This window comes from Glycine soja, chromosome 11, assembly GCF_004193775.1.
Source record: "Glycine soja cultivar W05 chromosome 11, ASM419377v2, whole genome shotgun sequence".
Lineage (NCBI taxonomy): Eukaryota > Viridiplantae > Streptophyta > Magnoliopsida > Fabales > Fabaceae > Glycine > Glycine soja.
The window spans coordinates 29416825-29488913 of NC_041012.1; the positions used below are offsets into that span (position 1 = coordinate 29416825).

Below are 72089 nucleotides of genomic sequence, written 5' to 3' on the forward strand. Positions count from 1 at the left end.
GAGCCTTAGGGTAGATTTCGAGCCCATGGGCTAATTATGAGCCCACTTATCTTTGTACATATTAGACTAGGATGTCATTATATTTGATCCTTGTATTTAGGGCTCCATATTATAGGTAGGGTACCCTAGAAATATAGGATTTTTCAGCCCTTGTATTCTAGGGCATCTAGACTAACTTTTGTATTAGGGGTAGTTTTGTAATTTCACATGCACTAAGTGAATATTTGATGTGTGTGGTTGGAAATAAATTTAATTGAATTGGTAGAAGCCCAATCCAATTAAATTTTAGAGGGGGAGGTGAGCATTTGCTTACTACACCCCATTGCCACATCATATAGTCACACTTTGTGCATGTCCTTCATGCTTTACATGCCTCATGACACCTAAGCAGACTTAGTGGAGAATCTTGGAATTGATCTTGGATTAGTGGGCTGAACCATAACTAAAATTCACTAATCATAATTAGTGAAATTTTGGCTCCAAAGTTTGGCTCCACAAATTCAATTTCAAATTCAAGTGAAATTTGAATTGAAATTCAAATTTCCCTCCAATTTTGTGTGACACTTAGGCTATAAATAGAGGTCATGTGTGTGCATTTTTTTCAACTTTGATCATTTGAATATTAAACTTCAGATTTCAGAGCTCTTTTAGAGCACAAAATTTCGCGCTCCTCTCTTCCTCTCCCTTCATTCATCTCCTTCTTCCTCCTAGCTCTTATCCATGGCCTCCTATGGTGGTGAGCTTCTTCTAGACTTATCTTCTCCTTGAAGTGGCGTCTCCTCTCTCTCTTCCTTCTCCATTTCGCTGCCATTCATCTTCCAAGAAGCAAAGGAATCCATTGATGAAGAAAATCCTAGGCCTACAAGCTCAAATTGAGCTTACATCACATAAATCACTGCATTATCATGCACCTACATTTAACATGCTTTTGTTCTACAAAATGCATACATTTTATTTTCATTAGTCACATGTCATGCATGATCCTTGCATTTTCCTCTAAAAAAATACAAACAAACAAAATGACAAAAAAAAAGAACAAAAAGTAAATGTTGATTGACTGTGTTTGAAATCAAAAAGCACAGATATTCATGTGACTTGATTTTTATCATTCCTGAAAATTTTTCTTTTTGAGAGAAAAGTGAGTTATCAAGAATAGGATTCATTTGAATTAATCTTTCAATTGAAAACCCTTCAAATATTTCTCATCCTTGAAAATTCATTTTTGAGAATCTATACAGTTTCTTTCTTTTCTTCCTTGCTACAAGGTCACGACGAAAGACAGCAATAGACACCTCAAAGCCCTACACTAGTGCAATGAGAGGCACCGGGCATGAGCCTCAAGCGAACCTAGGGGCAAATCAAAAGTTCTCACCCAATAGGTTGAAAACCCAAAAGGGCGGTCTAAGCAAAAATTAGGGTTGATATTAAAAAAAGGAGGGGGCAACAAAAAAAACAACAATCAAGGGCGTGTTATTAAGGTTTTGTCCCAAAATTCAAACTACAAAAGGATCTAAGTCAAGATTTGAAATGACACATAGCCATGTTTCAACATCCCAAACACTAATTTATCCCTTGCTACCTCTCGGGTGGGCCAAGGGTGTGTCTTCCATTGAAGGAAAACGCGCGGAGTTGCCACCAACATTTATTCGAGGAAAAGAGAGAATCGTTAAGGTGTTTAGACCTTGAAACGATCTCTTGATTTTTGGAAAAGAGAGAATTATTAAGGCATTTAGACCTTGAAACGATCTCTTGATTTGTGAAAGGAGAGACTCGTTAAGGCGTTGGACCTTTGAATGATCTCTTGATTTTTTTTATGAAATGAAGAAGTTCATGAGTTGGTTTTATTTGGTTTTGGCTCATTAATCTTCATCCCTTTTTTTAAAGATAACCTGCAGCCTCTATCACCAGTTAAAACTTATTTTACATTGATGAAAAGAATTTACGACACAAACGATCGGTCGAAACTTATTTAAATGGTGATTAAGTGAGATTACAACACAAACGATCGGTTGAAATTCATTTAAACATTGATTAAACGTGATTACAACACAAGCGATCAGTTGAAATTTATTTTAATGATGATTAAGCGAGATTACGGTAAAATTCATTTAAACATTGATTAAATATGATTACAACACAAACGATCGGTTGAAATTTATTTTAATGATGATTAAGCGAGATTACAATATGAACGATCGGTCAAAACTCGCTTTAATGGTCAAAGAAGGAGATGAAGATGCACAAACAATAAAGGGGTCCCCTAAGGGTCCATAAATCAAATTCAAATCCTTAAAAGCAAGTACTAATCGGAAGAAGAACGAAGAACGATGAAGAACGACCGAAGAACGAATGACAAACGGTGTAGGAATCGATCACGGATGTGATTCGGAAGCATTTTTGCCTTGTTTTCTCTTCTTTCTTCTTCCTTTCTCTTCTTTCTTCTTCTTTCTGGACCTTTGGGACATCAGGGACCCTTTTCCTTCAACCCCTCATGCCTATTTATAGCAAAATAGGGGGAGGAGCTTGCCGCCCAAGTCGCCCAGGCGAGCTGGTGACTTACTCCAGAAGCAACTTGCTCGCCCAGGTGAGCTAGTTGCTTCTCCCCTAAGTCATCTACTGGGCCCATGTGCGCCCAGGGGCTGAGCAATGTCCAAAAATGGACCATTTTGCCCCTAACTTGAGTTTCTTGCCCATTTTCTTTCCGAAATGTTGCGAAACCTTACGGATCGCGCAGTGATTACTATTAAGCAGCTCAACTTGAACAACGAAAATCCCCATGTTAACAAAAATTGCCCCCATTATGAGTATCTTGCTCATTTTTTTTTTGTAATTTCACAAAATCCCTCAAAGCCAAAGCATATTTATTTTCTAAAAAGAGCAAAAAAATAGCAAAAGAAAAATATAAACCCTAAGTGGGAACCATCGCTAAACCAGTGGGAAGAGCCATGCAAATACTCATGCATGAAGTTGGGCAAAAAATGAAAAGAAAATAAAATTCGCCAAAGGCGAGTGAAAAAAGAGAGACAGAAGATCAACAAATTCTACAAGAAAGGCACAAAAGTGCAATGAAAGACTAACGTATGAGACAGAAGGAGTAGAGCCCAACCCAAAAGGTACAAAGCAACGCTCTTGAGGTTCTTACTCAATGTAACACTCAAACACTCTTTAAGCCTCTAATCCTTTCTTTCATAGCCCTTTTACCCCCGACCACATTACAAGCCCAATAAAGCCCATGTGGATCAAGGAATGGCTAATTTTGTTTTCAAGTTGGGATTCTGGAATGGAACCCGCGCACGCTTTTGAATGTTAAAATATATATATATATATATATATATATATATATATATATATATATATATATATATATATATATAGAGAGAGAGAGAGAGAGAGAGAGAGAGAGTGAGTGAGTGAGTGAGTGAGAGAGAGAGAGAGAGGAGTTGGGTGGAAGATGCCCAAAGACAATTGTGATAGTAGGGTACATCTAATGTTGATCGCTCATGTGAAACTCCTAAGGATTCCTTTCGAATCCAAGGGTAGCCATCGCTAAATATATTCTTTCAGGATCAGCCCTTGCCATTTAGTATTAGTGGGATTGGACCCATGGCATCACTCTATAATCTTAAATCAAGAAAGTTTCACTTGGTCATGTACCAAAGTGTAACAACCCATAGCCATCCTTCAATGGTGCATGTGATTGGTCTTAAAGCCTTATATTTTCTTACTGTGCAAAATAATCAATGTTTTTAAACAAAAAAAAGGGAGGGCGAGCCCTAGGATCAATATTTCGATTGATTGATTAAATGTCAAACGACTCCATTGTCGTCACTCCAAGATTTTCAAGTGATCAAACAAAACATACACTCTAAGGCAGTCCCCAAAGAGATTTGCAAAAAATAGGATGAGGTTGCATGAATCATCACGCTTTTCAAAAAGAGACAATTAATCTATGTTTTCCACAAAAAAGCAAAAAAGTCAAATCAAAATCAAAATCACAAAAATAGGAAAGAATGTCATTGTACAATTTTCCATTGCATTGCATTGTTGCATACAAAGCCTGCATTTACTGCATTTCAAGATAAAGGTTGCATGCATCCGCATCCCAAAAATCATGTTCATAAGTGCATAGACTTCTCTGTATATACCAATTTCCCCAAATCTAATGCCCTATCTTTTAAGTGAGAAACCCTCTCAAAGAGTCAACCTCTTGCTTTCTCATAAGGTTAAGCCCTTTGGTACTAGTACCTTTCGGCTTGTTTCGCAGGACTCAAAGTCCTCGCCTTTATCTTTCATAGGACTCAAAGTCTTCACCTTTATCTTTCATAGGAATTAAAGTCCTCGCTTTATCTTTCATAGGACTCAAAGTCCTCGTCTTTATCTTTCATAGGACTCAAAATCCTCGCTTTTGTCTTTCATAGGACTCAAAGTCCTCACTCTACCTTTCATAGGACTCAAAGTCCTCACTTTATCTTTCACATGACTCAAAGTCCTCGTCTTTATCTTTCATAGGACTCAAAGTCCTCACTTTATCTTTCATAGGACTCAAAGTCCTCGTCTTTATCTTTCATAGGACTCAAAGTCCTCTTCCTTTATCTTTCATAGGACTCAAAGTTCTCTGTCATTTTATGATTTTCAAAGACTATTACAGTCTTTTTTGCCTTCAAGAAACAATCAAGTCTGTTGGCATGCAGAGACAATTATGGTCATCTGCCCCTTTTCAAAGACTTCAATGTCTTTTGACCAAGACTATTAATGTTTCCTTTGTCTTCTAGAGACAATCAAGTCCGTTGGGATGCAGAGACAATCAAGGTCATCTGCCTCTTTTCGAAGACTTCAATGTCTTTCAACCAAGACTATTAGAGTCTCATTTTCCTTCCAGAGACAATCAAGTCCGTCAGCATGCGAAGACAATCATGGTCATCCGTTTTCATTGTTTTCAAGACTATTAGATTCTCCTTTGCCTTCTTGAGACAATCTAGTCCGTCGGTATGCGGAGACAATCATGGTCATTTGCTTTCATTGTTTTCAAGACTATTAGAGTCACCTTTGCCTTCCAGAGACAATCAAGTTCGTTGGCATGCGGAGACAATCATGGTCATCTACTTTTGTTGTTTTCAAGACTATTAGAGTCTCCTTTGCCTTCAAGAGACAGTCAAGGCCATCGACATGCGAAGACAATCATGGTCATCCACTTTCGTTGTTTTCAAAACTATTAGAGTCTCTTTTTCCTTCTAGAGACAATCAAGTACATCGGCATACGGAGACAATCATGGTCATCCGCTTTCATTGTTTTCAAGAATATTTGAGTCTTCTTTTCCTTTTAGAGACAATCAAGTCTGTCGGCATGCGGAGACAATCACGGTCATCCTCTTTCTTTGTTTTCAAGACTATTAGAGTCTCCTTTGCCTTCCAGAGATAGTCAAGTTCGTCGGCATGCGGAGACAATCATGGACATCTACTTTCATTGTTTTCAAGACTATGAGAGTCTCTTTGCCTTCCAGAGACAATCAAGTCCATCGGCATGCGAAGACAATCATGGTCATTCGCTTTCATTATTTTCAAGACTATTTTAGTCTTCTTTGCCTTCCAGAGACAATCAAGTTGGCATGCAGAGACAATCAAGGTCATCTTCTCCTTTACATTTCGAAGATGACAATGTCTTCAATCTTTATGCTTTCGAAGACGACAATGTCTTCAGTCGTCTATGCTTTCAAAAGGCGACAATGCCTTCATTTATGCTTCCGAATAGGACAATGTCTTCATCTCAAAGACTTCAATGTCTTTTGTCCTTGTGCTTCATAGGACTCGAGGTCCTGTGTTTCTATGCTTTTAAAAAAAAGAAAAAAGAGAAAATAAAAATAAAAAGAAAAAGAAAAAGAAAATAAAAAATAAAAAAGAAGAAGAAAAAGAAAAGAAAAAATAAGAACTTCAATGTCTTCATGTTTTCACAGGTTTTACTACTTGGACTTCCGCTAGTGGCCGATTGGATGGTGAGATCACTCGAACGAAATTAGTGTCTTTATCTTTACTTCCCTTTTATTTCCAATAAAAGATAAGTAAAGAAAGGCAACTATCATACCCTAATTTTGTTCGGGGATGATCATTTGCATACATTTGGATTCTTGCCAGCCGAATTGAGCTGCTTAACACTGATTTCCATGCATTGCTTAAGGTTTTTTGACGTTTCGGAAGGAAATGTGCAAAATACTCAAAAGGAGGGAAAAAGGGTCACTGTTGAGGCATTTTTCAGCCCCAGGGCCACCTAGATAACTTCATGATGAAGTAACCAACTCACTTAGGCAAGCAGGGTTGCTTTAGGATGAAGTTATTTGCTCGCCTGGGCGAGTGATGTGTCATTATTTTCTCCTATTTCTTAACCCTTTTTGTCACCATTTTAATTACTGATTAGCCTTAATTGTCAAATTAATTATGAAGTTTTATCATTTGGGCCTACTTGACTAATTTTGTGTTTTTAATTTAATTTCAAGAGAATTATAAGCAATTGGGCTTGAATCCGGAATTGGGCTTGGACTTGAAGAGAGCAGACAATTTTATTTTATCAAATCTTATCTTATCCAGATTTTATTTCATCTAGATTTTATTTCGTCCAGATTTTATTTCATCCAATCTTATCTTATCTTGTCCAGATTTTATTTTATTTATGGGCTTGGACTTGAAACAAATTTGTAAGCTTTGGGGCTGAGGACTTATATAATAGCACCAGGGTTTTAGTTTAGGGAGTTTTTTTTGGAGAGGAGAATAATTCTGGGGTTTTAGAATTCCAGTTTTTACTGTTCATGCACACTGTTCACGTAGAATAAAATTCGTTTTCTGCAATTTTGTTTCTGCTTCAATCTACAATTTCGTTTTCTGCTTATTAATGGAAGGCTAAGTCTCCAGCGTTGTTTTCTCTTGAGGATCAAGCACAACTCTCTTTGAGGTTTTGTTATTACTATTGAATTCTGATCAGTTTTCCCTCTTCACCAATTACTCTGTATTTGTTGCTATTAATCCATGCATGCTTAGTGCTTGATTAATTGTCTCTGCGCTTAATTTACGTTCATGCTTAATGATCAGTTTTGTTCATGATTAATTGGTGTATGTGTTGCTTAATCACATAATGACAACCTTATGTTAATTTTCACTTAGTAATTTAATATAGGGTTGGATTAAGTGGTTGAACTGGTTAGGGATAAATCCTCGTAACCTAGGATAAGAGACTTGCTTGTGAATCAAGGGGAAACAACATGTTTTAATTCTGTTATTTTCTAATTCAAATTTGTTTGTTGTTTAATTTACAAAAACAAACAACCCCCCCCCCATTCATTACTGTTTTATTACTATCTGTTATGAGTGTTTGGTTGACCATTGCTCGTTCGGAGACGACCTAGGATCACTTCCAAGATACTGCATTTTTAATGTTTATTTGATTCGGATACGGCCTCGATCAAATTTGGCGCCGTTGCCGGGGAGCAGTGGGCCAAAGGTTCATAATAGTGTTTAGTTCTTTTGTGTGTAGCTTTGTCGTTTAGATTTTGAGTGTGTGTTTTTTGTTTTGAGTAGCGTTCTATTTTGTATTTCAGTCGCATTCCCTGTTTTAGCGACTGTTTCAGTTTTGTGTTTTGCTGTGAACAGTGATTAGCGAGTTGGAACTAGCGACTGATTTTGCAATTTAATTAGCGATTTTTCTTTTGATAGTTAAAGTTGTTATTTTTGGCTGATTTTTTGTGTGGTAGTTTCTTTTGACCCATATTTTGTGTGAAAAATACTAGGAGCACTTGGTGTGGCATTATTTGAGAGAGACAAAAATTTTGGGAACTTGTTTTTAGCAAAACGGCCATAACTTTTGCTCTGGGTATCATAATGACTATTATTATATATGCATTTGGGGTAGAAAAAAATTTCCCATATTGTGGCAACCCGCTTTTGCTGTTTGGGGTCTCCCAAACTCGAAAAATCAGCTGTTTACTAAGTTTTTTTTTCAAGTATTATTGTCCATTTTTCTAAACTTTGCTTAAGTAGTTTTCATAGTTAGAATTTGATTTTTTGTTTGAAATTTTTTGTGCTATCTTTTCATGATTTTAGGTTGTTGCTCACAAAATTTCAGCTCATTTGGATATCATTTGACTATAGTTGTAGTTTTAACCCTCCCTAGGTGCTTGTTGAGAAACACATTATTTCCTGCATATAGTGCATGACTAGGGGTAATCCAGGTGATTTACAACCCTTTGATCCTGAAATAGATAGAACCTTTCATAGATTAGTTAGGCATAGTGTGCATCCTAATCATTCTGTGCATTTTGAGCATTCTGAGTATTCTATTGCTGGTGATTCTGAATATTCTGATTTTGAGCATTCGACTACTAATTTTCATACTGAGAACATGGATCAACCTCCACGTCATGAGAGGACTCTTAGGGAGATGGTTGCACCTGATTTCACTTATGAAAGCTTGTGCATTCAATATCTTGATGAGGGTGTTCCATATGTTCTCTAGACTGGACTAATACATTTGCTGCCCAAGTTTCATGGTCTTGCAGGTGAAGATCCTCATAAGCATCTTAAGGAGTTCCATATTGTTTGTTCCACCATGAAGCCCCCTGACGTCCAAGAAGATCATATCTTTCTAAAGGTTTTTCCTCATTCTCTAGAGGGAGTGGCAAAAGATTGGTTGTACTACCTTGCTCCCAGGTCCATTTTCAGCTGGGATGACCTTAAGAGGGTGTTCTTAGAGAAATTATTCCCTTCATTTAGGACCACTGCCATCAGAAAAGACATTTTAGGCATCAGGCAACTTAGTGGAGAGAGCTTGTATGAGTACTGGGAAAGATTCAAGAAATTGTGTGCAAGCCCTCACCACCAGATTTTTTAGCAACTCCTTCTTCAATATTTCTATGAGGGACTTAGCAACATAGAGAGGAGTATGATTGATGCTTCCAGTGGTGGAGCTCTTAGTGATATGACTCCTGCTGCGGCTACGAATTTGATTGAGAAGATGGCTTCCAACTCCCAACAATTCAGTGCAAGAAATGATGCTATTGTCCTTAGAGGAGTCCATGAGGTGGCCACGGATTCATCTTCATCTACTAAAAATAAAAAGCTTGAAGGAAAACTTGATGTCTTGGTCAACATAGTAACTCAGCTTTCCATGAATCAAAAATCTACATCTGCACCTGTTGCAAGAGTCTGTGGTTTATGATCTTCTGCAGATCACCATACAGATCTATGTCCTTCTTTGCAGCAATCTGGAGTCAATGAGCAACCTGAAGCTTATGCTGTAAATATTTATAATAGACCTCCTCAGCAGCAAAACCAACAACAGCGGAATAATTATGATCTTTCAAGCAACAGATACAATCCAGGTTGGAGGAATCATCCAAATCTGAGATGGACAAGTCCTCCATAACAACATCAGCCTGTCCCTCCTTTCCAGAATGTTGCTGGTCCAAGCAAGCCATATGTTCCTCCTCCAATGCAATAGCAGCAGCAGTAGTCACAACAAAGACAACAAGCAACTGAGGCTCCTTCTCAACCTTCCTTAGAAGAGTTAGTGAGGCAAATGACCATCCAGAATATGCAATTTCAGTAAGAGACAAGAGCCTCCATTCAGAGTCTGACAAATCAGATGGGGCAGATGCCTACTCAGTTGAACCAAGCTTAGTCCCAAATTTCTGACAAATTGCCTTCACAAACTGTGAAGAATCTAAAAAATGTGAGTGCCATCACCTTGAGGTCTGGCAACCAAATTGAAGTGCCTCCACCAGTAGCAGCACCTCCACCTGAACCTGTCAAGCTTCATTCTACACCTGAAAAAGAGGATGAGATAGTTGCACAAAAGAGAAAGCTTCCTAACAAAAATTTTCATGCGGGTGGACCTTCTTCTAGTAATTCTGACTTGCAGCAACCTCCTATCCTTCTTCCATTCCCACCTAGAGAAATTCCAAACAAAAAGATGGAAGAAGTGGAAAAGGAGATCTTGGAGACCTTCATGAAAGTAGAGGTGAACATACCTCTGCTATATGCCATCAAGAAGATTCCAAGATATGCCAAGTTTCTAAAGGAGTTGTGCACCCACAAAAGGAAGCTCAAAGGCAATGAAAGGATTAGCATGGGTAGAAATGTGTCAGCATTGATAGGTAAATATGTTCCTCACATTCCTAAGAAATGTAAGGACCCAAGTACTTTCTGTATACCTTGCATTATTAAGAACAGTAAATTTGAGAATGCCATGCTTGATCTAGGAGCATCAATTAGTGTCATGCCTCTATCCATTTTCAATTCTTTATCTCTTGGACCCTTACAATCTACAGATGTGGTGATTCATTTGGCAAATAGAAGTGTTGCTTACCCCGCAGGTTTTATAGAGGATGTGCTGGTTCGGGTTGGTGAACTTATTTTTCCTATTGATTTTTATGTTCTTAATATGGAAGAGGGATTCTCCCATGGTTCAGTTCCAATTATTTTAGGCATGCCATTTATGAAAATAGCCCAAACCAAGATAGATGTTTATGCTGGCAGATTATCTATGGAATTTGGTGATATTGTTGTTCATTTTAACATTCTTGATGCCATGAAACATTCATCTGAGGATCATTCTATTTTTTGTGCTGAGATAATTGATCAGATTGTTGATGATTATATGTTTGATTTTGATTCTGTTCTTCATGGTAGGAAACATCCATTTTTATCTGATCTGCATACTTGTCATTCCTTATGCATTGAATCTGAATCTGAGTTTGAATTTGATCTTGTATCTGATTTTTATGCTGAGAATGAATCTGAGTTTGAGTCTGGTTCTGATTTTCTGGGTGTTGTACCTCTTGATGTTGATTTTTTAGAGTCATAATGCACTAACCATGTTGCAGGAAGTACATATACTTTTGACTTACTTTATGAGGTACAGGTTGAGGAACCTTCTTCTTCTCCTACCCTGGTTCCTCCCACTGTTCAGCCACCACCCACACCGGAGTTGAAGCCCTTACCAACAACCCTCAAATATGCTTACTTGGAGGACAAGGAAAAATTTCCAGTGATCATCTTTGCCTCCCTTGCTGCTGAGCAAGAGGAGAAGTTGTTCCTAGTTCTCAAGAAGCATAAGAAAGCCATTGGATGGACTTTAGTAGACATTCCTGGTATTAGCCCATCTACCTGCATGCATAGGATACTTTTAGAGGATGGAGCTAAGCCAGTGAGACAGCCACAGCGACGACTCAACCCTGTCATTCTAGATGTGGTGAAAAAGGAAGTGACCAACCTCTTACAAGCTGGAATCATCTACCCCATTTCTGACAGCCAGTGGGTGAGTCCAATCCAAGTGGTTCCTAAGAAGACAGGCCTCACAGTAATTAAGAATGAAAGGGATGAGCTTATCCCCACAAGAGTGCAGAACAGTTGGCGAGTCTGCATTGATTATAGGAGGCTGAACCAGGTAACCATAAAAGATCATTTTCCCCTGTCATTCATTGATCAAATGCTTGAGCGCTTGCCAGGTAAGTCTCATTACTGTTTTCTTGATAGTTTTTCTGGTTATTTACAAATTCATATTGCTCCTGAGGACCAAGAAAAGATCACATTCACCTATCCCTTTGGCACTTTTGCCTATAGGAGGATGCCCTTTGGCCTATGCAATGCCCCTGGTACCTTCCAGCGGTGTATGCTTAGCATTTGCAGTGATTTTTTAGAGAGTTGCATAGAGGTGTTTATGGATGATTTTACTATTTATGGATCCTCTTTGATGCATGTTTCGATAGTCTGGATAGAGTTCTTAGTAGATGCATTGAAACTAACCTTGTGCTGAATTTTGAAAAATGTCACTTCATGGTAGAACAAGGTATAGTTTTAGGGCATATCATTTCCAGTAGGGGCATAGAGGTAGACCCTGCAAAAATAGTTGTTATTTCACAATTGCCTTACCCTTCTTGCGTGCGAGAGGTTCGTTCTTTTCTTGATCATGCAGGGTTTTATAGGCGCTTTATCAAGGATTTTAGAAAAGTGGTCCTTCCACTATCTAATATGCTGCAAAAGGAGGTAGAGTTTGATTTTGATGACCGGTGCAAAGAGGCTTTTGATTGCCTCAAGCGTGCGGTGACTACCACCCCTATCATTCAAGCACCTGATTGGACAGCCCCATTTGAGCTAATGTGCGATGCATCCAATTATGCATTGGGGGCTGTCCTTGCTCAAAAGATTGATAAGCTGCCTCGGGTGATCTACTACACTTCCAGAACTTTGGATGCTGCTCAAGCAAATTACACTACCACAGAGAAGGAGCTATTAGCAATAGTTTTTTCTCTTGAGAAATTTCGTTCATATTTGCTTGGTACTCGTGTTATTGTTTATACTGACCATGCAGCTCTGAAGTACCTGTTGAAGAAGGCTGAATCAAAGCCTAGATTGATCAGGTGGATGCTCTAGCTCCAAGAGTTTGATTTGGAGATTTGTGATCGGAGTGGTGCACAGAACCTCGTGGCTGACCATCTAAGTAGGATTGAGCATGCGTCTAAGGACTCACCCATTCGGGATGATTTTCCGGATGACCATTTGTACATTCTATATAGTATTTCTGATTCCTTCCCCACTCCCTAGTTTGCTAATATTGTGAATTATTTGGTTGCTTCTGTTTTTCCTCCCTTAGCATCTAAAGCTCAAAATGATAAAATTAAGAGCGATGCTAAGCATTATATTTGGGATGACCCCTATTTGTGGAAGTTGTGCAGTGACCAGGTTATTAGGAGATGCATTCCAGACCATGAGATTGACTCGGTCCTGCAATTCTGTCATTCTTCTACACCAGGTGGCCATCTTGGCATACAGAGGATAGCTCGCAAGGTGTTTGACTGCGGTTTCTATTAGCCCACCATCTTCAAGGATGCGTGGAGAATCTGTAGCACTTGTAAGCCTTGTCAGAGAGGAGGCGGCTCACTTTCATGGAGACAGCAAATGCCTCAACAACCCATGTTGCTTTTTGAGGTGTTTGATGTCTAGGGTATAGATATTATGGGGCCTTTCCCTGTCTCTTTTGGTTTTGTTTATATTCTCCTTGTTGTTGATTATGTTTCAAAATGGGTGGAAGCCAATCCCACCAGAACTAACGATGCTAAGGTTGTTGTGGATTTTGTTAGATCTAATCTGTTTTGCAGGTTTGGAGTCCCTAGAGCCATCGTTAGTGATCAAGTCACCCATTTTTGTAACAGATTCATGTATGCCTTGCTCAAAAAGTATAGGGTCGTGCACAGAATTTCCACACCTCACCACCCACAAACTAATGGGCAGGCTGAGATTTCAAACAGGGAGATAAAAAGGATCTTAGAGAAGATTGTGCAGCCGAACAGAAAGGATTGGAGCACCAGGCTGGATGATGCTCTTTGGGCGCATAGGACTGCCTACAAAGCACCCATAGGAATGTCGCCTTATTAGGTTGTCTTTGGCAAGGCATGTCATCTTCATGTAGAGATAGGGCACAAAGCCTACTGGGCTGTAAAGACCTGCAACTTCTCTATTGATCAAGCTGGAGAGGAAAGGAAGTTGCAACTAAGTGAGCTAGATGAGATCTGTTTAGAAGCCTATGAGAATTCCAAATTCTACAAGGAGAAGACCAAGAAGTTCCATGATAGTTTGATAGCTAAGAATAACTTCGTGGTTGGACAGAAAGTTTTATTGTATAACTCAAGGCTCGGACTCATGAGTGGTAAGTTGAGGTCAAAGTGGATTGATCCTTTTGTGATGACTAATGTTTTTCCTTATGGTAGAGTTGAGATCAAAAGTGAATCCACAAATAAGAGCTTCAAGGTCAATGGACACCGACTGAAACCATTCCTCACAAATCCCTCCTTAGTGGATGTAGTGGTGGAGGAGACCTCCTTACTTCACCCTACTTCTCTTCCGCCATGACTTAGGGAGTTTTCTTTTTCTATCTCCTTCTTTACTTTTATTGCACTTGTCCAAATTTATTGATTGTTTTGATTGCTCTTGATCTTATGATTATGCTACATTGAGGACAATGTGTTGTTTAAGTGTGGGGGGGGGGGGGAGATTGTTCTTTATTTTTGGTTTTCTAGGTCAATTTTGTTATTTTGGTTTTATGTTTTGTGTACAACATTGCATGTTTCTCTTTGAATTTTAGGTTATGTACAGGTAATGGGTAATTGTTTTTGAAATAGGAGTTTCTTGGAATTTTGTGAATTGAAATCATTGTTTTTCTCTGCATGTCAAGTTAGTTTTGAAAGTTTGAATTGGAAGTGATAGATTTACCCTTGGTGAGAATTTGAGCCATCATCATCTATTTTATTCGGTGTGTTTTACCCCATTGATTGCTTGCACAATAGCCTTGGCTTGACTCTTGTTGCTACTTCTTGCTTCACATGCATGTTGGGAGATGATTTGGGCATTTTGTTCTTATAAGCCTCTAGCCAAATGAGCCTACCTTGAATTAATTCCTTTGATAGCCCCTTTGAGCCTATGTTCCCCTTTCTTTGTTTTGAAGCTCATTACAAGCCTTAAGTGAAAAATCATGATCTCACCGTACCCTTAAGGAATTTTGGAGCTTTGGAATTGTTTTGGGAATAAGTGTGGGGGGGGGGGGGTATGTTTCATTGGATGATATGTTTTTGTTGGCCATGCTTGATGATCTATTTTGGCCATGCTTGTTTGATGTATATACATATATTGCCTAATTGTTGCTTTATTTTTCAATTGCTTTCAATTGCTACTGTTCACGTTCAAAAAAAAACGAAAAAAAAAACAAAAGAAGAATGAAGTTGAATACATGAGGTCTTGGTTTGAAGACTTGGATTGGTTTGAGGACTTGGTTGACTTTGTTTTGGGTTTACTTTTTATGCTTAATTTTTAATTTTGGTTTTGGGGTTCACTACTTTTTCTTAGTTCTCACTTATTCCCCAGTGCTCCTCTATTCCTTTGGGTTTTAGCTACTTATCCCATATTTTCCTCTACCTTGTCCTTGGCCCCATTACAACCTTAAAAGACCTTTCGATCCTCATATGCATGTGTTTGTGGTGTGGTTGTCAATTTTAGAGTCTTGCCAAGTCTATGTGGTGTTTGTTTTCATGGGTGCTCTAAGAGTAAACAGTAGCCTAGACACTTGAGAGAAAGAGTGCATATCTTATGAGGCTTTATCACTTTTCATTCTTGAACTGATTGACTATCTTACCATGTTTGAGATGCTTGGATGATTTTCATGACTGTCTTAATTCTTTAACTCACTACGTGTTGGATGTTGCCCATTCCTTTCATTCCTTGAGAATCATTGAGAAATATGTAATTGTTTTTGTGTTTGTTTGTTTCTCTTTAATGTCTCTGGATTTGTTCCTTGCTTTGCTTTTTTATTTTGTCCAGGAGCGCAAAAGGCTTAGTGTGGGGGGATTTGATGTGTCATTATTTTCTCCTATTTCTTAACCCTTTTTGTCACCATTTTAATTACTGATTAGCCTTAATTGTCAAATTAATTATGCAGTTTTATCATTTGGGCCTACTTGACTAATTTTGTGTTTTTAATTTAATTTCAAGAGAATTATAAGCAATTGGGCTTGAATCCGGAATTGGGCTTGAACTTGAAGAGAGCAGACAATTTTATTTTATCAAATCTTATCTTATCCAGATTTTATTTCATCTAGATTTTATTTCGTCCAGATTTTATTTCATTCAATCTTATCTTATCTTGTCCAGAATTTATTTTATTTATGGGCTTGGACTTGAAACAGATTTGTAAGCTTTGGGGCTGAGGACCTATATAATAGCACCAGGGTTTTAGTTTAGGGAGTTTTTTTTTGAGAGGAGAATAATTCTGGAGTTTTAGAATTCCAGTTTTTACTGTTCATGCACACTGTTCACGTAGAATAAAATTTGTTTTCTGCAATTTCGTTTCTGCTTCAATCTACAATTTCGTTTTCTGCTGATTAATGGAAGGCTAAGTCTCCAGCATTGTTTTCTCTTGAGGATAAAGCACAGCTCTCTTTGAGGTTTTGTTATTACTATTGAATTCTGATCAGTTTTCCCTCTTTACCAATTACTCTGAATTTGTTGCTATTAATCCATGCATGCTTAGTGCTTGATTAATTGTCTCTGCGCTTAATTTACGTTCATGCTTAATGATCAGTTTTGTTCATGATTAATTGGTGTATGTGTTGCTTAATCACATAATGACAGCCTTATGTTAATTTTTGCTTAGTAATTTAATTTAAGGTTGGATTAAGTGGTTGAACTGGTTAGGGATAAATCCTCGTAACCTAGGATAAGAGACTTGCTTGTGAATCAAGGGGAAACAACATGTTTTAGTTCTATTATTTTCTAATTCAAATTTACATGCTGTTTAATTTACAAAAACAAACAACCCCCCCCCCCCAATTCGTTAATGTTTTATTACTATCTGTTATGAATGTTTGGTTGACCATTGCTCGTTAGGAGACGACCTAGGATCACTTCCTAGATACTGTATTTTTAATGTTTATTTGATTCGGGTACGACCTCGATCAGTGAGCTACCTTCATCCCAAATGCCTTATTTTGCTATAAATAGGCATGAAGGGAGGCTGAGAATAAGGTCCCAAGGTCCAGAATTGAGAAGAAAGAAGAGAAGAGAAGAAGAAAGAAGATGAAAAGAAGCTAAAACACCGTTGAATCACGACCGCAACTGATTTTTACATCGTTCTTCGTTCATTCTTTGGTCGCTCTTCGTTCTTCATCCAGTTAGTGTTTGCTTTTAAGAATTCGAATTTGATTTATGGACCCTTAGGGGTCCTCTATATTGTTTTGTGCATCTTCATCTCCTTCTTCGATCATCAGTAATCGTTTTTCTTTTATAAAGTAAGTTTTAACCGATCATTATCGCTGCAAGTTATCTTTAAAAAAGGTCCAACGCCTTAACGATTCTCTGCTTTCAAAAATCAAGAGGTTATTTCAAGGTCCAACACCTTAACAATTCCATCCACTTTTCTAAAATCAAAACATTGTTTCGAGGTCTAACGCCTTAAACAAATTTTGTTCGTAACTAAAATATCTTTCAAAAAAGATAAATATAATGCAACACCACAAAATTTCAGACTTGAAGAACTACGTAGGTCTAATTTCCTCATCGCACCTGAGGATACATAGGAGTAGGGGCAACACCCTTGTCGACCCCAAAAAAATAAAAAATATAAAAAGGGGAAATACGTAAAAAATTATAAACAAAGGGAAATACATAAATATTGAAGTCATGCTTTGCACACTCAATTAGAGGCTACCTTCCCTTGTGACGAGCGCGTGGAGCGCTAATACCTTTCTCGTGCGTAAACAACTCCCGAACTCTCATTTTCAAAATGCATAGACCTTTTTTTTTGGTTTTTTTAACGTTTTCCTCAAATAAACGTTGGTGGTGACTCCGCTCATTTTCTCCCTTGGAGACAAACTCCTAGGCCCATCGAGTTGGCCTTTTCACGCCCCCGCCGGAGGGCAGGTTACGACAGATAGATTCTTCAATGATCATAGTTCTTTTGTTATAAATTCTAAATGCTTTACTGTGCAAGGAATAACCAAGGAATATACCTTCATATGTTGCATCAAACTTACCTAAGTTGTCTTTGTCGTTGTTTAGCACAAAACATTTACATCCAAACACATGAAGATGAGAAATGTTTGGTTTTCTTCCGTTATACAATTCATATGGAGTTCTCTTCAAGATTGATCTAATTAAAGCTCTATTCATTATATAGCATGTAGTATTTACAGCTTCAGTCCAGAAATATTTAGGAAGGATTGTTTCATTAAGCAAAGTTTTGGCTATCTCTTCTAAAGATCTATTTTTTCTCTCAACTACTCCATTTTGTTGAGGGGTTCTAGGTGCAAAAAAATTGTGTTCAATGCCATTTTCATCACAAAGTGATTCAAAATCCTTATTTTTAAATTCTCCTCCATGATCACTCCTAATAGATGCAATTTTGAGATTTTTCTTATTTTGAATGATTTTAGCAAGTTTCTTGGAAGCATGAAAAACATCTCTTTTATGAGTGAGAAATAGTGTCCATGTAAATCTTGAGTAATCATCAACTATAACAAGAGCATAGTAGTTTCCTCCAAAACTCATAGTTCTAGAGGGGCCAAAAAGATCCATATGCAAAATTTGTAAGGATTGAGTTGTAGACACGATAATTTTTTATTTGAAGGAAACCCTTACTTGTTTTCCTTTTTGACAAGCATCATATAATCTATCTTTTTCAAATTTAAGTTTTGGTAAATCAATAACTAAATCCTTAGAAATTATTTTATTTAAATGTTCCTTGTTTATATGGGCAATTCTTCTATGCCATAACCAAGGATCATCATCTTTACTAAGAAAACATTGATCATAATTTGATGTTTTATCTAAATTTATCATGTAAACATTATTTTTTCTATAGCCTATATGTTTTATATTTATATCATGTTTGTTTTCAATAACACAATTATGAGAGTCAAATGATACTAGATAGCCTTTATCACATAATTGACTAACACTTAGTAGATTGTGCTTAAGACCATCAACAAGTAGAACATTTTCAATGGAGATAGATGAATTCGTACCTATTTTTCTGACTCCAAGGATTCTACCTTTATTGTTGTCGCCATAAGTCACATGTCCACTATTCTTGGGAGAAATGAGTGAACTTTGATGCATCTCCCGTCATGTGTTTAGAGCATCTGCTATCCATGTACCAACTCTTCTTCAAAGAAACCTATATGATCATGTTTTATGACTTAGGTACCCAAACTTTCTTGGGTCCATGAATGTCAGTTTTGATAAAATATCCTTTTGGAACCCATATCATTTTAATATTATTATTATTTTTCCTAAAATAACATGTAGATGCATCATGTCCTTTCTTTCCACAGTAAAAACAAGTTAAGAAATGAGAACTATTCTTTCGAGTGGATGCAAAGAAATTTTTATATAATTTTTGTTGTTTATTAGGTCTATATCCTAATCCAGCCTTATCAAACACACATCTTGGCTTTCCTAATATAATATCTAGATTATTTTTGCCAACGGTAAATTTGGAAAGAGAATTTTTTAGATCCTTGATTTCTTCTATAAACTTGCTACAACAATTACATGAATTAGATGCTTTTTTACTATCATTTATTACTTTTATGGTGGAAGATTGATTTGTGTCAATTGGTTTTAAAGTTTTGACTTCTATCGACCAAGACTACTTTAGTCTCGCCCTTGTCATCCAGAGACAGCAAGTCCGATGACCCGCAGAGACCAAAATGGTCATCTGCTCCCTTTGTCGGAGACCTCAATGTCTTCCGACCGAGACTACTTTAGTCTCGCCTTTACTATCCAGAGACAATCGACTCTGATAGCATGCGAAGACACCTCATGGTTATTCGCACCTTCGTCATCCGGAGACAGCAAGTTTGATGACACGCAGAGGCACCTTATGGTTATCCGCACCTTCGTCAACCAGAGGCAAGGAAGCCTGTTGACCCCCAGAGGCCAATATGGTCATCTGCACCTCTCGTTGAAGACTCGATGTCTATCGACCGAGACTAATTTAGTCTCGCCTTTGCTATCCAGAGACAATGGAGTCTGATAGCATGCGAAGACACCTCATGGTTATCCACACCTTTGTCATCCGGAGACGGCAAGTCCGATGACATGCAGAGACACCTCATGGTTATCCGCACCTTTGTCAACCAAAGGCAAGCGAGCCCGTTGACCCGCAGAGGCCAATATGGTCATTTGCACCTCTCGTCGAAGACTCAATGTCTATCGACTGAGACTACTTTATTCTTGCCTTTGCTATCCAAAGACAATCGAGTCCGATAGCGTGTGGAGGCCCCTCATGGTTATCCGTGCCTTCGTCATTTGGAGACTGCAAGTCTGATGTCATGCGGAGATTGTCACGGTTATCGGTTCTTTATCGTTTTCAAGGCACCAAGGCTTTTGCTGATGCACCTAATTGTCTTTTATGCTCTTTCTTTTGACAAGTTTCACTAATTGAGCTGTTGGTCGGTCAGGTGGAAATTCAGCTTGAACAAAATTAGTGTCTTATCTTTACTTGCCTTTTGATGCAATCCTATCCCGCAAGGGCATTGGGTAGAAGACTCCAAGTAGATTGGACTAGAGATCCAAGGGAAGGCCCTAGGGTTCTCATGAGCCTTAAGGTAGATTTGGAGCCCATGGGCTAAGTATGAGCCCGCTTATCTTTGTAAATATTAGAATAGGTTTTTCCTTCATTTGGGCCTTGTATTTTGGTCATTCTAGTAGTATAGGGTTTTAGCCTTGTATTTCGGGGAATTTTGAGTAGTCTTTGTAGTAAGGACTTTTTTTTTTGTATTTTCATGTTTTTTTGTCATGGGGGTGAGCTTAGCTATTATAGGGGGTGTGTAGCTAAGTTCTAGCTTCTCATCTCAAGGAGGTGAGCTTAGCTATTAGAGAGGTATGTGTAGCTAAGCTCTAGCTTCTTTAGGAATCTTCTTAAGGAATCTTCTCAAGGAGGTGAGCTTAGTTATGAGAGGGGTGTGTGTAGCTAAGCTCTAGCTTCTCAAGGAAGTTTTCTCAAAGAAGCTTCTCAAGGAAGTTTTCTCAAAGAAGCTTCTCAAGGAAGTTTTCTCAAGAAAGCTTCTTAAGGAAGCTACCTAGTCTATAAATAGAAGCATGTGTAACACTTGTTGTAACTTTGATGAATGAGAGTCTTGTGAGACATACTTCAAAGTTCAACTTCTCTCCCTCTTTTATTCCTTTAATTTCGTGCTCACCCCTCTCTCTTTCTCTCCCTCTTTCTTTTCCTCCATTGAAGCATCATTCCAAGCTTCTTATCCAAGGCTCATCTTGGTGGTGAAGCTCCTTCTTCCATGGCTTATTCCCTAGTGGATGGCGCCTCCTCTCACCTCTTCTCCTTTGTCTTCCGCTGCATCTCCATGGTGGAAAATCACCATTAAAGGACCCCATTGAAGCTCAAAGATCCAGCCTCCATAGAAGCCCCACAAGCAAGCTTCCATCAAGTGGTATCAGAGCACAAGAGCTTCAAGTAGGTGCTCCTTAAACCTCCATTAATTTTTTGCTCTACCTTCTCTTCCATTATTTTTTTTTCTTCATTTTTCTCCATGTATCTCCTCACATGTCTTGTTCTAAATGTTGTTAACATGATTCTTTAGAGTTTGCACCGATTAAACTTGCTATAGAAGTTAGATTTGATTTTCTATGGTTCAAATTTCTTGTTCTTGTTCTTGAACCATGAATTGTGTTGAGTTTAGGTTCCTTTGAGTTTTGTCTTGTTATTTTTTGTGGCTGAAACCTAAACCATAAAATTCTTACAAAAATATTAAAGTAGAAGAAAACCTCAAAAATCTAGAGTGACTTGTTCACCTATTGTAGTTTTGTCATAGAAGTCATGTCTAGTCATGAAACTTGTCACATAAGATTTCTTATGTTGTGCTCAATTTTATTTTCTTGTTTCTTTGTCTAACTCATTTATTCATGAGTGTATGAAATTCTTTTAGCCTATTATTTGATTTGAGTCAAATCTTTCATGTTAATTAGTCCTTAACATGTTCATGCAAAATTCTTAGAGTCTTTGATTGTGAACCTTTTCTTGAACTTTTAGGTTTCCTTATGATTGTGTCTATTGTGAATTTGAGTTTTGGTGATTGAATTGCTGGCTGAAATGTTGATCCTAAGTGAATATTGAACTCCTAAAACTGTGGTAAACAATCCTAGTGAGTTCAACATACATAGGAAGGTTGAAAGTAAGTCCAAGGCAATCAATATACCATGCTTAAAAAAACAAAATCGCTGGTGCTGGCAGCTTGGACATACAAACTTGTAAAAATTACTGAGAATTTGTTACTTCAAATTTTGAGCTGAAATTTTTACTGAATTTTCTAGACATCGGGAAAAAAGTTATAAAAAAAGAAACAAGTGATTTGGATAAAAGGAAAAAATACTAAAAATCACACAAGTTGGCAGGAAAATCAGTATCCAGGAAAAAAAATGAAAGGGAAGTGTGCTTGTTGTTTTGGCTCAAAATTTATTCTATAATTGGTGCCTATGTTATACCAATCTTAGTTCCAAAATTTCAATTGAAAATTAGTGTGAAGACAAGTGCCAAAGCTAGAGGTTTTTTGAGTCTTTTTTTCAGTTTTTTTACTCTACTCTAGAGTCATTCTAAGTTTCTCTTTGAGTCCTAGCTTGCTTCTATGTCTTTTTCATTGCTTTAATTGTTGAATAATCCTTGAAAAATTGTCTTGTTAAAACTCCATTGGTTTAGCTTTCGTTTCATTTTTTTTTTGCCTTTGGTTATTGCTTGTCTCTTTGTTTCCTTGTTTGTGAGTTGCCATATAGGGAATTGGAAAGGAGGATTGGTGTCATCCCTTGAAGAATTTGAGTCAAGAAGCAAGGGGCCAACCACCTTAAGAGCTATTGGAATAAGAAGTACTCCAAATTGAGTGAATCACCAAAGAGAGAACAACCACCAAAATTGAGGACATTTTGTAATTTTTTAATTTTCAATTTACTTACCTTCATTGCTTTCAAGTTTTGTAACAAAAAGGCCTTTCATTGGAAGTGTGTTGGGAGCCTTCAATAGTTTACCAAACTTCCAGTTGTGTGTAATAATTTTAGGCAATTTTTCCTTAGGATAGTGAGTGTTTTGTTGGGAACCTTGAATGTGGTCATCCAAACACTCTTAGGATTCACCTAGTTTACTTTTCTTGCTTACTTTCATAGCTTATTTCCTTTACCTTCCATTGTCAAACCGCCTAGATAGCTTGCATTTTACCAATTAGTTTTTTCCCTTATCTTTCACACCTCTTTTAGTGTTTATTTTGGCTAGTTTCAAACATAGTTTCTTTTACCTTTTGTTTTCAAACCTCCAACAAGAAAGAACCACAACTTAGGAACCAACATGAGTCATCATTCATCTAGTGTTAATGGCGAGGGTACTAGTCATAAAGACCCTTTATCTAGAATCTTAGATGAGTTGAGTTCCCTCAAGTTATGGAAAGAAAAACAAGAGAGAAAAGAAAAAGGAAAAAAAAAAGAGTGGAAGAAATAAGTCAAGATGAAAGAAAGAAAATAAGAGAGGAAGAAAGAAGAAAAATAATGAAAGAAATGAAAAGAGAAAAACATGCCTCCTATAGTAGTCATAACTCTTGCAAGAGCCTAAGTGAAGAAACTTCGTGACTATTACGAAGGAAGGCATAGGTCACATCTTAGACCTCACTCCCATAGAAGAGAAAAGGAAAGAAAGCCTCAAGAGGCTAACATTAACCTCTCATATTTCCATGGGAAGGACAATGTAGAGGCTAACTTAGATTGGGAAATAAGGGTAGATCAACAACTTAAAAAGAAGTCTACTTCAAAATCTTATGGCTCTCACTCTTATCCAAAGAAAGACCAAGGTCAAGGCATCTTAGGGGTGACACCTTCTAAGCCCAAAGATGATAAGGGGAAGACAATAGAAAAACAAGCCCCTAAGGCTAGTATGCAAGAGAAAACTAGCTCTATAAAGTGCTTTAAATGTCTTGGAAGAGGACACATTACTTCTCAATGCCCCACCGCAAAAACCATGATTATGAGGGGCCAAGACATTTATAGTAGCCAAGATGAGGCTACTACTTCACCTTCCTCTAGTGAAAGTGAAAAAGCAAAAGGGGAAGAATCTAGTGAAGAAATCTACCCCCAAGAAGAAGGACAACCATTAGTGGTTAAAGAGAAGTGTAAGGAGGTAAGTGTCTCCTCCAAGAGTTTAGCTAAGAAGGAAACTCATTTTACAATAAAGACAAACATTAAAGAAACTTTCCCTCTTAGACAACCTCCACATTTTCTCTTTTGTAAAAAGGCACTTGCTATCATTGCCACACCTCTTGGGCTTGAGTTTATTCCTCAAGTAAAGAAGTTGTTGGATGAGGGTTTGGTTTGCAAGAGCTTAAATCCTTGTGCTTTGTTGGTGCCCAAAATAGGTATTATTAGGCACCAAGTCCCTAAAATAGGTGGTATGATGAATGTTTTGAGTGGTGCAACCCTCTTTTGTAAAATCACTCGTACACCTAACATCTTCATGATGTGCGTACATAGGGACCCATTAGGTAGGTTTGTTCTTATTTTTAGTTTCAATACAAACTTAGGTACTCATATGGGACACCTTAGGTTTGTCATACTTTTTGGTAGGAATAATCAATATGAAAATATAGAAAAAGGTATGTTTTATTGCGTTACTTTTCTTAATTTTTCAAATAGTGATCAAGGGGTTCCCATGAACCCTAAGAGAATAAAGGTCATTCCTGAGTGGCCCACTCCACCAAGTATAAGAAAAATTTGGGGCTTCCATGACTTAACAAACATTTACAAAAGGTTTGTCCCATATTTTTCTATACTTGTAGCACCACTCATTGAGGTGGTGAGAAACCATGTTCCTTCATGGGAAGATGCCCAGGAAATGGGTTTTCAGACCTTACCTAACTTCAACATACCAAACACCACTAATACATATGTTTTTGTTCTTTTTACAGGTGTTGAGGGAAGGAGCCCAGAGTATGAAGAACCTCAGGATTTGAGGTCAAATCCTTTCCAAGGTGGAGGGAATGATGCAATCCTATCCCGCAAGGGCATTGGGTAGAAGACTCCAAGTAGATTGGACTAGAGATCCAAGGGAAGGCCCTAGGGTTCTCATGAGCCTTAGGGTAGATTTGGAGCCTATGGGCTAAGTATGAGCCCGCTTATCTTTGTAAATATTAGAATAGGTTTTTCCTTCATTTGGGCCTTGTATTTTGGCCATTCTAGTAGTATAGGGTTTTAGCCTTGTATTTCGGGGCATTTTGAGTAGTCTTTGTAGTAAGGACTTTTTTTTTTGTATTTTCATGTTTTTTTGTCATGGGGGTGAGCTTAGCTATTATAGGGGGGGTGTAGCTAAGTTCTAGCTTCTCATCTCAAGGAGGTGAGCTTAGCTATTAGAGAGGTATGTGTAGCTAAGCTCTAGCTTCTTTAGGAATCTTCTTAAGGAATCTTCTCAAGGAGGTGAGCTTAGTTATGAGAGGGGTGTGTGTAGCTAAGCTCTAGCTTCTCAAGGAAGTTTTCTCAAAGAAGCTTCTCAAGGAAGTTTTCTCAAAGAAAGCTTCTTAAGGAAGCTACCTAGTCTATAAATAGAAGCATGTGTAACACTTGTTGTAACTTTGATGAATGAGAGTCTTGTGAGACATACTTCAAAGTTCAACTTCTCTCCCTCTTTTATTCCTTTAATTTCGTGCTCACCCCTTTCTCTTTCTCTCCCTCTTTCTTTTCCTCCATTGAAGCATCATTCCAAGCTTCTTATCCAAGGCTCATCTTGGTGGTGAAGCTCCTTCTTCCATGGCTTATTCCCTAGTAGATGGCGCCTCCTCTCACCTCTTCTCCTTTGTCTTCCGCTGCATCTCCATGGTGGAAAATCACCATTAAAGGACCCCATTGAAGCTCAAAGATCCAGCCTCCATAGAAGCCCCACAAGCAAGCTTCCATCACCTTTTATCTCCAATAAAAGATAAGTAAAGAGGGACAACTATCATACCTTAATTTCATTTGGGGACGATTTTTCATCAACATAGAGACTTTGGCTGATCAATTTAAAAGGCTTAACACTCATCGATGTGTAATCCATATAGTTTCACGATGTTTCAGATGAAAATCAGCCAAAAACCCAAAAATAAGGGGTGCGCTGATCAAACTGGGGGGTGTACCTAGCATCTAGGCCCATCTAGAAGATTCTGAAGGGGGCTTGCTTCAGGTGGAAGCAACCCAGCTCGCCTGGGCGAGCTGGGCGGCAGCAACCTCCCCTATTTTTCTATAAAAGGGCCATGGAGGGCTAAGTATGAGGGGTTTAGCACTTTGGATATTCAGTTTTCACTTAAAATTAGTGAGGGGAAGAAGAAAGAAGGAGAAAATGAAGGCCGAGGCGATTCTGTAATGCTTCCGTAATGTTTTCGTGATCAATTTCGTGGACGTTCTTCGTCATTCTTCATTCGTTCTTTGTTATTCTTCTATCTTCAACCAGCTAATTTTTTATTTCGAAGCTTTGAATTCATTCTATGCACCCTTAAGGGTCCATTCTTGTTATGTATGTTTTCATCTTCATCTCATCTATTTTCAGTATTCCTTTTCTTCGTTTTAAGCAAGTTTCAACCGATCGTTTAAGCCGTAACCTCACTTAATTAATGTTTAAATGAATTTCAACTGATTGTTTGTGTTTTAATCTCGTTTAAGTGCCTTTAAAAAAAAATCCAACTGATTGTTCACGCCGTAACTTCGGTTAAAAATCAAAAAATAATAAAATAGTAAAAGATCAAAAAAATAATAATAAAATAAGTGTCAACCGGACATTTTACTTTGAAAGTTCTCTTTAATGAGTTGAGAAATAACTAAGTGAAACTAACGTTAAAATCAACTCACAAATCAATCATTTGCCCGTGTCATACCCTAATTTCGTCCAAGGATACTTTTTTGTCAGCATGCGACCCTCATTTGACCACTTCAAAATGTTTAACACCCCTTGCCATGGAATCCGTAAGGTTCTGGGAAGTTTTGGAAAGAAACCGACCAAAAGCACGAAAATGGGGGTGCATTTAGCGAATGGAAGGGGTGTAAATAGACCGTCTAGCCCTAATTTTTTGTTCAGGAATAATTTTTGTCGGCTTACGGACCTTAATCGATCACTTTGGAAAGCTTAACGCCCATCGCCACGAGTTCCGTGACGTTTCGGAAAGAAAACAACAAAAAACACCAAAAAAGGGGGTGCCTCAAGAAACTTCCTGAGGAAGCCACCTACTCGCCTGGTCGAGCTAGGCGGCAAGCACCTCCTCCAATTCTTGAAAAAAAATGGTTCCAGGGCCTCCGTAATACTTCCGAAAAATTTTCAAAACCCTAAATAAGCATATTTCACTTAAAATTGGTGAAGGGGAAGAAAATCAAGTCTGACATGCTTTTGCAAAGCTTCCAATAACTTTTCCATAATTTACGAAAATGGGGGGTGCCTCAGTAAACTTCCTGAGGAAGCGACCTGCTCGCTTGGGCGAGCTGGGCGGCAAGCACCTCCCCTTTTTTCCTATAAATAGGGGGGCTGACTTAAAATGGGTTCCTAACTTCTATCATCTGTATTTCAGGCTTTTGAAGTGAAAAAAATCATTTCCGTGAAGAAAATCCGAGCCGAGGTGCTTCCATAACGCGTCTGAAACGTTTCCGTAAGCAAATTCATGAAGGTTTTCCGCCGTTCTTTGTCGTTCTTCGTACGATCTTTGGTATTCAACCGGTAAGTTTTTGAACCCGAGACTTTCAATTCATTTCTCATTTTGTTGGTTTTCATTTTCATTTCGTCTACCTTCGGTTTTATTTTCCTTCGCTTTAAATGTGCTTTAATCGTTTATTTAAGCCATTTTCTCACCTAATATTTGTTAAAATGAATTTCGACCGATCATTTGTGTTGTAAGTTCGTTTGGATGTTGTTAAAATAAAATCTAACCGATTGTTCGTGTTGTAACCTCGGTTAATCAAAAAAGGTAAAAATAACAATAAAATAATCAAAATATCTTTTAATAAAATAATCAAAAAAATAAAATTGGACATTTTTCTTTGATAGTTTCCTTGAATGAATTGACTAATAACCAAAGTGAAACTAAGGCTACAATCAACTCATAAATCAAATTTTGTCCGCAAAAAGTCACTTAAAAAAGTTTTAAGTTCCAACGCCTTAAACGGTCGTCTTTGCTTTTATCGGTTAACATGGACCGTTCAAAAGCATAAAATCAACACATAACTTTACCGCTTTTGCAAGAACTACGTAGGTCTATGTTCCTCACCACAAATTGAGGATACGTAGGAGCAAAAGCCCCACTTTTTTTTACCACCCCTTTTCAAAAACCAAGAGATCGTTAATGGTCAAATGCCTTAATGTTTCTCTTCTTTCACAACCAAGAGATCGTTAATGGTCCAATGCGTTAACGTTTCTCTCCTTTCAAATCAAGATATCATTAATGGTCCAACGCCTTAACGTTTCTCTCCTTTCAAAAACAAGAGATCGTTAATAGTCCAACGCCTTAACGTTTCTCTCCTTTCAAAATCAAAAGATCGTTTAATGGTCCAATGCCTTAAATGATCTTTTTCAATTAAAATCTATCTTGCGAATAAAGATAAAAACAACTTAACCAACGTTTAGTTCTTAAAGAACTATGTAGGTCTGATTTCCTCATCGCAATTGAGGATACGTAGGAGCAAGGGAAACACCCTTGTCGACCACAAAAAGTAAAAAAAAACATAAAAATCATAAAAATACAAAAACATAAAAAGGGAAAATAAAACCAATTGAAGTCATGATATTGCATATTTAATTAAAGGTTGTTGTCCCTTGTGGCGGACGCGTGGGGTGCTAATACCTTCCCCGTGAGTAAAAACAACTCCCGAACCTTTCACACTTAAAGTTCGTAGACCGCATTTTGGTTTTTCTGACGTTTTCCTTGAATAAATGTTGGTGGTGACTTCGCGTGTTTTTCTCCCTTGGAAGACGCACCCGTGAGCCTCACGTCGCCCTCCCGCTGAAGGGTTGGTTGCGACAGCCCACAAAAAGGTCATTTGAAACCGTTTCAAGGTCCAATGCCTTAACGGTTTTTTTACTTTTATCGGTGAAAAAAAAAACCTTTTAAAAGTTTAAAATCAACACCCCGCATAACTTTCTTGCTTTCTTAAGAACTATGTAGGTCTGAGTTCCTCATTGCAATTTAGGATACGTAGGAGCGAAAGCCCCGCTTTTGTCGATCCTAAAAGAGATCATTCAAGGGTCCAACGCGTTAACGTTTCTCACCCCAAAAGAGATCGTTCAAAGGTCAAACGTCTTAATGTTTCTCACCCAAAAAAGATCGTTCGAAGGTCCAACACCTTAACGTTTCTCACCCAAAAGAGATCGTTCGAAGGTCCAACGCCTTAACGTTTCTCACCTTTCAAAAATCAAGAGATCATTCAAAGGTTCAACGCCTTAACATTTCTCACCTTTCAAAATCAAGAGATCGTTCAAAAGTCCAATGCCTTAACGGTTCTCTCCCTTCAAAATCAAGAAGTTGTTTCAAGGTCCAATGCCTTAAACAACTTTCTCCCCTTTTCAAAAATCAAAATATCGTTTAAAGGTCCAACGTCTTAAACGACTTTTGTTCAGTTAAAATCAATCTTGCAAAACAAGATAAAAACAATTTCACCAACGTTTAGTTCGAAAGAACTACGTAGGTCTGATTTCCTCATCGCACCCGAGGATACGTAGGAGCAAGGGAAACACCCTTGTCGACCACAAAAAAGTAAAAAACCATAAAAAGGGGAAAATACATTAAAAAAACATAAAAAGGGGAAAATACATAGTTTTGAAGTCATATTTTCACACGTGATTGAAGGCTGTTGTCACTTGTGACGGGCGTGCGGGGTGCTAATACCTTCCCCGTGCATAAACAACTTCCAAACCCTCATTTTCAAAGTACGCAGACCATCGTCTTTTGGTTTTTCTGATGTTTTCCTTGAATAAATGTCAGTGGTGACTCCACGCGTTTTTCTTCGATGGAAGACTCACCATTGGCCCATCCGAGAGGCCTTTTTCATGCCCCTGTCGGAGGGCAGGTCTCGACAAGAAATATCTTTCCTAATGAGGCAAGATGATTTACTATGTGTGTGAATCTCTTTCGCATATTCATGGGTTAGGGTATTTATTCTAAACAATTCATATTCATGGGTTAGGGTATTTATTCTAGACCTTTTTACATTTGTTGTTCCTTCATGGGTTACTTGTAAGGTATCCCACATTTCTTTTGCATTCTTGCAATTTGATACTCTAAAATATTCATCCATGCCTAATGCAGATGAAATTATATTTTTGGCTTTTAAATTATATTGTACCATTTTCCTTTCCTCTTCATCCCATTGTTCCCTAGGTTTTTCTATAGTTGCATTTCCTACTACCATAGTAAGGATGTAAGGACCAATTTCTATGGCTTCCCAAATGTTTAAATCTATAGCCTCTATGAAAATTTGCATACGGGTTTTCTAGTAATGATAACCCACACCATTGAATATAGGATGCCTATTTATAGAGTTTCCTTCGGGAAATAAAAAGTTTGATGAGGCCATGACTATTCTTGAAGTTTCTAAACTTTATACAAAAATTAAGCTTTGATACCACTTGTTAAACAAGTGGCCTCAATAACTTAAGAGGGGGTGAATTAAGTTTAAAAATTTTCCCCTAACAAATTTTAATTCTCTCTTTAAAAGAAATATGCAGAAAAAGAAGAAATGAACAATTTACTTGATGCTTCCTTAAATATGCAAATTAAAATTAAAGTACAATAAAGTAAAAGAATTTAGGGAAGAGAGAATTGCAAACTCAGTTTTATACTGGTTCGGCCACACCCTGTGCCTACGTCTAGTCCTCAAGCAATCCACTTAAGATTTCCACTATACTTATAAATTCCTTTACAACTTCTGAACCACCCAGGGATATCCTTCCCTTGTGTTTAGAAAACTTAGAAATCAACAGACCTGCCTCTTGATTAACAACAGTTTGTTTTTCAAGTACAAAAGATGTTTTTTCTCTCTTTAAGAGAAGAATGATACAACTTAAAGAACTTATAAGAATCCTTAATAGTATTGCAAATGTTTGGCCAAAGGTTTTCTTGTGAGAGAATAGGATAATGATGTTCTAAAAAACTCTGAAGAATTTCGAACACAAGTTACATATTTATAGGCCTTTGGTGACCTTTCAAAAACTTGTGAAGAGTTGTAACTTTTCAGAGTTATTTTTGAAATTTCCTCACTGGTAATCGATTACAGATATATGGTAATCAATTACACACTTAATTTTTGAGGAGTCATGTCTTTTCAGTTTGAATTTCAAAACCTTCTGTGACTGGTGATCGATTAGAAAAGCCCTGTAATCGATTACACCTTTTCAAAATTCATATTCAAACTTTTCTGAAAGTTTTACAAAACATTTTTTTTGTTTCTAGTAATCGATTACAGTCTCTGGTAATCGATTACAAGAGAGAAATACATAATTTTAAAAGATGTAAAATTACTTTAAAAAAACTTTATAAGAGATTTGAAAACTTAAGTCTTTTAAGGTCAAACCTTTTGTCATACCCTAATTTAGTCCGAGGATAATTGTTTGTCGGCATGCTACCCTCATTTGACCACTTCAAAACGTTTAACACCCATCTCCATGGAATCCATAAGGTTCCGGGAAGTTTTGGAAAGAAACCAGCTAAAAGCACGAAAATGGGGTGCATTTAGCAAAGTGGAGGGGCTGTAAATAGACTGCCAAGCCCTAATTTTTGTCCAGAAAACAATTGTTTGTTGGCACACAGACCTCAATCGATCACTTCGGAAAGCTTAACGCCATCGTCGCGAGTTCTGTGACGTTTCAGAAAGAAAACAACAAAAAACACAAAAATCGAAAAAGGGGGTGAACTTAGTAAAAGGGGGGTACATCAGGAATCCTCCTGAGTAAGCAACCAGCTCGCCTGGGCAAGCTGGGCAGCAAGCATCTCCGTAACATTTCTGAAACCCTGAGTAAGCATATTTCACTTAAAATTGGTGAAAGGGAAGAGAAAAAAGAAGAAAATCAAGTCCGACATGCTTCAATAATGCTTTCGTAACTTTTCTGTAAAATACGAAAAGGGGGTGAACTTAGTAATTTGGGGGTGCATCAGGAAACTTTCTAAGGAAGCTTGGGCTCGCTTGGGTGAGCCTGGATGAGCTAGGCAGCAACCTCCTCCCCATTTTGGCTATAAATAGGGGAAGGGGTTGTGTAAAATTATCCCTGACCTCTTTGTTGTGTATTTCAGGTGTTTTGAGTGAAAAAACGTGATTCCGTGAACAAAATTCAAGCCGAGGTGCTTCCATAACACTTCCGAGATGTTTCCGTGAGCAATTCCGTGAAGATTTTTCGTTGTTCTTCATCAGTCTTCGTCTGTTCTTCGTTCGTTCTTTGGTCTTCAACTGGTAACTTTTCGAATCCGAGGTTTTCAATTCATTTTTCATTTAGTTTGTTTTCATCTTCATCTTGTTCACTTTCAGTTTTCTTTTCTTCCGGTTTTAACGAGCTTTTAACCATTTATTTAAGCCGTTATCTCACCTAATAATTGATAAAATGAATTTCAACCGATAATTTGTGTTGTAATCTCATTTAATCATCGTTAAAATAAAATTCAACCGATCGTTATATCTTTGAAAAAATATAATAAAATAATCAAAATATTTTTAATCAAAATATCTTTGAATAAAATAATCAAAAAAATCAATCGAACATTTTTCTTTGAAAGTTTCCTTGAATCAATTGACTAATAACCAAAGTGAAACTAAGGCTAAAATCAACTCATAAATTAAGCTTTGTTCACAAAAATCACTTAAAACTGTTTTAAGGTCCAACACCTTAAACAGTCATTTTTGCTTTTATCGGTTAACATGGATCGTTCAAAAGCAAAAAATCAATACATAACATTACTGCTTTTCTCAAGAACCACGTAGGTCTGAGTTCCTCACCACAAGTTGAGGATATGTAGGAGCAAAAGCCCCGTTTTTGTCGACCACCCCTTTTCAAAAAAACAAGAGATCGTTAATGGTCCAATGCCTTAATGTTTCTCTTCTTTCACAACCAAGAGATCGTTAATGGTCCAATGCCTTAACGTTTCTCTCCTTTCAAAATCAAAAGATCGTTTAATGGTCCAATGCCTTAAATGACTTTTGTTCGGTTAAAATCTATCTTACGAAAAAAGATAAAAACAAATTATCCAACGTTTAGTTCTTAAAGAACTACGTAGGTCTGATTTCCTCAGCGCAATTGAGGATACGTAGGAGCGAGGGCAACACCCTTGTCGACCACAAAAAGTAAAAAATATAAAAAACACAAAAAAGTAAAACACATAAAAAAAACACAAAAAAGTAAAAAAAAAACATAAAAAACACAAAAGGAACATAAAAGAAAAAAAAAACATAAAAAGAGAAAATACATAGTTTTTAAGTCATAATTTCATACTTGATTGAAGGCTACCATCCCTTGTGATGGACGCGTGGGATGCTAATACCTTCCCCATGCGTAAAAACAACTCCTGAACCTTTCACACTTAAAGTTCGTAGACCACATGTTTCAGTTTTTCTAACGTTTTCCTCGAATAAACGTTGGTGGTGACTCCGTGCGTTTTCCTCCCTTGGAAGACGCACCCGTGAGCCTCGCATCACCCTCCCGTTGAAGGGTAGGTTGCAACACCTTTGCAACCTTTTTAAAAGATTCTTTTAACATATAAAGGACTATTGCAAATCGTTTCTCTTGATCTCTTGATCTTGACTTAATAAACTTTGAATAGCTTTAATCTTTTGGCATCATCAAAATCTTCATACAGCATATGCACTTACATTCGCCACAAAGTGTCAGACCCTAATTTCATTTGGGTATAATGTTTTATCCTTCGGATGTGATGTTTTGATCATTGCTAATCGAATTACAATGTTTGGCATTAGTTACAGTGCAAGGCCAAGGGGTCATGCCGGGTTTTGATGGTTGTTTGTCATTTCTAGAAACAAAAGCCATCAAGAGGGGGGAAAATGATAATTTCATGGAATTTTCTGACTTAAACTCGCCCCGGCCAGCATCTGGCTCGCCTGGGCCATGGGAAAGGTTCAGCCTTAAGTAACTAGCTCGCCTGGGCGAGCTGATACCTTCAAGCCTAAGCAACTGGCTCGCTTGGGCGACCTTCCCCTGCACCAAATGGCCTTTTCCTATAAATAGCCATGCAGGCGAAGGGTTTCAGGGGTTGGAAAACTGAGGAAAGAAAGGAAAAACGCAGAAAAGGAGAAAGAAGAGAAGGAAAAAAAGCAAAGCCAAGGCGCTGCCGAATCGAACCGTGAATCGTTTCCTACATCATTTCTCTTGCTAGCCTTGTACCCTGTGCAACAGTCGGTTAGTTTTTCTTAAGGTTTTGAAGTAATCTATGTACCCTTATTAGGTCCTTTGTGAGATTATGTGAGCATTTATCTTCTTCACTTATCGTTGGTAATTTCATTTTTATCCGTAAGGCTTGGTTCTAATCGGTCACTGGTGTCATGAAATTGGTTTTTTTTAGTATGAATGGAAAGTAATAAACAAAACCAAAATGAAAAAAATCAATTCATAATCAAGCCTCTTTTCATCAAATATCACTTAAGATCGTTTCAAGGTCCAACACCTTAATGGTTCTCTTCACTATTTTTCAAATGAATTAAAACATCGTTTCAAGGTCCAATGCCTTAATGACTTTTTGTTTGCATTTAAAATGAACCTTTCAAAAAAGAAACATGAGTATTCTTGTTAAAGAACTATGTATGTTTAATTTCCTCATTGCACCTGGAGATATGTAGAAGCAAGGGCAGATGGCGACACCTTAATGAGTATTCTATTTTCTTTCAATGTCCCGTCGTTAACCAGGTTGCGACAGATGGCGACTCCGCTGGGGAGATTGTTAGAGAGTTAAGACATTTGATCAATGTGCAATTTTATAGTGACTTTTTCTTTATTTATGTTCCCTTTTCTCTTTTATCGTTATGTTATGCTCACGTTCATGATCGTTTCATTTCGCTACAATTCTTTTTGTGGTTTTTGCTTCAACCCCATTTATTTTATCCTTTGTTTTTTTCATACTTGTATATAACCTTTGCCATGTTATTACCTCTTGGTGTGTATCTTTGTGTCTATTACCTTCTTAGTTAGAAATAATTAATGCCATTGAATCCTGGGGTAGACAACATGTGATGTACTTGTTGTATCTACCTAGGAATTTTTTGTTTGCTTGGCAGGTAGGGTTGGTTAATTCTTAGGTTGCTCCGTTCACACATGACACCTACACTTTTTGCATAGACTTTGAGACATTAGGCCCTATACCCGGGTCTGTGCGAGCCATAGGGAATGGAGGTCGATCTGTGGTCATGCTAGGTCTCTAACTCACTTGATAACAGTGAAGCCTCATCTAGAGTTTTCCTCTTTTGGTGATGCATTGTAGCTATTAGTCCCTACCGCCACAGTATTTGTTACCTAAGAGGATGATATCTCTAGAAGCCGGTAGGGTTACATGAAACTACTCTCGGGAGTTATCACTAGATAGTGAACTTTTGGATCCTTTCCATTAGGTTCCTGAATTAGGGACACGGAGCAAACTCACCATGTCTGGTTTCCTTGATTGCATCATGCATCTCTTCATGGCATCATAATGGACATATCATTCTTGCATTTATCATTTATCATATTCGTGCATTGCATGTGCGTAATTCATTTCATTGTCATACATATTCATTTTATTCAGCCAATTGCATACATTCTATTATCATCGTTCGTGTGTTATGCATAATTCTATCGTATAGTTGCTCATGCCTTGCATTCCCTACTTCGTCACCAAAAGTCACAAGGAAGTATGAAAGTTTACACCACATTTTTTAGTTTCATGTGTTGGGTACCATGGTAATAGCAATAAACAAACCATGTTGGGGTTATACAATCCTTTCTCCCAAAAATGATTGAAATCATACAAACATGGTACCCAATGCATTGTTAACAAGAAAGGGTGGTCTTTTGGGCATCTTGTGTCGGTTTGATAAATACATTTGTCATGCATAGCATAACTATGCCCTGATCATTCATCATATGTCCTCTATGATATTTTGTTGAAATATTGGCCATCAAAATTTCTATTCCTGTTAACATAGGCTCGAACCAAGCATAGTCTTTTAAGAAAAGGATTTTATCAAGTCAAGGTCAAAGTATGCAAGTAACCAGCTTGTGAAAGTTGGGGCAGAAGATGGGTTGAATTAACATAGCTTCTTTGACTACTGCCAACACATGATTGAGCTAATAACATACAAAATTAGGAACCGTTGATGTGTCCATGTTTTATTTCTAGTTGCACTTTGTCTCTAACGAGATTTAATGAAAATTAGAGTTGATTGAACCCTATGTTCTACTGAATGTCCTATGTAAAATTCGCAATACTTTAGCAACGTATCATTCACATGCATTCATGCTTGTTTGTCTTTCCATTTTGGTTGCATTGCTCATCGCATTCTTTCCTTGAAGTCAAATCGTAATCATTGTAACCAAAGAGAAAGATTGAGCTTTACGGCACCCTTACCAGACGCATGCCAAAGCCAGAATAATGAGTGAAATCAAAGAAGTACATGAACAAATGAAGGTCGCTATGTAGGCCATAAAGGAAAAGATGACAATGATGATGGAAGCAATAATTAGCATGAGGAAGATGATGGAGGATAATATTTCTATAGTTGTTGCTGCGAGTACTGCTACTGAGATGGACCTGATTCACCCGACTGGTTTCAATCAAGTGAATTGTCCAGTCTCAGATGTAGTAGGTCAAGGAGGTGAGGCAGCAAAAAATGCATGTGGGCCTCATCATTTTCAGGTTTATAGCAAGCATTCCTTCCCATCATATAGGTTGCCTCCTAATTATACACCGCCCACTTTTGTGTACACTTTTGGTGACAATATCGGCAATTCTGCACCTGTACTCATTGAAAATCAACAACCCCAATCTAATCATGCACATGTCTCTCAACCCATGGGGAAACACATGAAGTTCCCCAAGACCACACTCTGGCCGGGTTCGGGGCTTTTCCATCATATACCACTGAAAGGAAAGCATTTTTTGGCATCCCTATGCTGAGCGCTCCTGGAATATCTCAATGTCGCTCGTTATCACAACCCTTGCATTTTGTAAGGGGAGAAGGACCTTCCACGGTACTTGAGAACGAAAGGATTAAGCATATGGAGGAGAGGCTATGCGCCATTGAAGGAGGAGGAACTTGTGCCTTTACTGACATGGGAAATTTTAAGAATGGGGGGTAGAATTAAGATTTCATTGACTATTCCTAATTGAAAATTTCCCTTTCTTAGATATTCCCTAGATTCAATTATTTCTTTAATTGTAAGTTACTCGAATAACAAATAAAGAGAAGTAAACTTAAAGAAATATAAACACAACAGAAAGTAAAAGAGATAAAGGAAAGAGAGAATGCAAAACCAGATTTATACTGGTTCGGCCATAACCCGTGCCTACGTCCAGTCCCCAAGCAACCCGCTTGAGATTTCCACTAACCTTGTAAAATCCTTTACAAGCAATGAACCACAAAGGACTTCCCTCCTTTGTGTTCAGTGATTACAACCAAGAAGTTATGCCCACTTCTTGCAATGAACCCCAAGGAACGTTGGTCCCTTGTGTCCAGTGATAACAACCAAGAAGTTATACCCACTTCTTGCAATGAACCCAAAAGACGTTGGTCTTTTGTGTCCAATGATCAACCAAGAAGAAAATCCTGCTTCTTGCAATGAACCCAAGGAAAGTTGGTCCCTTGTGTTCAGTGTTTGCAACCAAGAAGACCATCTCTTGAAAACACTCACCAAGAGTAGGTCTCTTGAAAAGCTTTTTGTAAGAATGGGGGAGGAGAAGAAGAAAAATAGAATAGCACAAGTTTTTGCCCAATATACTTTTCTTGACAAAGCAAGTGTTTGAACCAAAACTCTTAGAAAGATGTTGAGAATGATCCAGTCAAAATCAGTAGTGGAATTCGTGTCATGGTCACATATTTATAGCCATTTGATGGCTCTTGAAGAAACCATGTTGAAAGTTGTGACTCTTGGCAATTTCTTCAAAACTAGTCACTTTAAAAGTTGTGACTCTCTTCAAAACTGGTCACTTTAAAAGTTGACTCTCTTCAAAATAAGTAACTTTAAAAGTTGTGACTCTTGGCAAATTCTTCAAAAACCAGTCACTTTAACAATTGTGACTCTTGGCAATTTATTTTTCAAAACCAGTCACTGGTAATCGATTACCATTATAGTGTAATCGATTACACATCAATAGTTGTGACTCTTCATGTTTAGATTTGAAAACCAACGTTTAGAAACACTGGTAATCAATTACAAATGTTGTGTAATTGATTACAAAAGTTTAAAAAAAAATTATCACAAGTTGTGACTCTTGAAATTTGAAATTCAACATTCAAAAACATTGGTAATCGATTACGTGCCCATGGTAATCGATTACTACTTTGTAAAACAGTGATAAAACTATTTTGGGCTTCTGGTAATCGATTACTGTCTTATGATAATCGATTACCAGAGAGTAAAAAACTCTGGTAAAAGATTTTTCTTTGAAAAATTCTTTTGGACAAATTGTGTTATTCAATCTTTTCTTTGAAAAATTATTTTTAACTTACCTTGATGCTTTTCTTGAGGTTCCTGCATATCTTGAGTCTTCTCTTGAATCTTCACTTGAATCTTCTTGATTCTTTAATCTTGTTTGAATGGATCTTTAATAATCTTTGGCATCATCAAAATAATCTTGGAAGCTTTGCTTCTACAAAGTTGTGCTTGGTGCCCGACGTGGTTTTTTGTCCAAAGTTCAAGGTGCTAGATTTTGATAAGTACAACGGAACCACTTGTGCAAAGAATCACCTAAAAATGTATTGTAGGAAGATGGGGGCGCATGTGAAAGATGAAAAGTTGTTGATGCATTTCTTCCAGGAGCATCTTCCTGGGGCAACTATTACCTTGTATACTAACCTGGAACCTTCTCAGGTAGGGGTGGGTAAACGGGCCCAGGTCCATGGACTGGCCCGCAGGGTCCGCGGTACGTGAGGGTTACGGACCAATTATTTTAAACGGTCCATGGTTATGTCATATTTTTGGGCCCGTCCCACTTAACCCGCGGACTATGTGGGTCTGGCCCGCAGGGTTCGCATGTTGCCCGCAGCCCGCATTAGATTTGATTTATGTGACCTTGACCCAATTATATTAGGTTTGATTTTCTCTTTTTCACTTTAAACTTTTATTTTAAAACAACAGATAAAGAAATATATTAGATAAGATAAAGATTTAAAGATAAAAATAAAAGATTTAGAAATAAAAGATTAAGGTAAAAAAAGATAAGTGATAACATGTTAGAAATCTTCCTTTTTGATAATTTCTTGATCTTTTTCTCTTTTAATATATCCTTTTCATATTTGAAAGCCATAAATAATAAAACTATCAATTCTTATCATTTAAGCCAAAAATAATTGTTAAATAAATATTTTTAAAGATATTTTAATATAAAAAATAGCTCACATCAGAGATGGAGAAGGCTCAAGTTACTTCAAATATGGAATCATTTGTTGTTGGAGACGTTTAAATTTCATATTTTAGATTTATTGCTTGGATTTTCTTTTGTTAAGACATTATCTAATTTATTGATGTAATTGACTAATTGTTGAGATTTTATTTACATTTGTATTGAACTTAATTTCATTGTATTGTATTTTTATTAAAATTGAAATTCTTTTAAAATTAGGCCTGCGAACCGGCCCGTTTGACCGGCGGGGTCCGCGGGGCGGGGTGGACCAATTTATTTAGTCCGTGTAAGAAGCGGGGTGGACTGGCCCAGTCCGCTGCCAATGCGGGCGGGCCTTATGCAGGGCAGGCTGGCCCGCTTACCCACCCCTATTCTCAGGTCCATTCCTAGAAGGACCTAATTGCTGCTTTCATTAGGAAGTATTAGTATAACTCTGATATGACTCCATATAGAATGCAACTACAGAATATGTGCAAGAAAGGCAATGAATCTTTCAAAGAATACGCCCAAAGGTGGAGAGATCTGGCAACTCAAGTAGCGCCCCTGATGATGGAGAGAGAAATGATAACAATGATAATGGACACATTGCCGGTGTTTTACTATGAGAATATGGTAGGTTACATGCCTTCAAGTTTGGTAGATTTAGTGTTTGCTAGCGAGAAGATCGAAGTGGGTCTGAGAAGAGGGAAATTTGATTATGTTGTTACTGCGAGTTCTAGTAATAGAAGACCTGGGATGAGTGGAGGGAATAAGAAGGAGAGAGAAACCCATGTTGTGACTGTCATTCCTACAAGGCCAAATTTCCCACTAGCCCCTTTAAATCCCATGTACCAATATCCTCCCCAACAATATCAATACTCAGCCAATATCAGTCTTTCCCATCACTCACCACCCTACCAACCAAAAACACCTTATCATCCACAAAGGTCACCCCTAAATCGGCCAAAAAATCCACTTGTTGCACATCCAAGACCAAACATCACCCCTAATACTAATCAAAACACCAACCAAGGAAGGAACTTTCCAGAAAAGAATCTTGTAGAATTCACCTCAATTCCAATCCTATATGCTGACTTACTCTCGTATCTTCTTGATAATGCAATAGTAGTCGTAAGCCCAACAAAGATTCCTCAACCTCTATTTCCCCGAGGATACAACTCGAATGTGACATGTGTTTATCATGGGGGAGTTTCGAGGCATTCCATTGAGCATTGTATGACCCTGAAACATAAGATGCAAAGTCTGATCGATGCAGACTAACTGAGATTTAAGGAGGAGAATCACTTGTGAATTCTGATTTCGTCAAGCAATACTATGCATGATACTTGGGGTAATTTGAAGTTTGTTGTTAGATTTTTCCAATGACTCATTAGGATTTTTAGGTTTATGCTACTACTGTAAACAACAGTCACAATGTTAATAATATGGATGAATTTGATGTTGTTGTTTCTCATTCTCTCACAATTACATCTTTGTTTATTTAACTTTCACTGGAATGTGAATGTACAATGTTAGTTTGTTTGCTCAAGTGACTTACGCACCTGAGTTGATCTCCAAGTCTGCCTAATCAGAAATTTAACATTCTACACGTTTGGTGGGGGTGTCATAAGCGACGAGTAAAGTTGAATAAATATTTGATTGATTGTGTTTCCAAATCAAAAATAAAAAGTATAGACATTCATGTGACCTCATCTTATCATTCTCAAAATTTTTCTTTCTCGGGGAAAAAATGAGTTGTGAAGAACAAGAGTCATCTGACTTATTTATCCCTTGCTACCCGGTTCGAGCCAAATGCAATTATTTTCGAAAAAAATAACCCAAAGTAAGAACCACCACTAAACTGGCAAGAAGAGCAATGCAAACAACATATGCATGAGGTTTACTAAGCTCTAGGTTAGGCAAAAATGATGTTAAGAAAAAAAGTAGGAAGCAAATCTTCCAAAGGCGAGCAAAGCAAAAGGAGACAAAAGATCTCAAAATTTTACAAGAAAGGCACAAAAGCGCAATAAGGATTAATGTATAAGACAAATGAAGTAAAGCCCGACCCAACAAGTTGAAATGAATAAAAGTACAAGCAAGACTCTCAAGGTTCTTACCCAATATAACCCTTAAACACTCTTTAAGCCTCTCTAATCCTTTTTTTCATAGCCCTCTTACCCCTAACTACGTTACAAGCCCAATAAATCCCATGTGGATCAAGCAATGACTAATTTTGCTTTTAAGTTTGGATTCTGAAATGGAAACCGCCACGCTTGTGATTGTTTAAAAAGAAATATATAAAAATATAAGAAATAAAAAAAAATAATCCCCGAGATTTTGCACTTGCACATTTGAAAAGAAAACTCATTTGACCAGGAGCTCGTGGGAAATGCCCAAAGACAATTGTGATAGTAGGATACATCTGATGTTAGTCGCTCATGCAAACCCCTTAGGATTCCTTTTGAATCCAAGGTAGCCATTGTTATATAAATTCTTTCGGGATTGGCCCATGTCATCAAGTTTCAGTGGGATCGGCCATGGCATCACTATACGATCTTAAATCAAGAAAGTTTCACTTGGTCATATACCAAAGTGTAACAATCCATTGTCATCCTTCAATGGTGCCTACGATCGGTGATGTGCCATTATTTTCTCCTATTTCTTAACCCTTTTTGCACCATTTTAATTACTGATTAGTCTTAATTGTCAACTTAATTAGGCAGTTTTATTATTTGGGCCCATTCAGCTAATTTGATGTTTTTAATCTAATTTCAGGAATTAATGAAGCATTGGGTTTGAATCCAGAATTGGGCTTGGACTTGAAGAGGGCAGACTATTTTATTCTACAAAATTTTATCTTATATAGACTTTATCTTATCTAGATATTATTTAGATTTGATCTCATCTAGATATTATTTCATCTAGATCTTATCTTATCTTATCTAGATTGATTTTATTTTATTTATGGGCTTGGATTTAAAACAGATTTGTAAGCTTTGGGGCTGGAAAACTACATAACAGCACCAAGGTTCTAGTTTAGGCCCTTCTCTTCTCTTATCTTCTCTTCTCTCTCCTCCATTTTCATTTTTAGTTTTAGGCTTCTCTTCTTCTTTCAGACATTTTTTCGTTTTGCAATTCCTATTTTGACTTTTCGTTTTAGCAATAAAATTTCGTTCTTCAATCTATAATTTCATTCTCTATTGATTAATGGAAGGCTAAGTCTCCAGTGTTGTTTCCTCTTAAGGATCAAGCACAGTTCTCTTTGAGGTTCTATTATTATTGTTAAATTCTATTCAGTTTTTCCTCTTCACTAATTACTCTGAATTTGTTGCTATTAATTCATGCATGCTTAGTGCTTGATTAATTGTCTCTGCGCTTAATTTACGTTCATGCTTAATGATCGTTTATGATTAATTGGTGTATGTGTTTCTTAATCACATAATGAATGCCTTATGTTAAATTTCACTTAGTAATTTAATTTAGGGTTGGATTAAGTGGTTGAACTGATAAAGGATAAACTCTCGTAACCTAGGATAAGAGACTTGCTTGTGAATCAAGGGGAAGCAACGTGTTTTAATTCTGATATTTTATAATTCACATATATACGCTGTTTAATTTACAAAAGCAAACAATCCCCCCAATTCGTTACTATTTTCCTACTATCTGTTGTGAACATTTGGTTTATCATTGCTCGTGGGGAAATGACCTAGGATCACTTCCTAGTTACTGCATTTTAATGTTTATTTGATTCGGGTACGGCCTCGATCAAATTTGGCGCCATTGCCGGGGAGCAGTGTCCAAAGGTTCATAATAGCTAGTGATTCATGTTTTATGCTTTCGTGTGTTGTGTTAGTGTTGTGTTCGTGTTGCGTTAAGTGTTGTTTAGTGTCTTGTTATTTTGTTTAGTGTGGTGTTTTGTTTATTTTTTCTGTTCAGCGCTTCCCCTGTTTAAGTTTTTGTGTTTTTGTGTGAATAGTGCTTTGCGACGGATTTAGCAACCACTTTTGTTGATCTGGAAAATAGTGTAGTAGTGCAAATCCCTTAGCGACTGAATTAGTGACTGATGCTGACAATTATTTGGCGATTTTTGTTTTGATAGTTAGGGTTGTTATTTTTGGCTGAATTTTGGTGTGGTAGGTTCTTTTGATCCATATTTTGTGGGAAAAATAGTTGGAGCCCTTAGTTTGGTCAGATTTGAAAGTTTCAAAAAAGTAGTGAATTTGATTTTTGTCAAAACTTCAAACGGCCATAATTTTTGCTCTGGGTATCAGAATGACTATTATTATATATGTCTTTGGGGTAGAAAAAACTTTCCTATATCGTGGCAGCCTACCAAAGGCTGGCTGAGGTCTCTAGCTAGCCAAAATCACATGTTTACTAGTTTTTTTTATTTTTCAAGTTTTATTGTTTTATTTTTCTAAACTTTCCTTAGGTAGTTTCCATATTTAGACTTCTAATTTTTGCCTCAAAATTTTTGTGCTATCTTTTCATGATTTTAGGGTGTTGCTCACAAAATTTCAAGTCATTTGGATATCATTTGAGGGTAGCTATAGTTCAAACCTACACTATTACTTGCATAAGAAGGCAACTAGTTGTGCATGCTGAATGTAGTGTATGACTAGGGGCAATCCATCTGACTTACAACCCTTTGATCCTGAGATAGATAGGACATTTCATATATTAGTTAGGCATCATTTTGTACCCTTTTGAGCATTCTGAGCATTCTGTTATTGTTGAGTCTGAGCATTTTGTGGTTGGTAATTTTGAACATCCTGATTTTGAGCATTATAGTTTTGAACATTCTGATTTTGAACATTCTGAGAACATGGCACAACCTCCACCCCGTGAGAGGACTCTAAGGGAAATGGCTGCACCTGATTTCACCTACGAAAGCTTGTGCATCCAATACCCTGATGAGGATGTCCCATATGTTCTTAAAACTGGACTAATCCATTTGCTTCCAAAGTTTCATGGCCTTGCAGGTGAAGACCCGCACAAACATCTGAAAGAATTCCATATTGTCTGCTCCACCATGAAACCCCCAGATGTCCAGGAGGATCACATATTTCTAAAGGTTTTTCCTCATTCTTTAGAGGGAGTGGCAAAGGACTGGCTATATTACCTTGCTCCAAGGTCCATCACGAGCTAACCTCAAGAGAGTATTCTTAGAAAAAAAATTCCCTACTTCCAGGACCACGGCCATTAGAAAGGATATTTCAGGCATTAGGCAACTTAGTGGAGAGAGCCTATATGAATACTGGGAGAGATTTAAAAAACTATGTGCCAGTTGCCCTCACCACCAGATTTCTGAGCAGCTTCTCCTCCAATATTTTTATGAAGGACTCAGTAACATGGAGAGAAGTATGATAGATGCTGTCAGTGGTGGAGCCCTTGGAGACATGACCCCTGCTGAAGCCAAAAATTTAATTAAGAATATGGCTTCCAACTCCCAGCTATTTAGTGCCAGAAATGATGTTATTGTCATTAGAGGAATGCATGAAGTAGCCACGAATTCATCTTCATCAGTTGAGACTAAGAAGCTTGAAGGTAAACTAGATGCCTTGGTTAACCTGGTAACCCAACTGGCCATGAATCAAAAATCTGCACCTGTCGCTGGACTTTGTGGTTTATGCTCCTCTGCCGACCACCACATAGACCTTTGCCCTTTTGTGCAACAATCTGAAGCAATTAAACAGCCTGAAGCTTATGAATAGACCTCCTCAACCTCAACAGCAAAATCAGCCACAACAGAACAATTATGACCTCTCCAGCAACAGGTACAATCCCGGGTGGAGGAATTATCCAAACCTTAGATGGTCGAATTCTTCACAACAAAAGCAACAACAACAACAACAACAACCTTATTTTCATAATGTTGTTGGCCCAAGCAGACCATACGTTCCTCCACCAATCCAGCAGCAACAACAGCAACAGCCCCAGACACAGCAAACAGTTGAGGCTCCTTCGCAACCTTCCCTTGAAGAACTTGTGAGGCAAATGACTATGCAAAACATGCAGTTTCAACAAGAGACCAGAGCCTCCATTCAGAGCTTAACTAATCAGATGGGACAATTGGCTACACAGTTAAATCAACAACAGTCCTAGAATTCTGACAGATTACCTTCTCAATCTGTCCAGAATCCCAAAAATGTGAGTGCCATTGCATTGAGGTCGGGAAAGCAGTGTCAAGGACCTCAACCAGCAACATCTTCCTCATCCGCAAATGAACCTACCCAACCTCACTCTACTCCAGAAAAAGATGATGACAAAAATTTAAAGAGTAAGTTACCTAACAATTTCTATGCAGGTGAATCTTCCACTGGTAATTCTGATTTATAGAAGTAGCATATCCCTCTTCCATTCCCTCCAAGAGCAATTTCCAACAAAAAAATGGAAGAGGCAAAGAAGGAGATATTGGAAACATTTAGAAAAGTAGAGGTAAACATACCTCTGCTAGATGCAATAAAGCAAATTCCAAGATATGTTAAATTCTTGAAGGAGTTGTGCACTAATAAGCGGAAGCTTAAAGGAAGTGAAAGAATTAGCATGGGCAGAAATGTCTCCGCATTGATTGGTAAATCTGTTCCCCAAATCCCTGAAAAATGTAAAGATCCAGGTACATTCAGCATACCTTGTATTATAGGGAACAGTAAGTTTGACAATGCCATGCTAGATTTAGGAGCTTCTGTTAGAGTTATGCCTCTGTCTATTTTTAATTCTCTATCTCTTGGTCCTTTTCAGTCAACTGATGTGGTAATTCATTTAGCTAATATAAGTGTTGCCTATCCTGCTGGTTTCATAGAGGATGTCTTAGTTAGAGTTGGTGAACTGATTTTCCCTGTTGATTTTTATATTTTGAATATGGAGGAGGGATTTTCTAAAGGATCAGTTCTCATCATTCTAGGCAGACCTTTTATGAAAACTGCTAGAACTAAGATAGATGTATATGCAGGCACATTATATATGGAGTTTGGTGATATAACTGTTCATTTTAATATTCTTGATGCTATGAAACACCCATCTGAAGATCTTTCTGTATTTCGTGTTGAAATAATTGACCATATTGTTGATGAATACATGACTAATCTTCATTCTAATTTGCATGCCTGTCACTCTTCATGCATTGAATCTGAATTTGTACTTGACCATATGTCTGAATTTGATGCTGAGAGTGAATCTGAATTTGATATTGATTACATGTCTGGTGATGTTTTACCTCTTAAGATTGATTTTATAGAGTCAGATAGAACTAACCATGTTTCAGGAAGTACACATACCTCTGACTTTCTTTATGAGGTACAGGCTGAGAAACCATCTCTTTCAGGAAGCACACCAGAATTGAAGCCTCTGCCATCAAATTTAAAATATGCTTACCTGGATTATAGCAAAAGTTTTCTAGTAATTATATCTGCCTCCCTTGTTGATGAGCAAGAGGAGAAGTTGTTATCAATTCTCAAGAAGCATAAGAAGGCTATAGGCTGGACCCTGGCAGACATTCCTGGTATTAGCCCATCCACATGTATGCATCGGATAAATTTAGAGGATGGGGCTAAACCAGTAAGACAGCCACAGAGAAGACTCAACCCGGTAATTCTTGATGTAGTGAAAGAGGAGGTAACCAAGCTTTTGCAAGCTGGAATCATTTATCATATCTCCGACAGCCAATGGGTGAGTCCCGTCCAGGTAGATCCGAAGAAAACCGGTCTCACCGTGATAAAAAATGAGAAGGAGGAGTTGATTCCTACTCGGGTGCAGAACAGTTGGAGAGTTTGCATTGACTATAGGAGGCTGAACCAGGTTACCAAAAAGGACCATTTTCCACTGCCATTCATTGACCAGATGCTTGAACGCCTGGCAGGTAAATCTCACTACTGTTTCCTTGATGGTTTTTCTGGTTATATGCAAATCACTATTGCTCCTGAGGATCAGCAAAAGACCACATTCACCTGCCCCTTTAGCACTTTTGCCTATAGGAGGATGCCTTTCGGCCTGTGCAATGCCCCTGGTACCTTCTAGCGGTGCATCATTAGTATTTTCAGTGATTTTTTAGAAAATTGCATAGAGGTGTTTATGGATGATTTCACTGTATATGGATCCTCTTTTGATGTTTGTTTGGATAGTCTGGAAAAAGTTTAGAATAAATGCACTGAAACTAACCTTGTTCTAAATTTTGAAAAATGTCATTTTATGGTTGAGCAAGGTATAGTTTTAGGCCACATTATTTCCAATAAGGGCATTGAAGTAGATCCTGCAAAAATTTCTATTATTTCACAATTGCCTTACCCCTCTTGCGTGCGAGAGGTGCGATCTTTTCTTGGTCATGCAGGATTCTACGGACGCTTTATAAGAGATTTTAGCAAAGTAGCCCTTCCACTATCCAACTTGTTGCAAAAGGAGGTGGAGTTTGACTTTAATGATAAATGCAAAGAGGCTTTTGATTGCCTCAAAAGAGCACCGACTACCACCCCCATCATCTAGGCACCCGACTGGACAGCCCCTTTTGAGCTTATGTGTGATGCATCAAATTATGCATTGGGGGTTGTCCTTGCTGAGAAAATTGGTAAATTGCCTAGTGTGATATATTATGCTTCTAGGACTTTAGATGTTGCCCAAGCGAATTATACTACTACTGAGAAAGAGCTACTAGCCATAGTTTTTGCTCTTGAAAAATTTTGTTCTTATTTGCTTGGTACTCGCATTATTGTTTATACTGACCATGCAGCTTTAAAGTACTTGTTGAAGAAGGTTGATTCAAAGCCTAGGTTGATCTGATGGATGCTCTGGCTCCAAGAATTTGACTTGGAGATCCGTGATAGGAGCAGAGCACAAAATTTAGTTCCTGATCATTTGAGTCGGATCGAACATGTGTCTGATGAGGATTCACCAATTCGGGATGATTTCCCGGATGATCATTTATATATATTGTATAGTATTTCTGATTCTCTTTCTACTCCCTGGTTTGCTAACATTGTCAATTATTTAGTTGCTTTTGTTTTTCCTCCCTTAGCATCTAAGGCTCAAAAAGATAAAATTAAAAGTGATGCTAAGCATTTTATTTGGGATGACCCCTACTTGTGGAAATTGTGCAGTGATCAGGTCATTAGACGATGCAATCCAAATCATGAGGCTGACTCAGTCCTGCAGCTCTATCATTCTTCCGCACCGGGAGTTCATCTGGGTGTTCAAAGGATAGCTCACAAAGTGCTTGACTGTGGCTTTTATTGGCCCACCATCTTTAAAGATGCGTGGAAGATTTGTAGCACTTGTGAGCAGTGTCAGAGAGCAGGAAGTGCACTTACATGGCGACAACAAATGCCTCAACAACCTATGTTATTCTGTGAGGTGTTTGATGTCTGGGGCATAGATTTCATGGGCCATTTTCTTGTATCTTTTGGTTATGTTTATATTCTCCTTGCAGTTGATTATGTTTCAAAATGGGTGGAAGCCAAGCCCACTAGAACTAATGATGCTAAGGTTGTTGTAGATTTTGTCAGATCTAATCTGTTTTGCAGGTTTGGAGTACCTAAAGCAACCGTTAGTGATCAAGGAACCCATTTTTGCAACGAATCAATGCATGCCTTGCTTAAAAAGTACGGGGTTGTACACAGGGTATCCACACCATACCACCCCCAAACCAATGGATAGGCAAAAATTTCTAACAGGGAGATCAAGAGAATTTTAGAGAAGATTGTGCAGCCAAGCAGGAAAGATTGGAGTACCAGGCTAGATGATGCTCTTTGGGCACATAGGACTGCCTACAAAGGACCCATAGGAATGTCTCCTTATCGGGTTGTCTTTGGAAAGGCATGTCATCTCCCAGTGGAGATTGAGCACAAAGCATATTGGGCAGTGAAGACCTGCAACTTCTCTATGGATCAAGCTGGTGAGGAAAGAAAGTTGCAACTGAGTGAGTTAGATGAGATCCGCCTAGAAGCGTATGAGAATGCCAAGTTCTACAAAGAAAAGACCAAGAAGTTCCATGATAGCATGATAATTAAGAAGGACTTCATGGTTAGGCAAAAACTATTATTGTATAATTCTAAGCTTGGACTCATGAGTGGTAAGTTGAGGTCTAAGTGGATTGGTCCTTTTGTTGTTACTAATGTTTTTCCTTATGGTACAGTTGAGATCAAAAGCGACTCCACAAACAAGAGCTTCGAGGTCAATGGACACCGACTTAAGCCATTCCTCACAAACCCTTCTTTAGTGGACGTAGTGGTGGAAGAGACTTCCTTACTCCACCCTACTCTTCCTCCACCATGACTTAGGGAGTTTTTCTTTTCCTATCTCCTTCTTTACTTTTATTACATTTTTCTGATTCTATTTGATTATTTACTTGCCTTTAATCTTTTAATTGTGCTACATTGAGGACAATGTGTTGTTTAAGTATGGGGGGAGTGTGTTCTTTGGTTTTGGTTTTGTTAGTTGTGTTAAATTTGTTAGTTTTGTTGGGTTTCTAGTTTAATTTTGTTAGTTTTGTTGTGTTAAATTTGCATGTTTTTCTTTGAATTATAGGATATGTTCAAGTAATGGGTAATTGTTTTGAAAATAAAAGTCTCTTGACATTTTGTGATTTGAAATCCTTGTTTTTCCTCTACATATCATGATAGTTTTGAAAGCTCAATTTGAAAGTGATAAGTTTACCTTTGTGAGAATTTGAGCCATCCATCATCATAATCTTTCGATGTGTTTTGCCCCATTGATTGCTTGCACAATAGCCTTGGCTTGATTCTTGTTGATGCTTCCTAATTCACATGCATATTTGGAAATGATTTAGGCAATTTTGTTCTTATAAGCCTCTAGCCAAATGGACCTACCTTGAATTAATTCCTTTGATAGCCCTTTTGAGCCTTGTTTCCCTTTCCTTGTTTTGAAGCTCACTACAAGCCTTAAGTGAAAAACCATGATATCACCTTACCCTTAAGGAATTTTAGAGCTTTGGAATTGTTTTGGGAATAAGTGTGGGGGGGGGTTGTTGAATAACATGTTTTGTTGGCTATGCTTCATGATGTATTTTTGGGCCATATTGATGTACATTGTATATGGGTTAAATGTTGGACATGCTCCTCAATGATATGCTAGTTCTCAAATGTTACTGTCCATAAAAAAATGAAAAAAAAAATTGCAAAAAAAATTTTTAAGTTGAATCAATTTGAAAAAAAAAACAATAAAGTTGAGTGAATAGGATCTTAAATAGAAAAAGAATGATGAGACTCTTGGTTCTACTCTTTATGTTTAAATTTTATCTTTAGGTCTTCTTATTTTTTCTTAACATGCACTTATTCCCCATTGCTCCTCTATTTCTTTGGGATTTAGCTACTTATTCCATATTTTTCCCTACCTTGTCCTTGACCCAATTACAACCTTAAAAGACCTTTTGATCCTCATGTGCTTGTGTTTATGGGTTGATTGTCAATTTTAGAATCTTGCCAAGTTTATGTGGTGTTGGTTTTCATGGGTGCTTTGAGGGTAAATAGTAGCCTAGACACTTGAGAGATAGAGTGTATATCTTGTGAGGCTTTATCACTTTTCATTCTTGAGCTGATTAACTATTTTGCCATGATTGGGTTGCTTGGATGATTTCCATGAATGTCTTGACTCTTTGGATCTCTTCATCTTAGATGTTACCCATTCCTTTCATTCCTTGATGTTCATTGAGAAATATGTAAATGTTTTTGTTTGTCTCTCTTTGATATCCTTGGATTTTGTTCTTTGTTTCATTTTGCCCAGGAGTGCAAAAGGCTAAGTATGGGGGGTTTTGATGTGCCATTATTTTCTCCTATTTCTTAACCCTTTTTGCACCATTTTAATTATTGATTAGTCTTAATTGTCAAATTAATTAGGCAGTTTTATTATTTGGGCCCATTCAGCTAATTTGATGTTTTTAATATAATTTCAGGAATTAATGAAGCATTGGGCTTGAATCCAGAATTGGGCTTGGACTTGAAGAGGGCAGACTATTTTACTCTACAAAATTTTATCTTATCTAGACTTTATCTTATCTAGATATTATTTAGATTTGATCTCATCTAGATATTATTTCATCTAGATCTTATCTTATCTTATCTAGATTGATTTTATTTTATTTATGGGCTTGGATTTAAAACAGATTTGTAAGCTTTGGGGCTGGAAAACTATATAACAGCACCAAGGTTCTAGTTTAGGCCCTTCTCTTCTCTTATCTTCTCTCTCCTCCTTTTTCGTTTTTAGTTTTAGGCTTCTCTTCTTCTTTCAGACATTTTTTCGTTTTGCAATTCCTATTTTGACTTTTCGTTTTAGCAATAAAATTTCGTTCTTCAATCTATAATTTAATTCTCTATTGATTAATGGAAGGCTAAGTCTCCAGCGTTGTTTCCTCTTAAGGATCAAGCACAGTTCTCTTTGAGGTTCTATTATTAGTATTAAATTATGTTCAGCTTTTCCTCTTCACTAATTACTCTGAATTTGTTGCTATTAATTCATGCATGCTTAGTGCTTGATTAATTGTCTCTGCGCTTAATTTACATTCATGCTTAATTATCGTTTATGATTAATTGGTGTATGTGTTGCTTAATCACATAATGAATGCCTTATGTTAAATTTCGCTTAGTAATTTAATTTAGAGTTGGATTAAGTGGTTGAACTGATAAAGGATAAACTCTCGTAACCTAGGATAAGAGACTTGCTTGTGAATCAAGGGGAAGCAACGTGTTTTAATTATGATATTTTATAGTTCACATCTATTTGTTGTTTAATTTACAAAAGCAAACAACCCCCCCCCCCCAATTCGTTACTATTTTCCTACTATCTGTTATGAACATTTGGTTTATCATTGCTCGTTGGAAAACGACCTAGGATCACTTCCTAGTTATTGCATTTTAATGTTTATTTGATTCGGGTACGACCTCGATCAATCAGTCCAAAGCCTTATATTTTCTTGTTATGCATAATAATCAAAGTTTTTTAAAACAAAAAGAAAGGGACAAACCCTTTGATCAATATTTCAGTTGATTGATTACATGTCAAACGGCTTCACTACTGTCACCCAAGAATTGTCCAGTGATTAAATCAAAACACACACTCTGAGGAAGTCCCCTAAGAGATTTGCAAAAGATAGGATGAGGTTGCATGAGTTATGACGTCTTTCAGAAAGAGACAATCAATATGTGTTTTTCACACAAAAACAAAAAACAAAAAACAAAAAAATCACAAAAAGAAGAAAGAATGTCATGAGCATTGCATAGTTCTCATGATTCAAAACCTTTTTGCATTGCTAGATACAAAGCCTACATTTTACTGCATTTCAAGACGAAGGTAGCATGCCTCTACATTCCAAAACTCATGTTCATATAAGGCTATAAGTGCATAGATTTTTCTTTATATACTTGTCGCAACCTACCCTTCAACGGGAGGGCAAGGCGAAAAGAAAAAGTGTGTCTTCTCATGATGAAAACGTGTGGAGTCGCCACCAATGTTTATTCGAGAAAAATGCTAGAAAAACCAAAAAGAGGTCTACGAATTTTGAAAATAAGGGTTTGGGAGTTGTTTACGCATGGGGAAGGTATTAGCACCCCACACGCCTGTCACAAGGGACGGCAACCTTTAATCGAGTGTGCATAACGTGACTTCAAAAATATTTATTTTCCCTTTTTTATATATTTTTGATTTTTGGGATCGACAAGGGTGTTGTCCTTGCTCCTACGTATCCTCAGATGCAATGAGGAATTCAAACCTACGTAGTTCTTTAAGTCTAAAAGTTTGTGTGTTGAATTGATTTTATGTTTTTGAAAAATTCATTTTAATTGTAAACAAAAAAGTCGTGGAAGGCGTTGGACCTTGAAACAATGTTTTAAATTTTCAAAAGTGGAGAGAATTGTTAAGGCATTGCACCTTGAAATGATCTCAAGCGATATTTGATGAAATGAAGAAGTTTGGTTGTGAATTGATTTTATCTTGGTTTTGCTTATTAACTTTCAATCTCTTTTAAGACAACTTTACAACACTAGTGATCGGTTAAGATTGAACTTTACTAAGAAAAATGAGATCACCGATGATAGATGGAAAATATGAATGTGCACATAATAACAAGGGGGACCCCTAAGGGTACATAGATCACATTCAATCCTCAAAAATAAAACTAACTGACGGTCGCATGAAGAACACAGAACAAGAAATGAAGTAAGGAATGATCACGGTCGTGATTCAGTAGCGCCTCGTCCTCATTTCCTCTTCTTTCTTCTTCTTCTTTCTCTCTTCTCTCAATTCCCTCACTTTTTGAACCTTGGAACCCTTTAAAACACCCCTAGGACGCCTATTTATAGGCAAAAGGTCACTTTGGGGCAGTTGCAGCTCGCCCAGGCAAGCTGAAACTTAGTGCTGAAGAAATGAGCTCACCTAGGCGAGCTGGTTTCTTCACCATGAAGCTATTTGGTGGCCCAGGTGAGCCAGAGGCTAGCCTGGGCGAGCTAGGGTCCAAGAAAACTAAGGAAAATACCCTTTCGCTTATCTTTAGACTTTAGGATGAGAGGCCTTCTCAAAGAGTCACCCTCTTGCTTTCTTATAAGGTTAAGCCCTTGGGGTACTAGTACCTATTGGCATGTTTCCATAAGACTCAAAGTCCTCACCTTTATGCTTCCATAGGACTCAAATTCCTCGCATTTATCTTTCATAGGACTCAAAGTCCTCGCCTTTATCTTTCGTGGGACTCAAATTCCTCGCCTTTATCTTTCATGGGACTCAAAGTCCTCGCCCTTATCTTTCATATGACTCAAAGTCCTCGCCTTTATGTTTCCATAGGACTCAAGGTCCTCGCCTTTATCTTCCATAGGACTCAACGTTTTCACCTTTATGTTTTCATAGGACTCAAAGTTCTCGCCTTTATCTTCCATAAGACTCAACGTCCTCTATCTTTATGTTTTCATAGGACTCAACGTCCTCTGTCTTTATGTTTCACAAGACTTCAATGTCTTTTGTTTTTATGCTTTACAAGACTTAAATGTCTTCTATTTTTTACGCTTTACAAAGACTTCAATGTCTTCTATTTTTATGCTTTATAAGATTTCAATGTCTTATGTCTTTTACACTTTCAGAGACTTCAATGTCTTCTGTTTTTATGATTTACAAGACTTCAATGTCTTATGTCTTTTATGCTTTACAAAGACTTCAATATCTCTTATTTTTATGATTTATAAGACTTCAATGTCTTCTGTCTTTTATGCTTTCAAAGACTTCAATGTCTTCTGTTTTTATGCTTTACAAGACTTCAATGTCTTCTATTTCTCTTTACAAAGACTTCAATGTCTTCTACCTTTATGATTTATAAGACTTCAATGTCTTCTGTCTTTTACACTTTCAAAGACTTCAATGTCTTCTGCTTAATGATTTGTAAGACTTCAATGTCTTCTGTTTTATGTTTTTTTCAAAGACTTCAACGTCTTCTACTTTATCTTTCATAGGATTTAATGTCCTCGTCTTTTTTTTCATAGGACTCAATGTCCTTGTCTTTGTGTTTCTTAGGACTCAATGTTCTTTGTTTTTATGCTTTCAAAGACTTCAAGTGTCTTCTACTCTTATGCTATAGGACTCTAATGTCGTCCATTTTATGTTTTGTAGGACTTCAAGGTCCTCTGTTTAGTGTTACAAGACTTCAATGTCCTTTTGCTTTTTCAAGTTTTCACTTCTTTTTGTTTTCTCTAGCATCCGTTTTTGAATAGCCAGACCGCTCGAATGAAATTAGTGTTATTATCTTTACTTATCTTTTATTTATCTTTGTAAAGAGGGGCAATTGTTAGATCCTAATTTCATCCAAGTATAATGTTTTATCATTCGGATATGATGTTTTGTATAAGCAAAGCCTCATGGTGAATCAAAGGTGATTCAAAGGTGTTTTGATGATAACAAAAGATGATGACAAAGGTGATGACAAAAAGCTCAAAGATCAATCAAAGAACAACTCAAGTGAATCATGTTAGACAAGTGGCCTCAGATATCTTAAGAAGGGGGGGTTGAATTAAGATATTCCAAACTGTTTCCCCTAATTAAAAATCTATTTCACTTTTTACTCAAGTTATGAATTCCCTTAATGACAATCTTCTTAAATATTAATTCAAATGAAACAATTTGAATATGAATATAAAGCAATAATAAATAAAGGAGATTAAGGGAAGAGAAAATGCAAACTCAGTTTTATACTGGTTCGGCCACACCCTTGTGCCTACGTCCAGTCCCCAAGCAACCCGCTTGAGAGTTCCACTATCTTGTAAATTCCTTTTACAAGTTCTAAACACACAAGGACAATCCTTCCTTTGTGTTTAGAGATCCTTTACAACAAGAGACTCACAGTCTCTTAATCCCTTAGAGAATGAGAAGAAGAAGAAGAACAAATCTCTCTAGAAAGAGATGGATTTTACAGATTGAGCACTCAAATAATTCCTTAATGAATTGCAATTGAATTGGCCAAGGAATTCTTAAGAGGATAAAATGAATTTGCTTTTAGAGAGGATAAACACTTGTTGTTCTGAAAATCTCTAAGCAATTTCGTGTTTGAGTCACATATATATAGACCATTGGTGGTCATGAATAAAGCCTTTGAAAAGTTGTGACTCTTAAAATGATTTTTCTGAAAATCCTGTCTGGTAATCGATTACAGTAATTGTGTAATCGATTACAGCTTTTAAAATTTGAATTAAAACATTCAGAAACTGCTGGTAATCGATTACCATAAATGTGTAATCGATTACACAGTACAAATTTTGAATTCAAATTTTAATAGCTGTTGTAAATCAGTTTTGGCCACTGGTAATCGATTACATCCTCTGGTAATCGATTACCAGAGAGTAATTTTGTTGAAAAACACTTTTTAGCTTAAAATTCTTGGCCAAACCTTTTGCTAATCCAATTGGAATACCCTTCTATTTTAATATCCTTTCTAAGACTCTATAGAATGTCTTGATCATCCATCTTGATTAACTCTAATTGCTTTGTCTTGAGTAAATCTTTGAGAAGCATATGATTCATGTAATCCTTTGGCATCATCAAAACTTTTAGCTTGATCCTTTGTCTACAATCTCCCCCTTTTTGATGATGACAATACCTGAAATCAAGACAAGCTATATACAAGATGATAGCACGTTCACACAACCCTTACTCCCCCTATCTTTTGGCATGTATGCCTAACTTTTCTTAACGATAAATTTCTAAATTTCTAATTGATTTCTAACCCATGTTCTCTCCCAAGTTCTCTCCCCCTTTGGCAACATCAAAAAGAACTAGAGCAAGGCAATCAATAGCCAAACATTAACACAATAAAAATCCAAACAAAGCCAATCATGGAACCAAAATAAAACCATACATGTGCATAATCAACAAAAGCAATGTCTAGAAATATAATTATAGTGCAAGACTACGATAACTAGAGCAATAAAAAGCCAAATACACGGCGTTAAAACAGAGTACTAATAATACTTAACCACTAATAATACTTAGTCTTAATAATAACTTATAAGCTAAGAGGATGATGGAGGCGGTGGTGGTGGATCAAAGCAAGTACGGATGAAGGAGACATCTTCTTCAACTTTGGTGATCCTTGATTCCATGGCATCGAACCGCATGTCGACTTGCAATTCCATATTATCAAACTTGTCACCAACAAAAGTTTGAAGACCATCGAACTTTTCCAAAAGCTTTCGAAGAAGAGAGGAATTATCTTCAACTGGTTGGTTGCCTTCATCATCAGCGGGTGGAGCACCCTTTTTGACCCAAGAGCCATCATGCTCTTTGCGGTAACCAAAAGAAGCAATCACAGCAGCACCAATTAAAAAGGATCTCTTGATTGGAACGTAAGGTTTAGAATCAAGAGGAATTTGAAAATGGTGGAAAAAGAGAGTGACAAGCTGTGGATATGGTAGTGGAGCATTTAATCGCAATGCCTTATGCATGCGATATCTGACTAAGTGTGCCTAGTCAAGTTGACGCCCTGTATGAAAGGCCCACATGATAATTAGATCTTCCTCAGAAACCTGGGCAAGGTTGGAAGACCGTGGAAGCAAAATACGCACAATTAAATAGTGAAGGATGCGGCTTTCAAAAGCCAATGACCCGGCAAGAAGACGTCCGGTCATATCCGCATTGTTGGTGCAAACCAACTGGCGGGCATCATGGGCAGAGAAATCAAATTTCCAGTCGTCATTCAGTGTACCTTCAAATGGTACACCGTCACTGGGTAATTTGGTTAAGTCATGGAAAAGGGACTGGTCAATGACCATTTTTATCCCAAAAATTTCAGAAATTAGAGTGTTGTCCTGAATTTCAAGATTACAATAAAAAGCTTTAACCAATTCAGGATAAATAGGCAATTGTAATGACATAAAAGGTAGAAGACCTAAGTTTTGAAAGGCTTGAATGCAATCAAAGGTTTCAGCAGAAAAGAATTCCATATCAATAAACTTAGGGTCGATAATGGAACGAGATGAGAAAAGATTGGAGTACCGTTTCTGCTGTTCATCGGAAGAAAACACTGGGGAAGAGGACAATGATGGTGGAATTGGTGCTGTGGATGCGCTAGTGGCTCCGGAACGATGAGCTCTTGAAGCCGAAGCGGAGGCGGAAGAACCCTTTTGTTTCTTTGACGATTCTTCCATTTGAAGGAGTTTTTGCAGATTTTAATCGGTGAAAGCAAAAGAGAAATGAAAAAGAAGAAGATCACAATTTACGGGAGTTGATTTGATGGAGAAATGAGTGAGATACGAAGATTTGGAGGTTTGGGAATGGAGGAACGTCGTGAGAGAAAAGGGGCTGCGCAGGGATTTCTGGAAAATGTGATATTTATAGAGCAGGACGCGTGGTAATCGATTACAAGTAATGGTAATCGATTACAAGAGGAGGCAGCCTACTGGTAATCGATTACATGAATACTGTAATCGATTACAGGCTATCTGTTCTAGTGTAATCGATTACAGTATTCATGTAATCGATTACCAGAACAAGGAATAGCCTTTTTCTAAAAGAAAAACTTATTTCTAAGTCTAAAAACTTATACTATCTTAATAAATAATTATACTAACAAAAAGTAAATTAAATTAAACAACACAAGCGTTATACTCAATCAAAACACAATCAATCATTCAAAAAAAAAATTCAAACAAGATCAAACAAACAAAATAATCTATACACAATAAATAAGAGTAAATCAACCAATCATTCAATCAATCATCCAATCAATTCCTATTTTTCTAAATCTCTTACGTCTAAGAGCCCTAACTCTCTTCTAATAGAGAAGAACACTTCCTTGGGGAGAGGTTTTGTAAAAATATCAGCAAGTTGATTCTTAGTATCAACAAACTCTAATACACAATCTCCCTTTAGGACATGATCTCTAAGAAAGTGGTGTCTAATCTCTATATGTTTAGTTCTAGAGTGTTGAACTGGGTTTTTGGATAGATTTATGGCACTAGTATTATCACACTTAATAGGTATACGATCAATAATGATGCCATAGTCAGATAATTGTTGCTTCATCCATAAAATCTGTGCACAACAACTACTGGCAGAGATATACTCCGCTTCAGCGGTAGATAAAGCAACACTGTTTTGTTTCTTACTATGCCATGAGACAAGAGCCGATCCAATAAATTGACAAGTTCCACTTGTACTTTTTCTATCAGTTTTAGATCCGGCAAAATCAGAATCAGAATATCCTATTAAGTTACATGTTGAATTCTTAGGATACCATAATCCTAAATTGATTGTTCCTAATAGATATCTCATGATTCTCTTTACTGCACTTAAATGTGATTGTTTGGGGTTGGATTGAAACCTAGCACACATGCATACAATAAACATAATATCAGGTCTACTAGCAGATAAAAAAAGAAGAGATCCGATCATACCTCGATATTGTTTTATGTCTATAGACTGACCAGATTCATCTTTATCTAAGTAACAATTAGTGCTCATCGATGTAGACATGTGTTTTGCACTATCCATCCCAAATCTTTTGATCAATTCCTTGCAGTATTTGGATTGATTGATGAATATACCTTCTTGAGTTTGCTTGATTTGTAATCCCAGAAAGTACTTTAGTTCTCCCATCATTGACATTTCAAATTCACTTTGCATATCAAGGGAAAACTCCTTGCACAATGAATCATTAGTGGATCCAAAAATTATATCATCAACATATATTTGAACCAACAAAATATCATTATGCTTTCTCTTTATGAACAATGTGGTATCCACTTTACCTCTGGAGAAATCTTTTTCTAGAAGAAAATTGCTTAATCGTTCATACCATGCCCTAGGGGCTTGTTTCAAACCATAAAGAGCCTTTTGTAATTTATAAACATGGTTTGGTTTATCAGGAATTTCAAAACCAGGGGGTTGTTCAACATATACCTCTTCTTGAATTAAGCCATTTAGAAAGGCACTCTTAACATCCATTTGATAAAGTTTAAAATTCATTATGGATGCATATGCCAATAGCATTCTAATGGCTTCTAATCTTGCAACAGGAGCATATGTTTCTTCATAGTCTATTCCTTCTTCTTGATTATACCCTTTTGCTACTAACCTGGCTTTATTTCTAATAATTATACCATGTTCATCTAATTTATTTCTAAAAACCCATTTTGTTCCTATGATTGGATAATTTTCAGGTTTTTCTACTAATTTCCACACATTATTTCTTTCAAATTGGTTTAATTCTTCTTGCATGGCAATGATCCAATTATCATCTATTATGGCTTCTTTTATATTTGTAGGTTCAATCATGGATACAAAAGCCATATTATTGCATAAATCTTTAAGAGAGTGTCTAGTTGTTACCCCTTTTGAGATATCACCAATAATGTTGTCGAGGGGATGATCTCTTGAAGTTTTCCATTCTCTTGGGAGTGCATCATTGGATTTGACTTCATCTAGAGGATCTTCATTGTTTCCTTTGTCATTTCCTTTGGAATCTTGTTCATGAATGTTCATATGTTCTAAAGAATCTGCAATGTCATCTAGCATATTCTTTCTTGACAATATAGCATTAGATTCATCAAAGGTAACATGAATGGATTCCTCTATATTCATAGTTCTCTTATTATATATTCTATATGCTTTGCTTTGTAATGAATATCCAAGAAAAATGCCTTCATCAGATTTTGCATCGAATTTTCCTAGATTATCTTTACCATTATTAAGTACAAAGCACTTGCAACCAAAAACATGTAGATGAGAAATATTAGGTTTTCTACCATTAAATAACTCATATGGGGTTTTCTTTAAAATAGGTCTTATCAAGGCCCTATTCATGATGTAACATGCAGTATTGACAGCTTCAGCCCAAAAATACTTTGGAAGAGAAGTATCATTTAATAAAGTTCTTGCAATTTCTTCCAATGACCTATTTTTCCTCTCAACAACTCCATTTTGTTGAAGGGTTCTTGGTGCAGAAAAATTATGTCCAATACCATGTTCATCACAAAATAATTCAAAATCTTTATTTTCAAATTCACCCCCATGATCACTTCTAATGGATGCAATCTTGAGATTTTTCTTGTTTTGTATGACTTTAGCAAGTTTCCTAAATGCTTGGAATGAATCACTTTTATGTGTAATAAATAGTGTCCAAGTATATCTAGAGAAATCATCAACTATAACTAGAGCATAATAATTTCCTCCAAAACTCATGGTTCTAGATGGACCAAATAGATCCATATGCAATAACTATAATGGTCGAGTGGTTGAAACAACATTTTTAGGTTTGAATGAGACTCTTGTTTGTTTGCCCTTTTGACATGCATCGCATAGTTTATCTTTTTCAAATTTCAATTTAGGCAAACCAACTACTAAATCTTTTGAAATTAACTTATTTAAGTGATCCATGTTTATGTGAGCAATTCTTTTATGCCATAACCATGGATCATCATCTTTACTAAGAAAGCAATGATTGTTTTCTTGTTTTATGCTTAAGTCTATCATGTAAACATTATTGACTCTATGTACTACATGCTTTATATTAATGTCATGCTTATGTTCTATAAGACATTTCTGAGAATCAAATGATACTAGATAGCCTTTGTCACATAGTTGACTAACGCTAAGCAGGCTATGCTTAAGGCCTTCAACAAGTAGAACATTTTCAATGGAGTTTGAAGAATTTGTACCTATTTTACCCACTCCAAGAATTCTACCTTTGTTGTTGTCACCATATGTTACATGCCCGCTTTTCTTTGGAGATATATATGTAAAATTTGATGCATCTCCAGTCATATGTTTTGAGCATCCGCTATCTATGTACCACTTCTTTCTCAAAGACACCTGCATAATCAAGTTTTTGACTTAGGTACCCAAATTTTATTGGGTCCTTGCATGTTAGTATAAACTGAGGATCCTTTTGGGACCCATATCATTTTAATGTTACTGTAATTTTTCTTGAAGTAGCAAGTTGATATGCCATGTCCTCTTCTTCCACAGTAAAAACAAGTGATAGAATTAGAATTACATTTTTGTGTGGAAGTGGAAAAGTTTTTATGAACCTTTTGTTGTTTTTCAGATTTATACCCTAGTCCATTTTTATTAGACACATATCTTTGTTTACTTAATATAACATCTAAATTATTTCTACTATATGAAAATTTTGCAAGTGAATTTTTCAACTCTTTAATTTCTTTTACATATTTATCACAACAACTACAAGAATCTGTTATTTTCTTGTCATTAATAGTGGAGATATTAACTTTTTCATTTGTTTTAGAGATTGAGACTTCATTTCTAAGAAGATCTAATTCTTTGTTTAATTTCGAATTTTCATTTTCTAAATTTGAAATTGTTTTCTTTGATGATGAAACTAATTTTGCAAGTTTAATTGATTCTTTATGCAAATCAGCAAATGCATCTTGCAATTCATCAAAAGAAATAGATAAGTTGTTTGAAGATGTTACCTCTTCATCACTTTCGTAACTTTTGGCCATAAGGCAGAGATTTATCTCTTCATTTTCAGAATCTTTAGAGGATTCCAAATCATTTTCATCCCATGTGATGTATGCTTTCTTCAGTTTCTTTTCACTATGATTTTTCTTTTCAGATTTTTCCATCTTTTTCTTGAAGATGGGACAATCAACCCTCAGATGTCCAGGTTGATTGCATTCAAAGCATTTTAGAATAGAGGATGAATTTTCTGTCCTTCTCTTTGATTTAAAATTTGGTCGCCTCTGATTTCCTCTTACTTTAAGAAACTTGTTGAATCTTTTTACAAAGAGACTTAGATCATCATCATCATCATCTGGATCATTATCCTGATCACTTTCTTCTTGAATTGAGGATGATGCTTTAAGAGCAATTCCTTTCTTTTTCTTGTCATTTTCTTCATTTTGGTGCAATCTCAATAGTTCCATCTCGTGTTCCTGCAACTTACCAAATAAAGTGGCAAGAGACATGTTAGACAAATCTCTTGATTCAGAAATGGCCGTTACTTTGGGTTGCCATTCTCTACTTAAACATCTTAACACCTTGTTTATAAGATCCTCATTTTGAAATTCTTTACCTAAGGCTGCTAGATGATTTACTATATGTGTAAATCTCTTTTGCATACTCTGAATATTTTCATTTGCATTCATTCTAAATAATTCATACTCATGAGTTAGTGCATTTATCCTAGATCTTTTAACATCTGTAGTTCCTTCATGTGTTAATCGAAGAGTGTCCCACATTTCCTTAGCACTCTTACAATTTGAAACCCTGAAATATTCATCCATTCCTAGGGCAGATGTTATTATGTTTTTGGCTTTTAAGTTGTATTGTACTCGTTTTCTATCCTCTTCAGACCATCTATCTCTAGGTTTTTCTATGGTTATGCTTTCACTTGATGAACTACCATCTATTGAAACTCTTTCTACTGTGGTGGGTATATAAGGCCCTATTTCTATGGCTTCCCAGATATTTAGATCTATTGCCTCGATAAAAATTTGCATTCGGGTTTTCCAGTAGTGGTAACCCTCTCCATTAAAGATTGGAGGTCTATTGATAGAATTCCCTTCCGGAAATAAGGAATTTGCTGAGGCCATCTTTTTCTTGAAGCTTCTAAACTTTATACAAGAATGAAGCTCTGATACCACTTGTTAGACAAGTGGCCTCAGATATCTTAAGAAGGGGGGGTTGAATTAAGATATTCCAAACTGTTTCCCCTAATTAAAAATCTATTTCACTTTTTACTCAAGTTATGAATTCCCTTAATGACAATCTTCTTAAATATTAATTCAAATGAAACAATTTGAATATGAATATAAAGCAATAATAAATAAAGGAGATTAAGGGAAGAGAAAATGCAAACTCAGTTTTATACTGGTTCGGCCACACCCTTATGCCTACGTCCAGTCCCCAAGCAACCCACTTGAGAAATCAAAGATCAATCAAAGAACAACTCAAGTGAATCAAGAACAATTCAAGAGTTCAAGATAAGAATCAAGAAGAATTCAAGACTCAAGAAGAAAGTTTAGAGTCAAGAATCAAGATTCAAGGTTCAAGATCTCAAGAATCAAGATCAAGATTCAAGAATCAAGAGAAGGCTTAATCAAGATAAGTATGAAAAGTTTTTCTCAAAAATTGAGTAGCACGTGATTTTTCTCAAAACATGTTTACCAAAGAGTTTTTACTCTCTGGTAATCGATTACCAGATTGTTGTAATTGATTACTAGTAGCAAAATTGTTTTGAAAAAGTTTTCAAATTGAATTTACAACGTTCCAATTAATTTCAAAAAGCTGTAATCGATTACAATGTTTTGGTAATCGATTACCAGTGCCTTTGAACGTTGAAATTCAAATTCAAATGTGAATAGTCACATCCTTTCACATAAAAGCCTTGTGTAATCGATTACACTAATTTGGTAATCGATTACCAGTGACTGTTTCTGAATAAATTAAAAGATGTAACTCTTCAAAAGGTTTTTGACTTTTTCAAATTGGTTTTAAGTTTTTCTAAAAGTTATAACTCTTCTAAATGGTCTTCTTGGCCAGACATGAAGAGTCTATAAAAGCAAGACTTTGATTTTCTTTTCAATACACTTATTCAATCAATCTTTTACAAGCCTTGAAACTCTTTGAACTTCTTCTTCTTCTTTGTGCCAAAAGCTTTCTAAAGTTTTCTGGTTTTCCAAACCTTGAAAACTTGTGCTATTCATCTTTTCATTCTCTTCTCCCTTTGCCAAAAAGAATTCACCAAGGACTAACCGCCTGAATTCTTTTTGTGTCTCTCTTCTCCCTTTTCCAAAAGAACGAAGGACTAACCGCCTGAATTCTTTTGTGTCTCCCTTCTCCCTTGTCAAAGAATTCAAAACGACACAGTCTGAGAATTCTTTTGATTCTTCCCTTTTCCCTAATACAAAAGTGTCCAAAGGACTAACCGCCTGAGAATTATTTTGTATCCCCATTCACAAAGTATCAAAGGTTTAACCACCTGAGATCTTTGTCTTAACACATTGGAGGGTACATCCTTTGTGGTACAAGTAGAGGGTACATCTACTTGGGTTTGACTGAGAACAAGAGAGGGTACATCTCTTGTGGATCAGTTCTAGTGGAGGGTACATCCACTAGGGTTTCAAAGAGAACAAGGGAGGGTACATCCCTTGTGGATCTTTGCTTGTAAAAGGATTTTTACAAGGTTGAAAGAAATCTCAAGGACCGCAGGTCGCTTGGGGACTGGATGTAGGCACGGGTTGTTGTTGAACCAGTATAAAAACTCTTGTGTGTTTGTTTCCTTCTTCCCTACTCTTTTACTTTCCGCTGTGCATTTAATTTCCACTTTTACTTTCTGTTAAGTTTCTCTTCTACTCCATATTCTCTTAACAACATAAGTAAAAGCCTTAGAAGAGTAATTTTTTAATTAGTAAAGGTTTAGGAATAATTAATTCAACCCCCCCTTCTTATTTATTCTGAGGCCACTTGATCCAACAGTTTTTATCATTGCTAATCGAATTACGGTGTTTGGCACCGGTTACAGCACAAGGCCAAGGGGTCACGCAGGGTTTTGATGGTTGTTTGTTAGTTCCAAAAACAAAAGCCACCAGTAGGGGGTAAAATGGTCATTTCTTGGAATTTTCTGACTTAAACTCACCCAGGCCAACATCTAACTCGCCTGGGCCATGGGAAAGCTTCATCCTTAAGCAACCAGATCGCCTGGGCGAGCTTCCCCTTCACCAAATGGTCGTTTCCTATAAATAGCCATGTAGGGGAAGGGTTTCAAGGGTTGGAAAACTGAGGAAAGAAAGGAAAAATGTAAAAAAGGAGAAAGAAGAGAAGAAAAAAAGCAAAGTCGAGGCACTACCGAATCGACCGTGGATCATTTCCTACATCATTTCTCTTGCTAGCCTTGTACCCTGTGCAACAATCGGTTAGTTTTTCTTAAGGTTTTGATATAAACTATGTACCCTTATTAGGTCCTTTGTGAGATTATGTGTGCATTTATCGTCTTCACTTATCGTTGGTAATTTCATTTGTACTTGTAAGACTTGGTTCTAATCGGTGGTCACTAGTGTCATGAAATTGGTTTTTTTTAGTATGACTAGAAAGTAATAAACAAAACCAAAATGAAAAAAATCAATTCACAATCAAGCTTCTTTTCGTCAAATATCACTTAAGATCGTTTCAAGGTCCAACACCTTAACGGTTCTCTTCGCTTTTTTCAAATGAATTAAAACATCGTTTGAAGGTCCAATGCCTTAACAGCTTTTTGTTTGCATTTAAAATGAATCTTTCAAAAAAGAAACATGAGTTCTTATTAAAGAACTACGTATGTCTGATTTCCTCATTGCACTTGGAGATATGTAGAAGTAAAGGCAACACCCTTGTCGATTCAAAAAAATAATAATATTGAAAAAGGGAAAATAAATAATTTTGAAGTCACATTTTGCACACTCGATTAAAGGTTGTTGTCCCTTGTGATGAGCGCGTGGGGAAATAATTGCAATTATATCAAAAGTTCCTATAATTAAGAGTTTCAGAGTATTTATAGAACTAGGCTTAAGAAGATAACTAAGTCTCTAATAAGGCCTATTTACATCAAACTCAAGCCCATTACACAAATAAACAAAAATTAGGAATTTTCATAAATTTACGCTAAAGGTGTACGTTAAGCCAGACAGCTCGCACTAAGTTTGGCAGCACGCACTAAGCCTAGGTGTGTTGTTCAACAATCTTCAACGTGCTCTATTTCAGCTCCTTGTGATTTTCTCCTTCCTTTCCTTTGATGAGTAGTCCATCCTTGATCATCTTGGTCATCTCTTCTTGTAGAAGCTTGGCTCTAGACCTTGTCATTGGCCCCTTTAACTCATGAAGCGTTTCTAGGTCCTTATGCTCTTTGAATAGCCCTCTATCACTCTTCGACTCCTCCTCTAGGGTTTCCAAAATGGAACTGCTGCTCCAGCCACCACCACGTCCACCCAGCGATGACAGTGGCGAACAGCACCAGCTAGTGCCTCCTCAAGTACATCCTCTCACGGTCCCATTCCTCCATGCCAAGAACCCCGACGAGACTTCTCCCCAAACCACCGCCACGGACACCAAGCTCCGCGGCAAGGGAGCGCCACAGGAGGAGTTTAGTGTCGACCACGTGCTGACCAAGCGCCGCCGTCGTGAGAAGCTGAATCATAAACAAGGTGCTTTAGATTTTTCCCTCCCTTTTCTCCAAAAATGAGGTGCTTCAAATTTGCTCATCATTGAAGGGAATCGAATTGAAAGGAAAAGAAAGTGCAGAATGGAGGACATTCTATTGCCAACACTCTTTGAGTAAGCCCACAAATCCACCGATTCCGACGTCGACCAAATAAGCTATACTCTTTTGTCTCTCTTTTTGTTTTTGTTTTTGCGTTCTTCATCAGTTGGACATGCTTTGTTTTGGGGTCCAGAAGGTTGTGAAGAAGGGGTGCGAGGCTCTGCATAGATGCGAGGACATTTTCAATAATCTAGGTTTGTTAATGAGACCAAAGAAGATATCAGCACCACCATTATTCTAGTCGTTTTTTCAGTAGTCCAACACCTGTTTTTCGTTTTCTCCTTCATGTTATGGCATTGTAACTCAAAGTAGTTTTTTAATTACTATGCTATATTAATAGCTTATATGTATGTATCTGTTTGGGGATTGTTAATGAATATATATACATTATGTTGACAATTCGTCTCAGAAAAAGGTATATCTATGCTATGCAGCTGAACCCCCGAACACTGAGCTAGCTGTCAAATTGTTACATAAAGCTTCTGTTTGTGGGAATCTTTGTGCCCAGTACCAGCTTGGGCTTTGTCTGCATCGCGGTGGTGGGAGGGTCCGTAGCAATCTGAAAGAAGATGTTGATACTCTATCCATTTCCTCTTCTCTTCTAATTATGAGTGAAGTAGTGAATCTTTTCTTTCAAAGGGGTGTGTGTGTGATACGAATGAAGGGGGTGCCATCAGCAAGCATGAATGAAGGAGTGCCATCAGCAAGGCCCAACAGGAAAAGCACAAAACCAAAGTAACGGCTGAGTGGTGACGTGGCCGGGCTTGTCCCCTGTTTTGCCTACCATTTCCATAGAGCAGGATCTTTTCCGTTAGTGCAAATCCTGCTAAAATCCAAATTCTGTTAGGATAATAGCTCTATATATGCAGCTCATGTAATAAGGAAATGGCAATGAAAATTATCTTGAGAAATTCTGTGTTAGGAGGATACTGGCCCTCGAAGTCCAGTGCATTGTTTTTCCTTTCCCTATCAGTGTGTGTCAATGGATTGGAAATCTGCTTGGTTCTTGGCTTATATAATATTGGGTGTTTTGGATTCTTTTGTTATTGTGACGTGTTGTGATCTTTGGTTTTAACAAGTTTTTTTTCCTGGAACAGGCAAAATGGTATATGAAAGTTGCAGAGGGTGGGTATGTCTATGCTATGTTCAATATCTCCTTGTGCTTCTCCTTTGGGGAAGGATTGACACGTAACCATCAACTAGCAAGAAAATGGATGAAGCGGGCTGCGGATCGTGGCCATAGTAAAGCTCAATTTGAGGACATGCTCTCTTTTATGTGAGTATTTATCCTTGTATTGTATGGTGCTCCTTTGTGCTTTGAATATTTGCCACAGAATAAATTGAACATGACATCATGGCACTTTTGTTGAATCTGTGATTTTGCCACATTAATTTGTTTTCGAAGCTTTTTAATCAGATACTAAAGCCATTTGCTATAAGTTTTTTCTATGACTTTCTCATCTTAAAACTTTGGGTCTATTCTGTGTTACTTGGTTACATTCTCTATGTTGTAGACATTTGTTCTGCTAGTTTTCAAGTGTATTACTAATAAGATATAGACTTGCATATTATTGACTCGTGCAAAATGTGATTTTGCACCTGCACACCGATCGTTATTTGTTTGTTTCAGGTTTTTTTTCAGTCTGGCATTCTGATATTTGCTCTTTCAGTTGGAGTTCCACCTGTTTTACCAATCACTTCAACTCATTTTTTTGTTTCATTCATATAATATTTGCTCTTTCAGTTGGAGTTCCACCTGTTTTATCTAGTCATGTGTTTTAATGGTGGTTTTTGCTCTTCCTACAGGTTAAAGAGAAGCGAGGAGAAATTCAAATAATAAAGTCTGTTTTAGTTGGGAAAGCTTCTGAATACTTGAGAAGTTACTTCGCTAGTTTTGCTTGGGTCCATTGACAAAAGCTTATTGCAGTTCTCTAAACTTGCTTCTAGCTTCGCGGGGGGTAAGAGATTACAACCTATTCACAAACTTGTATTGATATTATTTTGTTATTTCTTGGTCATTTGATGGTACATTCTTGCTATTACTTTAGCTTTTTATGAACTGAGAAGTGGCCATTATAGTTTAAATAAGGGGAAAACTGAATTATATTTCTTGATAAAAAAAAATACAAGCACTAATGTGATTATAATATATAGGCTAAGCCTAATAAAAACATGATTTGGAAATATAGGAAACAAGTCTATCATAATAATTACGGGGCAATTACATGGATGTTTATGACCTGCTGCAATTGACAAGTAAATTTTGTTTTAATTATTATTTGAATTCTGGTTCATATATTCTTGTTTGTGTTTGCTTTGGTAAATTACTGTGCAAATGGAATCTAAAGTTTTAGGAATCCCTTTACAGGCCCACGAGTTTGCTAATGAACTTCGTGCTAGTTTAAGGTATGTCTTCATTCTTTAAAATTGGCATTCTTACTTCATAGCGCTGTATTTAACAATTTTTGTGCATGAACCTAAATTATTCCAATTTATTCAACCTTCTATGTAGTTATTAGGTCCAGTGCTTCGTTTCTGCCTTAAAAGCATTATCAAAAAAGGAAGTTCATTATGGGATTTATGCCACAACGGAACAGCTAAATAATATGTAAAATGCTTTGATTAAGTCTGAATTCATTATCATAATTGTGATTATAAGTAATGCTTCTTTCTCCTTTTATATATTGTAACAATTTCTTAATTAGGAACCATTAAATTTCTTTATTTGTAAACAAAATAAATGAATTATATAATTCCATGATGTTAACTATTTTCTCTCCTATAGTTTGTTGCATGAATGTGGAGATATTAATATAAGTTAATGCAACTGTTTCCTATCATATTCTTTAAAAATATAATTACTATAGTATGGATTTTGAATTTTAGTGAAGTGGACATGTATCATGGATAAAATTACTATTTAAGAATTTAATGCACAGGAGTATACAATGTTGATTGTGAAATGAATGTTGATTGATTAATTTTTTACTCAATGTAATTATCCTTTCTACTTTGATGCTTGGTTAATGGTTTCTATATATGATTGTGCAGCAGAGCTAGTGGTCTTTAACACATTGACGTATATACACTAAGGGGGGTGTATTGGATTGGGATTTTGAGAGAATATTTTGACAAAAACAATCTTGAAGATTTTAAAAGATTATGTGGGATTGTATTGATTTTGTGGGATTTTAAAAGATTTTTTTTAAAAGACTTTTTACAATCAAGATTCTTAACCCAAGATTTTAATGGATTTCTAACACAGATTTTTAAGATTTCAAAGTACTTTATGGATTTTTAAGATTTTGAAAGATTAATACATTTTAAACAAAAAAATAACGGAAGTTACAAAAGTGAATGAAAAAGATGATAAATAAATTATAATGTTTGAATAAAAAAAATAAAAACGATAGAAATTTTAAACCTTTTAATAACAAAGTCATTATTGCCTAAAAAAATAATAACAAAGTGATTCTCACTTCATGTTCGCCTAATTATTAGCATTTCTCCACATATCTGAACCTATATTAGTCCTCCATATATTAGCATCTTCTCGTTCCTGCTCTTGTGTTTGAACAATGGGTTCATGATCATTGTCTTCGTAATTTGGTAACACTGAAGATGAAGATGAAGACTCGTCAGTAGGTTCCACTGGAAATTCATCAGAACGACATTCTTTGCGAAGAAAATTATGAAGTGTTGCACATGCCAACACAAGCTCTGCTTGTGTTTTAAATAGAAATGGAGGTGCTGACTTAAAAATTGTGAACCGCGATTTAAAAATACCAAATATCCTCTCAATCACATTCCTTAAGGATGCATGCCGAAGATTAAATAATTCCTTTTCATTTTCAGGGTCATTACCGTGACCTGCAAAATCTTGTAGATGATATCGTACACCTCGATATGGGGCTAAAAATTTGCGTCGATTAGGAAATCCACAATCCACCAGATAATACTTACCTTGGGGCACTTTAAGTCCATTCTTCCTTGCCAAAGCATCACTTAACACCTTGAAATCATGTGCTGAACCCTCCCACCCGCTAAGAACGTACATGAATTCCAAATCAAAGTTACAAGCAGCTAATACATTTTGTGATATATTTCCATGACGATCACGATAACTGCTTACATCTCGTCCTTTTACTGATGCGGGAATATGTGTACCATCAATAGCTCCAATGCAATCCTAAAGTGTGTGTATCAATAATCATAAATATTATTATAATAATCACAATTATAATTATAATTTTGTTATAATTAGATAATGATCACATACCTTAAAATAAGGATAAAACCTTGTGCTTTCCCTTATTTTTGCAGGCACAGTTGAGCCTGGTCTAACCATTAAATCAGGTGCTAATGAGTTCAGAGCTTTCAAAATCTTGTGAAAATTTTCACTTGTAGCAAATTGTGATCGGCCAAATGTATTGCAGATTACACAATATCGAGTGTTCTGGCCGACAATCTGTAGGAATGATGCAAGCATTTCTTCAACACAAATAAATCTTGTATCCTCCAAAGGTGTTTTTTCTCTTATAATCGTGCACAACTTTCAAAAGACATCAGGATACATCCTATATACTTGTCGAAAGATTGCAGGATCATCGTTTAATGCTTTGTGTATATAGTCATATCCCCGACTAGTAATTTGTCGTCGAGTTAATGGACGTTCAATATGTTCACCACGCATCATATTCAAAAACTGATTTAATATATCTATTAAAGCATAAATTGCCATCACATATGTGTATGTGGCTTCATAAAATTCTTCATTTGTTTCCTCGTCATCTATATCTTCATCATTTATATCTTCATTATATATATCTCCATCCATTTCTTCGTTCTTTATGTCATGGTCATGGTTATAAGTCAATATCAAAGTTAATATCAAAGTTAATACAAATTCATATATAAAATAAATATAATTAAAGTTTAACCACAACAATTTCACAAAATATATAACCTAAATACTTCAACCATAATAGTTCGACCAAAAAACAAACCAAATATTTCAACCAAAATACAACCATAATAGTTCGACCAAAAAATAAACCAAATACTTCAACCAAAATAGAGACCCAAAAGATATAGTTCAACAAACTCACGATGTTTAAAATAATATGTTAATAATAGATGATCAAAATATTAATTATTCCCTAACTTAAAGTTTATCCAAGATGAGCGTTCTTCCGGTGACATCTTCAAGAAAAAATCCTTTTTTGCTTTAGTATTTAACAATTCAGCTATCTTGAAACGCGTTATGTCAT

At 36.8% G+C, this 72089-nt stretch overlaps 2 protein-coding genes, 1 long non-coding RNA gene and 1 other non-coding gene across 4 annotated transcripts in view; 1 reads left to right on the forward strand and 3 right to left on the reverse strand.

Moving 5' to 3' along the window:
- Positions 1 to 44290: 44290 nt before the first annotated feature.
- On the reverse strand, positions 44291 to 44397 carry LOC114377705. The gene has a single exon (XR_003659144.1). It is a non-coding gene; the product is annotated as a small nucleolar RNA R71 (small nucleolar RNA).
- A 23330-nt stretch (positions 44398 to 67727) lies between these two features.
- On the forward strand, positions 67728 to 69585 carry LOC114374085. Its single transcript, XR_003658520.1, has 4 exons — positions 67728 to 68095; positions 68626 to 68777; positions 69188 to 69225; positions 69332 to 69585. It is a non-coding gene; the product is annotated as an uncharacterized LOC114374085 (long non-coding RNA).
- Positions 69586 to 70227: 642 nt separating this feature from the next.
- LOC114373716 (protein ALP1-like) lies at positions 70228 to 71628 on the reverse strand. The gene is made up of 2 exons (XM_028331238.1): positions 71099 to 71628; positions 70228 to 71008 (listed from the first exon to the last, which is right to left on the reverse strand). Exons 1-2 carry the CDS (start codon positions 71306 to 71308, stop codon positions 70310 to 70312), a joined length of 909 nt encoding a protein of 302 aa, XP_028187039.1. The 5' UTR covers positions 71309 to 71628; the 3' UTR covers positions 70228 to 70309.
- Positions 71629 to 71886: 258 nt separating this feature from the next.
- The window catches only part of LOC114373700 (uncharacterized protein At2g29880-like), a 919-nt gene continuing 716 nt past the window's right edge, over positions 71887 to 72089 (reverse strand). The window contains exon 2 of the mRNA XM_028331218.1: positions 71887 to 72089. This exon is cut by the window's right edge and continues 529 nt beyond it. Within this exon, the coding sequence (XP_028187019.1) occupies positions 71968 to 72089 (122 nt within the window). The 3' untranslated portion in view covers positions 71887 to 71967.

What these genes read in the sequence shown, in the direction of transcription:
- LOC114373716 (XM_028331238.1), bottom strand. Translation starts at nt 71,308, where the DNA reads ATGCTTGCATCATTCCTACAGATTGTCGGCCAGAACACTCGATATTGT. An exon ending in GGTTTTATCCTTATTTTAAG is followed by an intron (nt 71,009 to 71,098) that starts GTATGTGATCAT and finishes CACACACTTTAG; the next exon opens with GATTGCATTGGAGCTATTGA.